We start from the raw sequence: 72,089 nt of genomic DNA, 5'->3' as shown, positions 1-72,089 counted from the left end.
TTTAGCTTTATTTTTTTATTCCAACAGCAAAACACTAGAATTTTCACTTAATCATTATATCATCTTAAACAATGCATATATTTATAAAGAAATAAAAAAAAAAATCATTTACAAGTAATATATCTATGGTTCAAAGAACAATTCTCACATATTCACAATCATATATACATATTTTATTAGAGTTCAAAATAGAAACAAAATGTCAAATTTAGGATTCGTTTGGGATAGCTTTCTTACTGCTTTTTAAAAAAGATTTTTAGTACAAAAAATTTTTAGTTCAATATATTTTTTTACTAAAAAGTTATTTTACAAAATAGTCCCAAAAGATAACCTTATTTTAAAGTAGGAACAGACTTTTCTAAGCTGGAAAAGTAGGAATTAACTTTTCTTAAAGTTGTAATGAAAGCTGAGCAAAGCTATTACAAAGTACTCTTTTTTCAACAACTGCTAAAAAATAGTTAGCTTAGTTAATAAAAAAATAAAAATTATTGCGATGTTTTAAAGTTTAGTATGTCACATGGTTGATTTTTTCAAAGAACATCACTGCCCACATAATTAGGATAGGCAATGTATTTTTCATTAAGGTAGAATTAATAGGCCAACTACTCCATTCAACCACAGCCTATAGCAAGAATTGCAATTTTTTTATTTTAAAATTTTCAAATTAAGGTAAAAAGAAAACCAAAAAATTCAATCCTTTCTTTATGCACGAGCTCTTCACATCGGTCATCATACATCCTCGAATAAAAGTTTTGTAATACTGTTGAGTATCATATATTAGAAGCACACTCAAGCTTCGTTTGGGACAATTTACTGATTTCTGAAACAGGTTTTTAGTATTAAAATTTTTTAAATTAGAAATTTTAATACGACAAAGTTGCTTTAGAAAGTAATAAAAAAACTATCCCAAATGAATCCTCAACCATTTGGATCCATTACAAGAATCACCATTTGCTTATGAACTTTGCTTAACCCTGGTTGAAGACGTCAAAGATTGATGAGAGACACAAATGGTATAAACTATTCAATTCAGCTGAACTATCGGCTCTCATATATTCAAACATTGTTCGAAATTTCATAGAACATTGCTCGAAACTTGACCAATCTTGCTAGAAGTTTTTGGACTAGTGTTTCAACATTGATCAAAACTTTTTCACATCATGATTGAACCATCTTTGAAACAAGATTGCAATTTTGATTTTGAAATATGAACAAACCTTGAATAATCTTTAAATAGGATTTGATCATGTGTCAAACATATTTTGATCAAGGTCAAAATAAGTTTTGAATAATATTTGAAACCAGTAATCTTATATTTTTTTTAACCGGTAATCTTATATCTAACATCTTTTTTAACATTAGGGTTTAGATTGTAAACGAATAACATCTCCGGAGACGACCACTTTGCCAAATGTTTAACATCAATAGGGTAATATCTACAACAACAATATTCTAAATGGATCTTGAATCTGATATGCTAAATCTATTGTGATTGCATTTTCGTATTTTCTATAACGTGAATGTATCTGTAGGTTTTTGAATGCATCAATTCTATCTTAGAGGGTGTTCGGAGGGTTAAATGTGTGAACATTAGCTAAACTTAGTTTTTCTCTTGGGAGTGCTGCGGCGTTATGTTTGGGAGCACTACAACGCTAATCTCTTTGTATTTTCTATTTTGAAAATACGAAAAATATATTTTAGGGAGCATTTTAACATTGTTAGAGGTGTTGCAATATCATGCTCTATGTATTTTTGAGAAATAAAAAAAAAATAAAACAAATTAAAAAAAATTATTTAAAAAAATTATTATGCAGAACACATAGTACGTAAATAAAAAATTAAAATATATATATATATATATATATATATATATATTTGATAGGTTTTTATGTTTGATGATTGGGCCTTAGAAACTCAAACAATTTGTCCCATTAATTATTTTTTTGGTCTCGTTAGTTGGTCAGCTTCGAGGACTTGTTTACGATTGCAATTCAATTACAACTATAATTAAATTTGGTCAAACAAATAATTAATGTGAAGAACACACTAATTACATTGTTAATTAATCATTAGACCATTAGCGAAGCTTAATAATATCTCCGACATTTGTAACCAAAAAAATTAATAGAACTCCTTTAATCATTCTCTTGATGACATATGCGTCTATTGTGGTACTTATTTATTAAGGAGTATGGCATCATTAAAATGATGATGGAATAAAAAAATTAGTAACATATTTAATCATAGAATTAAAAAAAAAATTATAAATCAAATTGAGATTTCGTTGGGACGGCTTTCTTTCTGCTTCTTACAGCAGCTTTTTAGTATAAAAATTAATTTTTTTTGTTCTAAAAAGATGTTGTAAGAAACAGAAAGAAAGCTGTCTCAAATAAAAATTGAATGGTAATCCAACGTATAAGAAGATGTCACGTACAATTTGTGATAAAACTTTTTAAAATATGCCCAAAAGTTTAATTCAGATCAAAATATCTTAGATATGAACTATGACATGTTTTTTAATATCATCGCCATCAAAATTGATTCGATAAAATTCAAGTAATATTAGAATAAAATTCGATCAAGATTGACGACATATGCAATGACGTTGTCTTGGACTTTTACTGTCTCTATTAGTCAATATTAAAAAATTTATATAACAATAAATATATTTTAGAGAGTTCAAAATGAATAGAAGTATATTAGTGCTTTTACTCTCTCTATTAGAAAAAATATTACGTGCAGACGTCAAATATGTTTGGACGCTAATCAAGAGTCATCAGGTCACTCAAATACGAGAAACTATTCTGTGCGGAGCCCCGACGAAGAATGCTACCCATAGACCAACAAGAATGCACGTCAACGATACTGAACCATGGCACCGAACGAAAAATAATATGACGGACGAATTCCGTTCAACATCTACACAAAATAATTAATCCTCAATTACATACTGCATTGAATGAACAACATAGGCATAAAAAAAAAAAAAAAAAAAACATAGGCATTATCCTAATTGATCTCCGGATTCATTCTCCTTGGCAGGAAAGAAGAATACAAGCCTTGTCCTTTTGTTAGTCAAAGTAGCCGTGGGCTCCATGTAGCCAACTCCAAAAGAGCGCCGGACACGCCGCCGGAGTCGCTTCTCGAGGAAAAATCGTAAAACTTATTCAACGGCGACCACCGCCACCTTCTTCAACACGTCAAACACGCGTCCTCCCACCAAATTCTAATTTCTTCTTCCCCTTTTAAGCCCTCAATTCCTACTTCCACGTTTTCTAGGGTTTCAATTCGCCAATCTCTCTGTCTCCTTTCTCCCATGGCCGCCTACTCATGTTTTACATGTCTCATCTTCTTCTTCGTGATTGCCGTTGTGTCACTGGAGGGGATTTATGCATCGCCGGCTTTTGGATTCGACATGCACCACCGATTCTCCGATCGGGTTCGACAGTGGGCGAAGTCGATGCCAAGAGACCTTCCGGGCGGCTGGCCGGAGAAGGGAACGGTGGACTACTACGCCGCCCTGGTAGGGCATGACCGCGGCCGTTCGCTTGGCGAGGAGGCTGCTAAGCTGGCCTTTTCAGATAGCAACGAGACCTTGAGGATCAATTCGCTCGGATTGTAAGATCTTGGAATCTTTATTTTGTGGGGTTTTTTTTTTTCTTGACTTGTTGAGTCATGCTTGTGGAATCGGATATTTTGCTGAAATTTTTTGGATTCTTTGGTGTAGCTTGCACTACGCTTTCGTTTCACTGGGGAGTCCAAATGTCACGTTTCTGGTTGCGTTGGATACGGGGAGCAATTTGTTTTGGGTGCCCTGTGATTGCATGAGTTGTGCGCCGACTACTTCTGATAGCAACGGTTTGGTATGCTTTGTTCGACTCTTTGGCTTTATTTTGTTCTTCTTCTTTTTTTTTTTTTTATGGTTGCTGCGGGCTTTGATATGGTAAAACGGAGAAGGGTAGTTGCAGGGGTGTTTTAACAAATTAAGGCTTTAAAGTGAAATATGCACAGTTTCATGTGGATGTGTTTTTGACCTGACACGATGATTGATTTTTTGATAATTTATTGTTCTCATGTTGAGATGAGGAAGCTCATCAGCTTTGTTGTTCTAGGGTTTTGCTTTCTTGAACTAAGACTTGGAAATTAGGCATGAAATGCGACAAGTCTGTGTTGCCATGCAAGAATTTAGCATTTTTATTGGTGATCCTAGGTGAGATCGATGAGGCGTTGACCAATCTTAGTGTTTTGAAGGGAGAGTTAAATCACAGATTTTGTGAGAATGATCCCATGGACAATCAAATCACAGATTTTGGGTGAGTGGAGAAGGTCAAACCTGGCAAATTGGAGACCTAGGCAGACCAAACGATTTAATATCTTATAGAGATACAAACAAAAAGGGAAATACAATGTTTAAGAATGATCTTGCACATTGTATTTGAAGATACGTGACATAAATTGAATCGCAAATCTAATTTTGTATCAACAACACCAAGTGGTCATGCCTTTCTTTTCTTCTTTAGAGCCAAAGATTTTGCAAGAGAAAATCAAGGGATTTCCTTTGAATTTGATAAATATGCAATCTAAAACCTTTGGAATGGGTGTAGTATATGTGGAGAGTCCATTAGTGCATTCTAGAAATGATTTGCAATAGCTAGGATAATCTTAATAAGGAAACCCAACGATTAGTTGAATATAGCCGTCAATTCATACAACTTAGTAGAGGTCTTACAGAGATTTAAAGGAGGTCCATAGAGGGTTTAGCAGAGGCCCGCTAACTAAAATCCTAGGCCAAGATCTATGTTCATTCATAGAGTAGAACGATGCTTTGTAGAGGCTCACTAAGCTAACAAATATCCATTAAGTATGATGGAGGCACATAAACCGGTAATAAAAAATTTTAATAATTTTTGAGTGATTTCTTTGAATTGTTTTTAGCAACATTTGAATCTAAGTAATTAAAAAAATTGTCTAGGCAAAATCAAAATATGTATAGAAAATTTAAAATAATATTACCATATATATATATATATATATAATTTTACCTTTAATATTATATAATGTAAAAATGATTTTACTTGATTAGATTATGAAGGCTTGCGAGCTTTGAAGTCATATCCAACATTTAGTATATATAAAGAAAATAAAATAAAATAAAATGTTATTATTTCTGTATCATGTCTTCATGTACACATCTTGTCCTTGTAGTTTTTCTAGTGTATTTACACAAAATCTCAAATAGTCATCAGAACATTGTTTAAAATTGGGCGTATGGATGTGCGCCTCAATGCTTTTTGGCAAAATTCACCATGAGGAATAGGCCTCATTAAGCCTGCCATGAGGCATACGCATGCTTCATCAAATGAAAACTCGAATTGCCCTTGCGCTTTTTTCTTATCATTTCCACAAATTTCAAAAGGTTGATCTTTTGTTACTCGTGGCACTAGTGGTAATTGTTTCAACTAGACTTGGCCCTATGATTTTTACTTTTATTTTTTTTAATGTAAAACATTTCATGGTATCTATTAGCTCCATTTTTCTCTACTGATTGTATGCGAGTCATTGTTTGAAGCCAAAGCTGATCGAGATCTCTATCTTTCTATACATATTAGATTTCTATAATGTAATTGGAGTTATGCCTACTTTCGATGAGAACCAAATATGACTGATGAAAGAAAAAAAAAAGAACAAAACCATAGGTTTAAAAAAAATTCATTACAGGCATAATAAAATATTAGGTCTTTAAAAAATAGGAAATAGGATGGATGAATAGTCTCATTCTTTTTTCATTTTTTTTAGAAAAGGCTTATGCGTGTGCTTTTTTAGACGTTGATATAATATGCCAAGTTCTTTGCAATTAAATAGAGACAATGCGATGTCATAAGTATTGTTGCTAAGCTAGTGGCAAGTATGGTGCTCTAGTTTTTTTCCTCTACTCATTAACTTGTCAAAATCACCTATACCACCTGGATTCAACAAGTCACTCTTCACTCCAAATAGTTTAAATCAAAACCTATATACAATGGATGAGCATGATTGAATCGTTAGGATGGGTTTTAGCTTATGGTTTTCCTTTGATTGTCAAAGACATTAAGTCTTCACTTGCATATCTAACTTCCTAATCCTTGAGAGGACCATCATAAACTGTGATAGATTTAAGATCGGTGTTCATAAGAGTGTCAAATTTTGTACATTTTACCCTTACTCATTGATTATTTGGTTGTTTTTGCTCTTTAGTGCTAGATGCTAGTGAACACGTGATCCATCTCTATGTCTCTCTATCTAGTTAGATATTTGTCTTCTCGTCCATCAAAGAATTTATGTACAGCCCCTTCTTTCTAAAGATAGCTAACAATATGCCTCTTTCTATCTCTTAAATACTTGTGTGCCCTGACTGATCTCAATCTCCTTTATTTCTCCACCTCCAACCCATCTTTTTTTGTAAGGCATGCTGTCATTTGTGCCTATGCATTCAGATGTATTTCTATCTTATTATATAAGGGATAGCCTAGGTTAGGTAACATGGATAGAAGTTATTCAAAGAGATTTATTTAGAACTAGTTTAACTAAATTGAATAGAAGCTATTCTAAGAGATTTATGTAGTCGAAGTTTAACATCCCATGCAACACTCAATAGGAAGGAAAATTGAAGATTCTTGTAGCTAGACTACAAATAGTTGGGATAAAGATGATGATGATTTTAAGGAAATGTTCAAGAGTTTGATGCTTTCACCTTCTTTGTACACATAGACATATAGGCCTGCTTGCGAGATATTTATGTAGAATATGTTTAATATCTAATGTGGCACTCAGTAGGAACAAATGATGAATTAAGATTTATGATATGGACCCAAAATGATGGATAAGTTGATGATGATTTCAAACAAATATTGAAGAGTTTGATGCTTTCACTTTTTTTTTTAAATTGATTAAAAGGCCCTTAAAATTATATTTTGGCCGTATGCTTTCACATCCTTGTATGTATAGACATGTCAGCATGTATCATGTATGCAAGAGATATTAACAAATTTGATTCTTCTGCCTCCGTATAACTTTTATGTACATAGAGAGACAAGCATAGAACAGAGATAAAAAAGTTTGATAGCTCCACCTTCTTGTATGTGCGCATAGACTTGCTAATGTAATATATCTTATAGTCTCGGATTTTTAATGTTAAATGCACATAAGAAGCAAAACCTATGCAGCAAATATTTTAAATTGAGAGGACATTAATTGTTAATCCAAAAAACTAATGGGTAAGTCATTAAAAACAAAATCATGACAATTAATTCAAATAAGAAGGTTAACTTCAATAATGAGAAGAAGTATTAAGAAAGCCATAAAAACCTCTAAAATTCACACACACTAACAAAACATATATTGTAGCATGACTAAACACAATCACTTTTAAATCAATGAAAAACATAGAAGAAGAAGGATGAGGAGAAGAAAAGGAAAGAAATTAGGAAAGAGCTCACAAGAAATGCAAAACACACTCATACAAGGATATAATCTCTCCGAAAATTCTTAAAGTCTCTCATTTGATAAATGAGCCCAATTTCAAAAGAAGAAGGAATTACACCTCTGAAGAAAATTTATTAACCACTCATACTATATTATGCAAATGCCCCATACCCTTATTTAAAATTATATAAAAAAAAAAATTCGTGTCCATGAACTTGTGACCATTGTTAGAATGCAAAATTCTCACCCTTGTTTCCTGCTACAACATTGCCAAAGCTAGAACCCGTAGCAACTGTCGAAAATAGATGAATTGAAAACATAAGAAGTACCACATCATAAACAAAGGACTAGCCTTGGGATGCAAACAAAGTAAGGGAAAATTGCAAAATACGGGGATCTCATAATCATAAACCTTTGATAATTCAATTAAAATAAAACCCGCTAGGATAGTCATCAATTGCCCTACTTGAAAAAATGTTGCAAACTGTTTTTTTGAAATTCTTCTGATAGATTTGACATCACTCTTAGATTTTTTTTTTTTTAACAAATATCCGTGAATCAACACTTATAGATCTATTTTCCCATTTTATGAGGTGTGTTTTGCTTCCACAATCAGTAGTGGACTTAATTTAATCATCAACAATAAAATAAGATTGTTCTAAATATTTAGGAGTTATGCAAATACTGTATTGTATGTGATACTCACTAGAAGAGTTGAAAAAGAGAAGAATTCATAGCATTGATTAATGTTTTATGATATGAATTTAGACCATATACATTAAAAATTAGATTAGCACTATAATTTTTTATAATTTTCAACTTATATGCATTCATCCCAATTTATTTATAACTTTATATGTTCATATTTTATAGCAGTTAATTTCTTAAATATTTTAAAAGAAACCTTCCAGTATTTTGACAGTCCATTGCCTTATTTACTTGCTTGAAGACTTCAAGTTTCTATTTTTCTCGGCAACAACTACATTAAATACATAATTGGAGTACTTAATAGGATGCTTCTAGCAAATAATTTTATGCAAATCATGTATATGACTTATAGATGATGTAATAAGATACAGGTATTGCAGGGTAGTAGCTATATACTTGTATGCATTCTAATGAATGCACTATAACTAATTTATATTTGTTAGGTTCATTAAAGTTTTATTTTCATAATTGAAGTCGCACGTGTGTATGATCTATATAAGGCCAGCTTATTATATTTATTAATAACTTCTATACAACAATATGAACCCCCTTTTTCCACTATGTGGGATTGGCAACATGGAGCCTTTTTCTCTATTGTATCATGTTAAGAGTCAAATTCTCATTCAAATTTAATAAATAAAAGTCATTTCTAATACTTTGTAAATAAGACTTCGTTTGAGACAACTTTCTTACTGCTTTCTAAAGCAATGTTTTTGTTTAATAAAATTTTGTACTAAAAAACTGTTTTAGAAAGAAGAAAGCAGCCCCAAATGAAGCCCAAGCCTTTTTAGGTCTACCTCTACTTTTCTTAACATAGTCAAAATATAATGCATCTACTCTCCAAATTGGGTCACCGCAAGGCCGACATTTATATGACAAAACCATTTAAGTCGACTCTCTCTAATTGTATTTGCCACTAGAGCTACTCCAACCTTATCACGTATATACTTATTTCACATTTTGTCTCTAAGTGTAAAGCCACTCATCCACCTGAGCATTCTCATCTCTACAACACTTAACTAAATTTTATGTTTCTCTTTTAATGACTAATATTCTACGCTAAAAGCATTGCAGGTCTCTCCACCATCTTATAGAATTTTCCCTTTAAGTTTGAGGGGTATGCATTCCTCCATGTCAACCATCCAACTTGAATTATACTAATAATATTCATATCTATTTCACCATCACTTTGAACAATAAATCAGAGATATCTAAAACATGTATTCTTTTTAATGACTTGATCACCCAACATTACAATCCCCCACCATATCTATTACTACTAAAATTACACTTCATTTATTCAGTTTTAGATCTACTCAAACGAAAACCTTTAGACTCTAAGGCTGACCTCCATAATTCAAGTTTTCCTTCAACTCATCTAGTCTTATCAATAAGAAGAATATCATTAGCAAAAAGCACACACCATGGTATATCCTTTTGCAAATATCTAGTAAGAACATCCATGACTAAAACAAAAAAGTTCTGGCTTAAAGGCAATTCTTGGTGTAATCCAACTGAAATAGAAAAATACATGATCAAATCATCTTATGTTTGAACACAAATGACAATACTTGCATACTTGAACTAAATCATTACTTCATGTATCTTTTTGTTTGGCTAACTTATATATATATATATATATATATATCTTTCATCCTCCTTAGCATCTAATTTATTATTTAAATCATTAAAAATTAAATTCTTAGCATCACAAATTGCTTTTTTAGACTCCTTACATGTCCATTTATATATTTCCTAATTTTTCAAGCTTTTACATCTAAACCAATTTTTATAAGAAAGATTCTTATATTTTATATTTTCTTGTACATTTTGATTCCATCACTAATTATTTTTAGTATTATGAATTTTTTTCTTTTAATACTTTAAGAAAATATTTTGCAACATTCTTAATATCACCAACTACTTTTTTCCTACATAATATTAGCTTCCTCATATATAGGCAGAATATTAATATCTTAAATCTTACTCTAAAAAATATTTTTGTTAGTATTTTTTTAAATGCCCCCATCTAATCTTAGGATAACATTTTATTTTATTTTTCATATTCTTTCTCTTCATCTACTATTCCCCATTTAGATTGCATAAATTACTAAGCGATACTAGATACATAAACTTTCACTCATAATAACTTTATTATTTTTGCAATCTAAACAATTAATTTTCTTATAAAAAAAATTAATCTGTGTTCTACTATATCTATTTTTTTTGTGTAACGAGATGCTCTCTTTTTTCTTAAATAAGATATTAGCAATTACAAAATCATAAGCTAGAATTATCATGGTCTTACTATCATGAATGATTTTAGAACTTTTTATTTCTCTTCCAACATGTCCATTTAAATTTTCTCCAATAATTTTTTTTTCAAAAGGTATAATTCATATTAATTCTTCTAAGTCATTTCAAAATTTTAATTTTGAACACATATCTAAACCTACTTGCGGAGCATAAACATTTATAATATTAATAATCTTAGTATAAATAACATTCTTTAACGCTATAATTATATCTCTCGTTCTATTATTTTTTACAATTTTTTTCTTAAAACTCTTATCTATAATCACATGTATATCATTTCTAATATGACTCCTACTTGAATATCATAGTTTAAATTCTAAACAATCAATCTCCTTAGCATTCTCTCCAACCTATTTAGTTGTATGAATGCATAAATATTTATCTTCCTATAAATCATAATATTTATTAATTTCATTAATTTTTTTGTATGAGAACATCTATTGCAAGTTATTATCCTAATTTCTTTTTTCACATTCGTCCATGATGTGGGAACCCTTGCTTATTTAACACTACACCCGGGCACAGTTCAATGACCCTTACACACTTCTCTTTGTATCCAGGCTATATAGTGCATCGCTTCGAGGGAACGCCCTAGCATTAACACAATGTATTAAAGAATTCATGTCATAATTATTCGACAAGTTTTACGCTGGTTGTCAACTACCTAACGCAAACCTCCACTTTTTTCATCAAGGGCTTCGGACTTGGCAACTACAATGTTTGATTAACAACTTCTATAAAGAAGATAAATCCAAATTATTTTAAGATTAATTATTATGAAAGGAATTTACGTGAATAAGTTTATGTATATGTTGACCCTGTTTGATTTCATCAATAAGACACTTTTTATGAATATACATGTCAAGAAATAAAGAAACACCATTAAAGTTGATATCAATTAAACCCAAATTTTTTATTTTAAAATTGAAATATTAATCTTAATTCAAATAACCCTTACTCCCAACCCAAAAAAACTGGTCTCTTTTAATAAACAGGGCCAAATCAACCAGGTAAGTTCGATTTGGTTTGGTTTTTAGATTTTAACCTACCCATGCACTTCTAATTTTAGGTTCAAATTGTTAAACAATACTATGTTGCATATTTTAATATGGATTTTAAAGCAAAATTATATATAAGATCACTCTGTAACTATTATTTTTTTTATTTTTATCCGATTCATGATAATTATGAACTATAATTTTTTCAAGTTAATCAAATTTAGTCATACATAACACTCATATTGGTGTGTGTGTTTTAGACCTAAGGTGAGGCACATAAGAATTTTCCTTAGAAGTGTTAAATTGAAGTACAATAATCCTAATAGGTGGATAATTGTAATTTCTTCGAACTCTAAAGTTTTGTGATATGTCTCATCTTTTATCATTGGAGATTGTAGATTAATTTATGCAGAATTTATTGTTAAGAATTTTATTAAATTAAATATTAATAATCTAATAATTTTTTAGGAAAATAAATATGGATACAAAAAATCTTACCTATAATTGGTATTCAAATACAGTTTACTACTTTATTTAAATTTCTTAAATTGGTCATGTGATTGGTCTCTATAATTGAAGTATGTCAAATATTATTCCTTAAATTTATGTTACACATATCAACTTATATAGGTTTTTCTTGCAACACTTCGCTAGAATTTTTGTACCAATCCTATTCATTTTGTTCAGGTAAATTCATATTTTTGGCGTCGGTATATTTTATGCCTTCTAAAGAATTTATGTAGAATGTTTACCCAATTCGAAAACATCAGTGGATCATGCCTCTAATTAAAACTAAGAATATAATTTCTATCTTTAGACCGATGTGCTGACATTATTTAGATTCATTTTCAATTTGATTTTATTTAAATTGCATTTTTTGTTGTGCTTTTAATTAATTATAATATTATACTATTTCTAAAAGACATTTTTATTCAACCTTAAGATTTCAGACCTAGTTAACCTATGAAATTTTATGCGCTAGCACTTCTAATGTAGATCAAATACGCGATACAGAAAATCATGCAACCAAAACTCAAAATTCATCAAGATACGAACTATCAATGTAAACATCTATAGTGTGATGGAAAATAATTCAAAATGAAAAGACTAACCTTCTATTTGAAATTAAAGATGAAAATGATATCAAGAAAGTAACAATTGAATTTCATGCACCTGACGCCAATTTAGGTTGTTGTAACTCTTACTAAACACAATTACTTCCAAACTACGATTGAAAATGCAGAAGAAGGAAGCGGAGAAGAAAAGAAGAAGGTAGGAAATAATTGACCAGAAGAACAAGCCTCATTTGTCCAAGGAGCTAAGCTCTTCAAGAATTATTTAAATCTCTTTTTTATCAAGGAACTAATTATTGAAAGTAAAGAGAATTGCACCAAAACTAGAAATCTTAATCAAACACTAATAATTTGTTATATATACATGCTTCAGGCCTTATTTAAAAATTGAAGTTACAAAAAACAAACTAAAAACCCCCTTGAGACTGCAACTGGATCAGAATATTCTCACACCCGTCCCCGGCTACATTGCCTCCAAAGTTGGAACCTGTAGCAATCGCAGGAAGTAAAGGAATTGCAAAAGTCAGAAGTCCCACAGTAGAGTAGGCGTAAGATGATGAGGTAACTGGGGAAGGCTACAAAAAAGAGCGGACCTTCATTAACTCAACAACAGTAAAAGCCACAACTCACAAGGATCTGCATGGACTTGGATGCACTTGCAAACAGGGGTGAATATGTTTAATACTACTCGAAATAATACATAATTGCAAATTAGAAGGGTTAGCATGTTAAGCATATTTCTCTGTGATGCTTGTTTGTTTAGTGTCTATATAGGAAATGAGAAGATGAAGATCACCAAGCTATTGCACGACTATTTGTAAGATTTTTGTCCATGACCAGAATATGCACGGATATAACATTCTTTTTCAATTTCTTTTTTGATACGTACACTAAGCTTGGCTTGTCTTTTTTATATTTTATTAAATGAAACAGATTTCTTCTCCTTTTGTTGTTTTAGCTTTAAGGAAGGTACATCCTAAGCCTTGTATAAAAGCTTCTTTTATCATGCAGAAATTGGATCAGTAAAATACTGGAGTTAGTTTTCTTTTTTACAGTTTTCATAAAGTATTACAGATAAAAACTTCATTGCTGTATTTTCCAGCTATCCAAAATCAAGCAGATCATTTAAATTATTTGATTCTTTGATGCTTCGATCATGCTTAGTCAATTCTTATTGTCATGCTTAAGCTGGTCTTCTGATTCTAAATTGCAACAGGGTATGGACTTGAATATTTACAGTCCCAGTCTGTCTAATACGAGCCAAAATATTTCTTGCAACAGCTCTTTATGTGCTTATCGAAGCCATAATGAATGCCCTGGAGGGGGGGACATTTGTCCTTACATGGTTGAATATGTTTCTGCTCAGACATCTTCTTCTGGGTTTTTAGTGAATGATATCTTATACCTAACCACTGAAGATAGCAAGCCTGAGATTGTCAAGGCACCTATAGTGTTTGGGTATGATGCTTTATTGTTTCTCGAGACTTTTTTCTTATGCTGGAAAACATATTTTTGGACTTTCTTGTTTGCTTATACTATCATTAGGCGAATACATAATTCAATCTACAAATTCATTGTGCAGGTGTGGACAGATTCAGACTGGTTCATTTTTGGGCGCTGCTGCTCCAAATGGTCTTTTTGGGCTTGGTATGGACAATTTATCAGTTCCCAGCGTTTTATCAAGTAGGGGCCTCATATCAAATTCCTTTTCAATGTGCTTTGGACTTGATGGTGTTGGGAGGATTAATTTTGGAGATCAAGGAAGCTCAGATCAGCAGGAAACCCCATTCAATGTCAATCAGAAAAAGTAAGTTATTTCTTATGTTTATGCCTTTTGTGCTTCATTTCCATGGTTTTTTCTGCTGATTTTGACATGATCTATCTCTGCATATTTTAAAAATTGTGTTTACATTTCAAAATGTGGCTCTACAGCTCCATATATAATATTAGCATAACTGGAATTGAGGTTGGTAGTAGCTCCAGTGATGTAAGCTTTAGTGCTCTGGTTGATTCGGGAACCTCATTCACAACTTTGGCAGATCCTGCTTACACAAAGCTCTCTGAGAATGTAAGTTTTTCCAATTAAGTAATTTAAGTATCTCTATCTCAAATTTCTCTTTCTAATTCCATTGATTTTTATTTTTCAGTTTAATACGGAGCTTAAAAAAAAAAGAGCAAATGTTGACTCTAGCATCCCTTTTGAGTACTGTTATTACATAAGGTTGTGATTTTGATATGTTTATGTGAAATATATGCTTGCAAAAAGCCTTGTTTCTTTTGTTCTTGCAGTATTTGATTCAGTTCTTGATTCTTGCAGTTCTAATGAATCTGTGACTCATTTACCGGTTATTAATTTCAACACTCGAGGTGGAAGCAAATTTCCTGTTAATTACCCTGTAATTTTCATATCCAATCAAGTAAGCTTGAACTTCGTCTCATGGAAGGCTCTTAATCATTAGATCTTATCGTTACACCTGTATTAACATTTGTTGCTATTTTTGCAGCAGGAGCGTGACTTTATGTATTGCTTGGCTCTTGTCAAGAGTAGCAAACTGAATATCATTGGCCGTAAGTTTTTTTTTTTTTTTTAATCTTTAATCTGATGCCACGTTACCAAAGTAGACTCAGATTTTTCGCATTCTTCTACTTGTCTTATTGAAACTCTGGTGCCAAAATATACTCTAGCCTTTATTACCATTAAAGAACTAAGTTAAATTTCTGAAGTTCGCAGTATATGCACTAAATATATTTAAATAGGTTTTGTTTATTACTTTTTATAATTTGAATAAGATTTATTTTTCAGTTAATGATATTTTAATTTATCTATTTTATTTTTTTTATTTATTTAATTTTACACTATAAAAAAATAAATTTTTATTTATTAATTAATTATAAATGATATAACTTGAATGATGTATAGATTTATAATTATAATGTGAATTTAGTATGTGGATCTATAAGTGTAAATTTATATTTAATCATATAATATAAAAAATAATGATTCATATTAAATTTATAAGAAACCCAAAACTAAATTTATATTAAATATAAACTAAATTCAAAGATTGAAATTGTTTTAATATTTAATTATTAAATATATTATTTTTGTAGGAGTTATGTTCAGTTTTAATCATATATTTGTATTATTGTATAATTATTTTGTCATTTAGATCATATTTAAATAATTTTAATATTTATTACGTCATTCGGTGCAACTCTGATCAAACTGTTGAACATTGTTACTTTTTTATGATTTTATGCCCGATCTGAATCTCACAACCTTGATGAGTGGTCATTATTTATTTGATTCTTTTACTTGGACAAACAAATAATGTTTCCACATGTCTTCTCATTCAATGCAGAGAATTTCCTAACTGGTCTTCGTATTGTGTTTGATCGTGAGAGAATGATACTGGGTTGGAAGAAATTTAACTGTAAGTCTGTTACCAGCTTTCAAAAACCCTAAATATGAATGTCCTATTTAACTGAATGGTGTGGGACTAATTTCTATTCAGGTTACAATAATGAGGATTCCAATCCCCTGCCAGTGAAGCCAAAAAATTCTCCAGCTGTTCCTCCGGCATCTAATTTGGGACCAAATGGTTACAATCCGGAAGCCACAAAGCAGGTTGGAAATGGTTCTCAGGTGACAGTATTGTCACCTTCTGACAGCCATTCTTCAAGCTTTAATCGCTTTGCAAGCATTGGGCTTTCATTATTTCTGCTTCCTCTGGCTATTCTTTGATCATTCTTTTTCCAGGCCCTTTACACAGGTTAGCTTTTGTGTCTGATTTTGCCCACCTTTCAAATCATACACAGGTTAGTGAGATAGAGAGGCTTACACCTTGTTGGTGTTCTTGTAATCTTGTCTCTTTTTTGTTAACTCACTCATTTCCAAGTTATTTCAGACTGGCTGTAGATATATATGCTTTGTAATATATTCTTTATAGGTTTTGTATTTCGATTTGATATTTCAATAATATTTTTTGGGGGGTTTGTTTCTGTATGTTGATAATACTTTATTTTCACTTTCCTGTTTTTGGCTAGCAATTCAAACACTTGAAATCTTTTTACTGCAAGTACTGGTCAGGACCACTTCTCCTCCCTTTTTTGCTCCATTTTCTTAGAGCTCTATGTATTGGAGTGGGGAATTTTAACCTATTTTAGTGCTAAGTGCTAACATTGATTCAGTTGGATTATTGTCTTGTCATTTTAGTGTTTAACTTGGATTTTGCAGTATGATTTCTTACTAGACATTTGCAAGAGGATGTACATTGGCTGATGATATTCTTCTTGTTGATATGACTAGAGAGGGATTGATAAAAATTTTGAATTATGAAGGTCAACCTTGATGTTTAAAAGTTTTTTATTTGAGTATATTTAAAATTGAATATACGAAGATTAATTTTAATAGTAACAGATCTACTAGTGGGATTGTGATCTTCAGTGATCACTTCATTAAAAGAGTGTGCATTGTAGATTTCTCACGCCTATTGTTTATAGTGATGGTGAAGTAGATGGGGATATTACTAGTAGAATTCAAGTTGAATGGCTGAGGTGGAGGAATGCATTGAGTCTTTGTGTGATAGAAAAATATCCCTCAAACGGAAGAGAAAATTTTATAAGATGTTGATGAGACCTATAATGTTTTGGCGTATATGCCTGAAAAAGTTGGTGTAGCTGTAGTTGCAAATAAGATTGTAGAGAGTCATCTTAGATGGTTTGGTTACGTAAAATGTCGGCCTTATAAATGACCTTGTTAGAATAGTAGATGTATTAGAACTAGTCTATATTAAGAAAGATAAAGATAGACTTAAAATGATTTGATTATGAAATGTTAAAAATTAACTTTTCTTATAAGAATTTGACTCTTAATGTTGCTAACTACATAGTAGGATAAAGCATTCTTGTTTTTGTATCTATGATACCTAAATTTTAATATTTATTTATATCTCAACCTTTTCTGCAATATTTAATAAAATAAACATAATATTTATGTAGAACATTACCTATATATTTTATTTTAAGTTGAAATATAAATAAAATGAAAATAAAAAAATAAAACAGAAAGTGATCCAAACCTCTTTAGACTTTTCTTTATAGATCCATTAATTATAGCATGTGATTTTTGTTCATGATTGCCAAGATTAATGCCGTGGGCCCAATCGCAAATGATAGAGTAATCTCGTGCTTCGGTCAAGTCATGTGCTTATGTATCATTAGCCTTGCTTCTCTTCATCGCCATTATTTGGGAAGTACCGCATGTTGTGATTATGGGTGCCAATGGTTGGCACATCCTAAAATTTCGGGTTCAGGTTAACCCGTTTGAAAAATGAGTCGGATTTGGATTTCAAATTTGGGTTGGATTCGAGACAAACAAAAAAACTCAAAATAAACCTGGAACTGATTAGTTAGTTGCACTTGCGGTCATCCACAATTCGCTAGTCCGTCATCACACTCCTATGTCTTGCACATCCTCAGGCTTGCCCGGATGTCCTCCTCTCCCTCACGCACCCGCTCATAGTTTTGCACTTGCTCGTCTAGCCATGCTCAACCAGGTCAACAAGTTAGGTCATGTCAACCCCGGTTAGGGGTGGGGTGGGTTCGGGTCTAGATTTCTAACTTGTTGTTCTAATCAGGTAGGGTTTGGGTCAGATCAGTTGAAGGCGGATCAGTTTCATATTGGACTCAAATCCAACCCAAAAATTCATTTTGACATCCCTAGTTATGACCATTAGAGATAAATAAATAATAAATAAGTTATTTTTTAATTAAAAAATTCAACAAAATACAATTTTAAGTCAAAAAGTTTATAAAATAAGTTTTATCATTTTGCACTCTCTCAAATGACAGTATTCAATTCTGATGTATTGATATTTTATAATGATGAAGTATGTCAAATTGAATAATTTGTATGATGCACCCCTAAATATTTATCAGACATACCATCAATGTATTCAATTAAGAGAAAAAAAAAAATTTACAGAAATGAGAGTCCAGCATATATGTCCTTAATATAAATTTTTAATTATAAAAGTATATTATGTGCATAATTTAAGCTAAGCCATCTCTTTCTTATATTAAAAGATCTTACTTAAATAAAATAATAGTTACTTAATACTAATTTATTTTTTATTTTTTTATTATATTTTACTATGATTTTTTTATATAATTTTTTTAACTTCAAGCTAACAATTTATAATATCATATGATAATTTATTCTTCTATTGAGTTTAAAATCTTTAATAAGTTTACATCTATTTCTAATTTGCATGTTATTAAAATGATTTTTCATTATATTAATTTATTTCATATTATATATATATATATATATATATATACTATATGTCCAATATATATTCATGTTCTTTGACCTAATGATCTTAGTAAAGCTCAAAATTATTATGGAACACTTAGATTTTATGATATCCATAAAATATTCCCATGACATTTAAAAAAAATTAAAACTAAAAATGTAGCCTTATAAGGCCCACTTTCGCTAACTCAATCCAAGAGGATAAACATAAAACCATCAAGCGCATCAAATAAACAGCATAAAACTAACAAAACTATCAAATTAATCAAGTGGGAAAACAGCAAGCTTATTAAAATAATTGAAATAAGCTAGTGTTGACCCACTAGGATAGGGGTGTCAATATTGGACACGACTCAAAAATTTGACTCGAAACCGATACGAAAATGTCGGGTTTGGGTCCTGATTTTCTACCTGTTTGGAATTCCGAGTCGGGTTCAGGTTGACCCGGAAACCCGAGAATGACCCAATTTTGACCTGAAATACTGTAGCTCGGCATATTTACGGGATTTGGCCAAAGAAGTGCACGAAAGGGAGAGAGACGAAAGTTACCTTCACAGCGAGCGAACTCCCGTTGTTGCTTCCAATCAAAATGTTGTAACTTCCAATCCGATTGGAAGGGAATGTTGTCCAAGGAGCAAAGTCAAACAACAACGAAGGAGTCGGCCAAGAGATACGAAAGAAAGAAAGTTTCCTTCACAGCGAGCGAACTCCCGACATTGCTTCCAATTAAAATGTTGTAACTTCTTATCCAATCGCAAGGGAATGTCGTCTAAGGAGCGAAGTTGAACAACAACGAAGGAGTCAGCCAAGTGACACAAAAGGGAGAAAGTTACCTTTCACACCGAGTGAACTCCTGTCGTTGCTTCCAATCAAAATGTTGTAAGGAACGAAGTCGAACAGCAACGAAGGAGCCTGGAGCAGTGGAGCTGGCAACTCCTTCACAGTGAGTGAACTCTCGTATTCTTGTCGTTGCTTCCGATCCGATCGAAAGGAGCGAAGTCGAATAGCAACGAAGGAGCGAAGTCGAACATCGACGAAGGCGGGTCGGGTTCGGGTCAACCCGAACCCGAAGCAGGTTGGGTTCGGATCCAAGAAACTGACCCGTTTGCAAAAACAGGTTGGGTTTGGGTCCGGTCGAACAGTGTTGGGTCAGTTTCGAGTTCGACCCGAACCCGACCTGTGACCCGAAATTGACACCCCTTGACTAGGACATGAATTAATTTGCTTGGTTAAGGTCAAAAGAGTTATTTACCATGTGGTTTAATCACCACTAAAATAAGGTATCCACCCTCGAGGACGATCAACTAAGTCGATTGTTTGATATGACAGATAACTCCACACTGGAAAATGGCCTAAGCACAAACACACCTCGATATGCATAAGAATATATAGGGGTGTCAAAACGGGTCAATAAGTTGAGTATTGATTTGACTCGAATCTGATCAACCAGAATATGATCCATTTCGTAAACGGATAAAAAATCGAACATGAACCCGACTCTCTAGCAACTTAAACGGGACCCAATAACCCATTTTTTATATTTAAAAAAATTTATAACTTTTAAACAATAGATTTTTAATTAATAAATAAAAAATAATCATACCAACAACAACATCAAGCCTTTAACCCACTACGTGGGGGTCGGCTACATGAATCAGTTTTCTCCATTATGTCATGCTAAGAGTCAAATTCTCATTTAAATCTAATAAAGAAAGGTCATTTCTAATATTTTCGAACCAAGTCCTTTTAGGTATACATCTACTTTTCTTAACATAGGCAAAATCTAATACATCTACTCTCCTAATATGATCATTGGAAGCCCAACGTTTTACATGACCAAACCATCTAAGGCGGCTCTCTGTAATCTTATGTGTCACCAAAACTACTCCAACTTTTTCACGTATATGCTTGTTTCGTTTCATATCTCTAAGAGTAAATCATTCATCCACTTGAGCATCATTATCTCAGCAACACCAAACTTAATATTATGCTTCTCTTTTAATGGCCAAAATTCTGTGGCATAAAGCATTGCATGTCTCACTACCATCTTATAAAAATTGCCCTTAAGTTTGAATGGTACCTTTCTATCACAAAACGAACCCAAAGCATTCCTCGATTTCAATCATCCAACTTGAATTCTACTAATAATATCCCCATTTATTTCACCACCACTCTGAACAACATATCTAATATATCTAAAATGAGTTCACTTATTAATGACTTGATCGCTCAAAGTCATAACCCCCCCCATTATATCTATTACTACTAAAATTACTCTCAATGTATTCGGTTTTAGATCTACTCAAACGAAAACCTTTAGACTCTAAGGTTGATCTCCATGATTCGAGTTTACATTCAACTCCCTCTCTAGTCTTATCAACAAGAAGAATATCATCAGCAAGAAGCATACACCAACATACATCATCTTGCAAATGTCTAGTGAGAACATCCATGACTAAAGTAGAAAGATAAGAGCTTAAGATTGATCATTGATGTAATCCAACTGAAATAGGAAAATGCTTCGTCAAGCCACCTTGAGTTTGAATACAAGTAAAAACTCCTGGATACATATCCCTAATGACTTGAATATAATCATTATTAACATCTTTCTTTTCTAGAATTCTCCATAGCTTGAAACTTTATCACATGCTTTCTCTAAATCAATAAATATCATATGTAGATCCTCCTTAGTATCTCTAAACTTCTCCATCAACCCTCTCAATAAATGAATAACTTCCATAGTAGACTACCTGACATGAATCCAAATTGATTTTGAAAAACATTAGTATCACATCATAACATATGCTCCATATCCAAACCTCTATTAGAATATCATCAAATCCATTGATTTTTCCACCCTTTATTTTTTTGTTAAAACTTCACTAACTTCAATTTTACTAACACGCCAATAAAAATAAAAATATTTATTTTCATTTACAGTGCTAAGTTCACTAAAGACAACCATACCAACAAATAAAAAAAAAATTAAATAGATCAAAGTTTTATTGGCATGTCAACCTGAACCCAACCTATTAATTAAACAGGTCAAATCAAAACCGAATTTTCAAGTCGGATCATTTTTTTACACCCTTAACAATATGGAAGAAATTATAGATCATAGTCGCTAATTAGGCTCCCAAAAATTCAATTTAATCCTTTAATATTTGGCAAATTAGATTCAAAAGTGCATAAAATTCAACAAAATTCATAAGAGCATAACATCCTCATACACATACTATAACAATACTACAAAATATTTCCCTACCAAAAGCAAATATACACCCCAAACCCTAAGTTTTCATATCTCCCCACAATCAAACTCGGCTTTCTTAAAAAGCGCCCTTGCCAAAATCCCAGACAAGCACTTATCTCTTAAAAAGCTAATAACTGCTCCATCATTCTGCAGTACATAGCCAACAAGATAAGAAGAAGCAACGAGGTCAAAGCTCCTCCATCTCCTCTCCTTCGCATACTTCTCCAAGCTCTTCTTAATGATCTCATACTCTTCTTCCTCAGTCTTACAAAGCCTTGCTTCAAGAAGAGCACCGCCTAAGCTTCGAGCAAGAACAATGGCGTCTTCAAGTGCAGAGCATCCTCCTTGGCCAAGATCAGGGGTCATGGGGTGAAAAGCATCTCCAGCTACAGAAACATTGCCTTTGCTGATATTTCCAGTGAGTAAATCAGAAGGCCATCTGTATCTCAGTGGAGAGCAGACAAGTCCGCTCATTTCAGTCTTCTCTACGACTTCAATGATTTTCACAGGTAAATTTGATTTGTGCATTTTGCTCAAAATCAACTGCTTCATCTTGCTTGCATTGTCTTCAGCATCTCTGTCTGTGGAATGGAGAAGAAAGAAGGCTTTTTTCAATCAATGAATGGAATTAGTTAATTGCCTTAAAACAAGAGAAAATATGAATTTGTTGATGCTGGCATGCAGGGGCGGATCCAGCTTCTATTTTTAAGATGGACAAAATTTTAATTAATTAGATATCAACAATAATAATAACAAAAATAAAATAATAAGAAGATAATAACATCAAATAGTAATAAAAATAAATAAATTTTTTTAAAAAATTTAACCAACATAATACTATCAAATTTATAAGAGGCAATTTTTATCATTCATCTTCCAATTACATGTTGGAAATGTCGAATGCGATTGGGAAGAAGACTGTTGCGAGACGGCTGCAAGGCGGCGACGTCTTGAATGTTGAATGCACGAATTGAGAAAGCGGCTGCGAAGTACGAACTTGCGGGATGGCCAACGACACTTATGATGATAATATAAGGGCAAAAATGTTCTTTTGAGGGGAGGGATAAATATCAAAAATGCCCACCCCTGACATCAATGGGGATCCGCCCATGTTGGCATGTTGAATTCACTTGATCACGCAAGCAAACAATTTTGATATGCCACCATCGACAAAATAATATGCCATTAAAATTAATAAAAGATGCCCCTAAAGTCCCCATCTTACAAATTAACCCTCAAAGTTACATGAAATTTGTGGCCTATATAGATTAGAAGCAATGGCAAGACTAAGGTATTAAATGGAAAAAATTGTCTCAAATGTATTAACCTCATGTTATTGTCATAAAACAAATGATGTTGGCTCCCTGTACATCGCACTCTTATATGAGATGGGTATTGAGGTGAAGAAAGGCACACCTAAGAGAAAAGTGGGGAAAGTGTAGGGTGGTTACACCTATGGCATAAGTTTTTCGGTCATCTTAAGGTCATAACTTCTATATTCCAAGGGCCAAATTTTCGAACTAAGCATAATTAACAATTTAACTATAAGATTAAACATGACGCAGAAAGAATTTAAAAATAAGCAAAGTCGCTCGTTTGAAAGGCGACTTAGGGCTAATCCAGAGAACGACGTGGCAATTAAAGGATTTAAGGTTTAACAGGCGAAAGTCGCCCGTTTGCCCGTTAAACGGGCGACTTAGACTTAAATAAATTATCTACTTTCCTTTCCCGATCAGTTCTTCTCCCTCTTTGTCATTTTTTCGTTGCTCGCTCGCTGCTGCGTGTGTTTGTCGCCGGTTAAGCAAAGGTATGGCTTTTTTTATGCATTTTATGTTAAGTTCAATGTATGTTGATTATTGTGTATTTTACTTAGATAAGTAAAGATTTATGCTTTACAAATTGTTTCTCTAGTTTTTTTTTTTTTGTAAATCTCTTTGATGTGGAATATATTTGAAAATTTGTTTGCGTTAAGTAAGATTTCTGCATTTAGGCTGTGAATGTTTTAAATATTTTATAAATCTATGATTTAGGGTTAAAATATATATATATCTGTGATTTAGTGGCAATTTGTGCGGTAAATATATCCAAGATTTGACTTTTAATGATGTAGAAATTACCAGTAAAAGCCTTAATACTTGTAAAATAGGTTACTCACTTAACTTTCTTGTTTTAATTTCTGACGTCAAAGGAATATTCACATGAAATTTTTAACTCTTTTATATAACTATTGCATTTGCAAAAAAAAAGCCTCCATTCGATAATAGACTTAAAAATTTTGACGAAAAAAATCAACTGTCGAAATCTCAATTTTGTTTAGTCAAAATTTTCATAAGAAGGAACACAATAACGTACTAAAAATCACATGACTAAAATTTTGTAAAATTTGATAAAAATATATATTGAGAAGGAACACAAGTCACGATACAGCTACCTCATTTCAAACACTTTCTCCTTGGTTCCTTGATTGTTTTACTTTAAAAGTCAAATTATATTCATGTTCTTTCCTATACTAACTATCCTCTACCTTAAGTTGGTTTTGTAAAAATATTAAAATTTATTATTAAAATTTTGAAATTAAATTTCATGAATATTATATTTATTTTTTATGTTTTAGCATTCAAGAGATTTTGAAGTTTATTAATCTAATTAGTATTCTAATTGATAACTTATAAAATGTTTATTTATGTAAATGCTAAAATTTAAAAATATTTAATTGTGATTAAAGAATCATTACTATAAAATTATTTTTAATGCTAAGTTCTGTAGCAATAATTAATAGCATAGTTATATAATAATAAATTTTTCTCAATTTTTTTTAATATTTGATTTTGATATTGTGCTTGCTCTTATAACTATTGTCTACTTAATTAGAAGTAGCAACTTAGCATTTTCTAAATTTAAACGTATATTAAGAATATTTTATTTGTTCATATTTTTTAGTGGTACATACGAGTTGAATAATGAGTGGACGTGATGCAACCTTCATGCTCCTGTATGGAGGCGAGTTACAAGTTGATGATAAATTTGCACCAAGCTATTCTGGGGGGATGAATCGTCCCTTACATGTGCCAAGAAATATAAACTTAGAGCAGCTTAAGTTAAGGATACTTAGAGCACTTAAGTATAATCCTACAAAGTTTTCTGTGAACTTAGTCTGTCGAGTGCCTGTGGGAAATGAGTTTGTCGCTTCACATGTTGAAGATGACGATGTTTGTGAAGTTTTATTATGTCAGGCTGAAACAGAATTTCTCATCATATATGTTGATGTCGAAGAAAAAAATATGAGTGAAGATAACATTTAGCCTTCAAATTCACAAAGATATGCAACTTCAACCCAAGTGTCAGGGGAGGACATTTGGACTGCACGAGTGCCTCTGATCAGTTGGAAGAGGGTTGAGTGACACTTGCTAGATAGTTTACTACGACAATTTGGATTATGCCCAACTACTAACATCCAACCAATGGATCTAAGCTTCAAAAGGGTAGATGGTCGTGGGAAATTAGACATGGACTGAATGTTGTACCACAAAGCACACATTGTCATATGGGAGAGTAGGCGTGGATACATAGTTATAGGAGACCTCCTTAACCAGCATAATAACTACTCGATTCATCACTACATACAGTGGTACAAGTCATGGGCAACACTATACATGTTGAATGCACCTGTTGAGCCTCCCACAACGGCATATCCTAGAGCTCCCTCTGAGCGCCTTCTGGTAGATTTAAATTGAATATGCTATAAATTTAAGGGCCCTCTGCGGACCTCTTCAGTAATCAGGTGCCAGCGAATTTGGATGCATACCTCACCTCAGATTTTGTACCGAGCTCCCTTCTTAGAGATGACATAGCTGAGGAAGAAGTTGCTAAGGAGGAACATCACATGCTACGTCAAAGGCCACGGTAACCTCCACAACATTACACTTCAGGCGCTGATGCATTGCCACAGAGGCCACGTAGGCGACGCTAGTTCATCATTTTATGTATTTCAGTATGCTTATAATATGAATTATTTAATTTCAGTATGCTTATGTTATGGATTATTTAAATTATTATCATTTTATTTAAAAGTCTTTTTAAGCTGGCTAGTAATTTGCACCTAAGCCAATTTATAAATTTTTCTTATATTTATAATGAAACACCCATCAAATCTAATCATATCAACACTAATTAATATTTATATTTTTTTAAGTATATATAACTAATATATACATTTGTCGTGCCAACCTTTTTATTACAAAATCTAATTTAAAAAAAATTAAGAATTATTAAATGAGTGTTAAATCTAATATATTTAAATTCTTCAATCTAATATCAAATCTTATAGTCCAAAAAAATTCTATTACATATTATTCTTTAACAGTTCTCCAAACTTGTAGAATTTTTTTTAATTTAATTTTTTTTTAATTATAGACTAAGTCGACCGTTTAACGGGCGACTTATAAGTCGTTTGTTATCTTGGGGACTTATTAATAGAAACATTTCTTTGTCAACTCGGCATAACGGCTACAATCCTAGTCAGCATAAGTCACCGTTTAAATAAGTGATTTTGCCTATATTTAATTTTTTTTTAAACATGCTTAAATTGTTAATAAAATTTTTAATAATGCTTAAAATATCCTTGATCTTGAATATACAACTACCTACGCAAACCACGACAAAGCTCTGCCACTGTGTTTATGTCCCTCTGTTGTTGTTTATCATTTGTACTATTGAAGTGTTGTTGCAAAGCATGTTCAATATCAAGGAAAAAATCTCTCTGAATTAACAAAAGAAATTTGTTATTATTTAAAAAAAAAAGAAATTATTTAATAAATTTATAGCATATTCAATTTAAACCTACCAGAAGGCGCTCAGAGGGAGCTCTAGGATATGCCGTTGTGGGAGGCTCAACAGGTGCATTCAACATGTATAGTGTTGCCCATGACTTGTACCACTGTATGTAGTGATGAATCTAGTAGTTATTATGCTGGTCAAGGAGGTCCCCTGTAACTATGCATCCACGCCTACTCTCCCATATGGCAATGTATGCTTGGTGGTACAACATCCAGTCCATGTCTGATTTCCCACGACCATCTACCCTTTTGAAGCTTAGATCTATTGGTTGGATGTTAGTAGTTGGGCATAATCCAAACTGTCGTAGTACTCTATCTAGCAAGTGCCACTCAACCCTCTTCCAACTGATCAGAGGCACTCGTGCAGTCCAAATGTCCTCCCCTAGCACTTGGGTTGAAGTTGCATATCTTTGTGAATTTGGAGGCTCAATGTTATCTTCACTCACATTTTTTTCTTCGACATCAACATACATGATGAGAAATTCTGTTTCAGCCTGACATAATAAAACTTCACAAACATCGTCATCTTCAACATGTGAAGCAACAAACTCATTTCCCACAGGCACTCGACAGACTAAGTTCACAGAAAACTTTGTAGGATCATACTTAAGTGCTCTAAGTATTCTTAACTTAAGCTGCTCTAAGTTTAAATTTCTTGGCACATGTAAGGGACGATTTCTCCCCCCAGAATAACTTGGTGCAATTTTATCATCAACTTGTTACTCGCCTCCATACAGGAGCATGAAGGTTGCACCACGTCCACTCATTATTCAACTCGTACGTACCACTAAAAAAGATGAACAAATAAAATATTCTTAATATACGTTTAAATTTATAAAATGTTAAGTTGCTACTTCTAATTAAGTAGACAATAGTTATTAGAGCAAGCACAATATCAAAATCAAATATTAAAAAAAAATTAGAAAAAAATTATTATTACATAACTATGCTATTAATTATTGCTACAGAACTTAGCATCAAAAATAATTTTATAGTAATGATTCTTTAATCACAATTAATTATTTTTAAATTTTAGCATTTACATATATAAATATTTTATAAGTTATCAATTAGAATACTAATTATATTAATAAACTTCAAAATTTCTTGAATGCTAAAACATAAAAAATAAATATAATATTCATGAAATTTATTTCAAAATTTTAATAATAAATTTTAAATTTTTTACAAAACCAAGTTAAGGTAGAGGATAGTTAGTACAGGAAAGAACCTGAATGTAATTTGACTTTTAAAGTAAAGCAGTCAAGAAACCAAGGAGAAAGTGTTTGAAATGAAATAACTGTATCGTGACTTGTGTTCCTTCTCAATATATATTTTTATCAAATTTTACAAAATTTTCATCATGTGATTTTTAGTACGTTATTGTGTTTCTTCTTATGAAAATTTTGACTAAACAAAATTGAGTTTTCGACAGTTGATTTTTTTCGTCAAAATTTTTAAGTATATTATCGAATGGAGGCTTTTATTTGCAAATGCAATAGTTATATAAAAGAGTTAAAAATTTCATGTGAATATTCCTTTGACGTTAAAAATTAAAACAAGAAAGTTAAGTGAGTAACCTAATTTACAAGTATTGAGGCTTTTACTGGTAATTTCTATATCATTAAAAGTCAAATCTTGGATATATTTACTGCACAAATTGCCACTAAATCACAGATCTATATATATTTTAACTCTAAATCACAGATCTATAAAATATTTAAAACATTCACAGCCTAAATGCAGAAATCTTTACTTATCGCAAACAAATCTTCAAATATATTCCACAAACAAAGATATTTACAAAAAAAACTAGAGAAACAGTTTGTAAAGCATAAATCTTTACTTCTCTAAGCAAAATACACAATAATCAACATACATTGAACTTACTTAACATAAAATGCATAAAAAAAAGCCATACCTTTGCTTAACCGGCGACGAACACACGCAGCAGCGAGCGAGCAGGGAAAAAATGGCGAAGAGGGAGAGGAACGGATCGGGAAAGGAAAGTAGATCATTTATTTAAGTCTAAGTCGCCCGATTAACGGGCGACTTATAAACGGGCGACTTACCTTAAATCCTTTAATTGCCACGTCGTGCTCTGGATTAGCCCTAAGTGGCCTTTCAAACGAGCGACTTTGCCTATTTTTAAATTCTTTCTGCGCCATGCTTAATCTTATAGTTAAATTGTTAATTATGCTTAGTTCGAAAGTTTGGCCTAATTATGCTTAGTTCGAAAATTTGGCCTAATTATGCTTAGTTCGAAAATTTGGCCAAAATATAATTACATTACTACACTTAATGTTTACATCCTGATTAAAGTCCAACGTCTAAAATAATATATACAATAGCCACAACAGATTACAAAAAATATATATAAAGCTAAAGAACTGAAAATTAAAAAAAAAATTATTGTTATTGCCTAGCCTCACTCTTCAGGCTTCTTACATTTACCTGAAATCATTAAAAGTCACATAATGAGCACATAGCCCAACAAGTTAATGCAAGACAAAATAATCAATGTGTCTATTCCAATTCAGTCAATATCAATCAATAAGCTATCAATATGAACAATAAAAAATATATAAAATCAATATTAAACAACAGCAAAACAAATATGATCAATGAAACCAAATTATTCAATAATCCAACAATCTATAAGAAAATTGATAAGAATACTATCAATCAATTGCAGGTGTTGTATGGTTAAACAAATCTAAATTGTCTATCAGTTATGTTTATGCTGATGGTTCTAACACATGCTTCTATCAAACATTATGCCATGCATAATTATCTATTAATATGGTATATCGAGATGTTGTATCAGCATTTCTATCAATATTTTGAAGAGGAAACGGAGGAGGAGATGGATGAGAAGCTACACTTGGATCTGGCTAAGGTTTTCCTGAACTTAGTGGTAGGATTCACTACGAATCATATTATGAAGGTGAAGGGGGAGATAGAGGGCAGGGAGGTGGTGGTGCTAATTGATAGTTGCGCTACCCACAATTTCATTTCCACTTAGGTCATCAACTAATTAGGAGTGAAATTGGTGGACACTGGTTGTTATAGAGAGATGATGGGTACAGTGAAGGTGGAGAAATGTCGGGGGATCTTTAGAGGAGTGATGTTGACCATCCAAGGGATTCAAGTAAGGGAGGACTTTCTTTCACTAAAATTAGGAAGTACTGATGTCATCCTAGGAATGAAGTGATTGCAAACCTTAGGGGAAATCAAAGATAATTGGGGAGCACTCACAATGAAATTAATGATGGATGGGAGAAAAGTGGTTATAAGGGGAGATGCAGGGCTATCCAAAGCCATGGTATCACTTAAGACCATGGTAGGTAGGGGAAGATTTTCTAGTGTGACTACACAAGCTGGATGTGATCAGGAAAGAGGAGGCAGGGGAAATTGCTCTTTCAGGTCAATCTCTAATTCAACAAATTGGTAAGAATTTTCAACCACCTCAAGAATGGCCACCTCCATCGGAACACGAGCATATCTCCACCTTGAGGACAAGGTGGATCTTCGGGAGGGGAGTATTGTTAGACAGATCCAATGGATCAGTCCAGCCGGTCCATGCGGGACCGGCCCAAGCACAACGAGGCGGAAGCCTCCGCCTCCCGTTTCAGCCACACGCCCTGCCTGGTTCAAACAGAGCCATTTAGGAAGGATTTTGGAGGGATTTGGAAGGAAAAATTGAATGTAGGGATTGTTTAGGGATTTCCTTTTGATTTGTATGCATTAAATACTTTGTTTTCCTAGGATTAGGGCATCTTGAATTTGGCTGAAATTTGAGATCTCTTAGATTTAGGTTTTCTTTGGGCTCTAGCGGCGTCTAGAGATTTGGGAGAGATCGATCCTCCTCTCGAATAGAGGATCAAGTGTATCTTGCTATTTTCCGTTTTGCTTTCATCAAGTAATACAAATTATCTGCTGTTTTTTTAGCGATTTTGTGCGGATTTTTGTGAAGATTCTCGCTGTTTTAGAAGATTGATAGGAAATACTTGTGATCTACAAGTGTTTCCTATCACCCCACCAGCATATTGAGCCTAGAGAAGCCTCATCTAAAAGGGACCAACAAGGGTCCTAAATAGTGATCAGAATTATCTATAAGGAACCTGAGATCAAGAGACCTCATAAGATCACAAGAGTGGTCAACAGAAACAATCTCATAACTCCATTCTAATAACAACTTCTTTGAAGTAATTTTTTTATAAATTAGCACAAGCTTTTTTATCAGACTATGATTAACCTATTCGGAGCATTTTAATGCTGCTGCAAACCAAGCATAAAGTCCAGCCAAATAAGCATTATGTTATGAAGTCGACCACAACAAATTTAGATATAACTACTAATGATGATAATTGAATGATAAATGTCTTGCTACTAATATCTGGAGTAAAATACGTTTTATTACTCTAGCTTACCTTGATCAGTGGGAGTCCAAGTGAAGAACCAATAAATGGACTTTTCATCAGAGGTCAAAAACCCTAACCGATAGCCTTCTCCAGAGTACTGCAAGAACTCATGCTTGAAGCCATGCCCTTGAGGAAACTCAGTGAAACCTCTAATGGCTGAGCGCCCAGAGAAGGAAGGCTTGCTGAGCCCTAGCCATTTCGAGACCACTGAGTTCACTCCATCACACCCTAACAAGACCTGCATGAAATATTACAGTTGGTAACTTAAGGCCCTAACAAAATCAACTGTAATCTAGCTCCGGTTGAATTGCTGTAATTTCAAGCCATCTTGAATTTGAATCAAGACGGCTTGGAATGAGCCATTTTTTACTTTTTGCATATGTTATATTTAACTTATGCCCAACTAGAAGATCAAAGTAAGCCAAACTTTGGATGGTTCAACTCATTCGGTTTCACTCAAGCCAAAAATCAATCTGATATTTTGTGAGCCCCATCTTCGAAAGCAGCACGAATGCTTATATATCTTTGTTAGGAGAAGCTATGACGTGCGGAGTCCAGACGCGGAGTTATGTCCGGACTCCAATAAAAATGTGACATGGTGTGTATATTATGTATAAAATTTTGTATACATTATGTACATAATTTTTGTAATTTGTATATAGCGTGTACAGTTGTACACCCTATGTACAAGAACATATGTCATGTTTTTATTGGAGTCCGAACATAACCGGTCTCCGCACCTAATAATTTCTCCTTTTTTAGACTAGCCTGCCTCGATCCTCTCCAAAATGTCCTAAGCTATGCAAGTCATCAATATCCAAGCTTTGTATTTTCTCATCATCTAATTCCTTATTAGCCTTCACTATTTTTATTCATGTGACACCTTATAGCATTGAAAAGCCATTTGACGTGAGATTAATCCTAATACTCTCAGCATATCACATTTCTAAATCGCATAATCAAAATCAAACAATTTATCATTTTTTTTCTTACATACAAGTGCACAGAGACAGTCACCTTAGTCTTGAGGATCGACCCATCAGCTAAGTGCAGAAGCTTCAGATAGCCATCCTCCTCTATTCCAACCACTTTAGAAGAGTACCTTATAGTGCCCGGAGGCAGTTCCTTTGCCAAAGCCTCAAGAAGCAACTTTCTCCTCAAGCAACGCCCTTCAAACTCTCCCCTGCAACAAAGCAAAACCTCGATCATCGTCTCTATGATCTACTTCTCGTCAAATATACTTATCAGATGCTATTTGGTTCATTACCGTTTCTCCTGAGCTGAGAAGGAGATCTGAGCAGTTATGCCTCCAGAAGCGGGAGATTTTGCAACGATTCTGCATAAGAATTGAAAGATTATATCTGAAATAGATGATAAAGAGATCAGTGTGATGAGAAGGTTACCGTTGGAGGCGGAGATGGGCACGGCGCAGGGAGTCGGCAATGCCTAGGGCATCGAGGGCTTTCCAGGCGTTGGTCCATAAGGTGATAGCGAAGCCGGAAGCTCTCAGCGACTCGGATGATTCCAGGATGACACTTCGTATCCCCTTCCTGGGATCAGATAAGGAATCACAAATAATTTAAAATTTTACCGTTATTTCTTATTATAATTACGGAGAAGATTTTTTTTTTTTTTTGAAGAATATTTGCAAAAAACTTAACTTCATAAATTTCAACATATTTTATATTAGGGAAATTTACATACATATCACTTTATTTTATACTATTTACATATCTAACACCTAAAACTTGGTATAACTTTTTGACTTTTCGGACAGCAATCATAATTTCGTTTGGCTACTGCTTTCTTATTACATTTCAAAAAAAAAAAATTGTTGTGAAAAGATGTTTCTTTTTTTCCATTGAAATTTTACTAATAACTTTTTAAAATGTTGTAGGTATTATAAATATATCCTAAGTAATTTTTTCTCACACCAACTTCATAACTAATTTTAGAAAATGTTGCAACCGTCCTAAACATGGACTAGCTTTTTAATTATTTGATGATAAGAAAAATAATATGTATTTCAAATACAACTTTTTCAGAATTATGTTAAATTTTTCACTTTTAAATTCTTTTTAAAAGTATTTTTTAAGCTGTGGTTGTGACATGAACTTTGAAAACAAAAATAGAAAAACTTAGGATCTATTTAAGATGGCTATAAATTTTTATAAAATCTATTGTAAAAGTATTGTGAGAAAAATAATTTAAATACTCTATTTAAAAAAAATTAATTTTCTATCATCGAAATAAAAAAATAACAAAAATAATAATAGCCAAACTAAATTATTACTACTTTATTAGTATCTAAAAACAAAAGCAACAAAAAAAAAATCTCAAACAGACCTTTAAAGCGACCCAAATAAAATCTAAATCACACATAAAACTTGATAAACTCACCGGTGGAGGCCGAGGGCCGTAGCGAGCCCTGAGATTCCTGCTCCGATAATCACCACTTCTTCCTCCATGGCTTCCATTGATGAGCAGAGAGAGTCTACAGAGAGGACCATTGACTATAAATAGAAATATGGATTACAGTGAGGAAGATGACGCCATTGCTTATGCTAAGTAAGGCTGCTTCAGCAACTTGCAGCCACAGAAGTTGCTGAAGCGCACGTGCGTTTTTTTTTTTTTTAATGGCTAGAAAAGTTCAAGGGGTGGTTGATTGATGATCAATTATCATATCATTTTATTCAGTATGTCAGTTTAATCAATTTGTTGATTTACCTATCCAATTTATATAATGAAGGTGAAGTTTTTAAAATGATGCAGCTTATTTTTGTCTATTTGTTGAGAGCTTAGGCCGTTAATTAAGTGATTTTGAGTTTGAGATTTATATATAAGTTGTGAGTGAGTTTATATTTTGATGTATATTATCGTAGTCTGTTAGCTTAAAACATTTGAGATTAGATGATTGCATCATAGAACAGTCCTACATATAAGTGATTGAATCATAAATCTATCATTTGAACTTGATTTTTGACTAATTTAAAGTTGAAGCAAATCTTTCGATGAGACTACTCCTACAACATAAAAAGTGTCTTGATATGAGTCCAGATAGATCTAAATCAAGAAATAGAAGAAATAGTTAGAAACTTTATGGCATCGTTTTAGGAATTAGATGATATTCGAATATTGCATGTTTATAATCAAAAGGAGCATCTTGATGAGAGGAATTCAACGAGCCAAAATCAATCAAATACAATATTATTAAGATATTGAGATGGAGATTAACATGGATTGTTCGATGGAGTATTTTCATTTCTGTTTGACATGATCAAAATGTCTCCCTCCATAAAATTTATAGATGGACTCAGGTTCTACATATTTGGCAGAGGCTGAGATGATGTCATAAAAAGGGTTATAGGAGAGAATCCAAAGCTCTACTTGCAAGCACTTAATGTCTATCATTGCTACCAATGTGGATGCCCAATGTCAACCACAAAGGTAATTTCGTTCATTGACATAAATGCTGACATCCGCCAATGCTAATTAGGTTATCACCCGCAATCATTAATAGCGTAGATGCCAGCCAATTCAAATAATGTCATCATACACCATCTCGAATAATATTGATTCCCATTAATACTAACAAGATTGTTGCCAACCTTTAACATCAATATTGATACCCACCAATACTGATATGATTGTTGTCCACCTTTGACACCAATATCATCACTCATAGATGCTAATAAGGTCATTGTTTACCATCATCAATAGTCAATGGTCACCAATGCAAACAAAGTTTGTGCTTGTTGTCAACACCAATCAATGCTTGCTTACGCCAACAAGATCATCACTTGCCGTTAATAATTACATTGATGTCTACCACTGTCAATCAGGTCGTTGCCCATCATCATTAATAATATTGATAATTGTCATCAATAATAAAGTTGTCACACACAATTACATACATAACACATAAAACTATTGAAAATACATATTTAATACCTAAACTTTTATATTTACTAATATACCACTTAAAACCCTTCTTTTAATTAATTCTAACATTCCGTTTAAACCTTCCGTCAAAAATCACTATCAACGACTCTCTTCCCCATCAACAGCAACCTTTTATAGTGAATACAAATATCTCATTGCTTCAATGGAGCTGTAGAATAGAAGGAAAAAGAAATTTTAGGTGATATATTAATAAATATAGAAGTTTAGGTGTTAAGTATATATTTCAGTAATTTTAGATGTTATGTATGTAAAAATCTCAAAAATTAAACTACAACTATATTCTAAGATATAGCAAAATATTTCCCCAATGAAATCAAGCACTCACCGTTTACCCTGAGCAGAGAAGGGGATCTGAGCAGCCATGGCTCCAGAATCGGCAGAGTTTACAACGATTATATGCAAAAAAAAAATTAGATTAGATTTGAAGTAATTATTAGAGCTTGGAATTAGAAGGTTACCGTTGGAGGCAGAGGTGGCTTTGGCGCAGGTAGTCGGCGACGCCTACTACGTCGAGGGCTTTCCCGGCGTTGGCCCGTATGGTGAGAGCGAAGCCTAATGTTCTCAGTGTCACAACCCAACCCGACCGGAACGAATCCCTTCGCGTCAGACCGCGACAAATATTAAAAATCCAGGATCTAGTTCTGGAATTTTCTTTCGGACTTTCTTCCAATAATCAAACATACAGAAAACACAAATCTACTATAAACATCCAAATATACAGAAAAGTTCATCCATGATTTCTTCTTTATTTCCTCAAAATAATCATGTACAATACAGTGCATGGCTATAGACAGAAAGAACATAACAGAAAAACAATGACTGTACAAAAATTAAAAGTACAAAATACATAATTACAGATCAGACACTAGACGGCTAGTCCAAGACTTCCTTCCTTTCTCAGAACCTAAAAACCACATAGATAACAAGGACGAGTTAACAGCTCAGCAAGACCACACTAGACAATCAAAATATTCAGAAATTCACATCAGCAAATATATCAAAAGAGTAGTCGTACAGAATTCAGATAATCGTACAGAAAATCAAACCACTAAAACAAAATAATTGAATTCATTCATATAGCAGACTATTCAAATTAGAATTAACTTTAAATCACAGAACAGACAGAATAGTACAAATCCTTACAAATCATAAGCACATTGTCGAATCGGATAAAATCATATAATACAGATCTCACAAATCAGAGTTCACATATCAGATTTCACATATGAGATCCCAGGACCCTGACAAAATCTCTACAGATTCTGGCCCCTTATGCCTCCCTTCCCTAACACATACAGAATCTCAACAGATTCTGGCCCCTTATGTCTCCCTTGTGCTTACAGCACCAAAATTTGTCAGATATTACAGAATTTCAGATCAAATCAGACTTTTCAGATTTCCCTGACACATATAGAATCTCGAAGGATTCTGGCCCCTTATAACTCTCTTCTGATAGCATATAACACATCAATTCATTCAATTCTGGAAAATCAAATTACGTCAGAAAAATCGTCAGCGGCATAACGGCAGTATACGGAATTTCCACATAATTCACAAATTCAGAAATTTATCAAATTACCACAGATAGTACAAAACATCAATATAAGACTTTCATTGTACTGAAGCAACATATTTCAACATCCAGATACTTCGTTATTCGATTAAAATACTGCATAATTCAAAATACCCGGTAAAAATCTTCCATAAAATACTCAAAACGTGCAAAAACATCATCTCAGAAACATACCAAAAGTTACGCGGTAAAAAGTTTATCAATGCGAAATGAAACCAATTATTCGCTAACGGAAATAGATTGCGGAATAGAAAAATTATCAAAATCCACATTTCTGAAAATTGAGAAAGGCGGAATGTGCCTTACCTCGAGTCGATCAACTTTCTCAACTACGGCGATGGACGAAAATGGATTGAAGTGGCCCAAAACGCGGATTTTTTATCCCTTCATTTTTCTCTCTCCTCAGCTTTCTCTCTCTTAAAAAATGACACTATTCAGATATTTATCAAACAGGATCGTCCAGGACGATGTCCTGATCGTCCTGTGACAATCTCCTCTGGACTGCCATCGTGTAGACGAAAATTAATTCCAATTTGTTTCGTCCCTAGACGATGCTCTCTGTTCAGTTCGTCCCGATGAACCCAGGTTCGTCCAAACGAACCATACAGATTTTAAACATTTTCTTCAGTTCGTACTGACGGTTAATCCGTACTAATAGCACAAGAGTTTTTTTTTTTCAAACATAAATTGAAAATTTAAGGGTTTCACAATCTATCCATCTTAAGAAAAATGTCGTCCTCGACATTCCCAAAGCAAACTGAGTCAGAACAAACTTGGATACAACTGTCTCATGTCCGATTCCTTCTCCCACGTGACCTCTCTTGCCATTCTGAACTTCCACTGAATCTTAACCATAGGAATATGTTTACCTCTTAGTTTTCGCACATCATAAGCCAAAATCTTTTCAGGCTCTTCTTTATGCTGCAGATTTGCCTGACCTTCAACATCATTATCAGAAAGTTTCTTTCCGGAATCAGATATCCACTTTCTCAAAGAGGATACGTAAAACACGTTATGTATATCAGACATCTGATCAGGCAATAACAACCTGTAAGCAGAATTACCAACCCTTTCAATGATCTCAAAAGGTCTGACATACCTTGGACTGAGCTTGCTCACTCTTCCAAATCTGCTAACACCTTTCATCGGACTAACTTTGACATACACAAAGTCACCAATCTGAAATTCAACCATTCTTTGTTTCTGATTGTAATATTTCTGTTGTCTATCTTGTGTAGATTTCAACCTTTCTTTAATCAAATTGATCTTCATCACAGTTTCATCCACAAAAGTTGAACCCATCACTTGTCTATCTTCCTTTTCAATCAACGTTAAAGTAGTTCTACACTTTCTGCCATACAGAGTTTCATAAGGTGTCATACCAATACTTGACTGATAACTGTTATTATATGCAAATTCTATCAGTGGGATATGATCTTCCCAACTGCCTCTAAAATCCAAAACACATAATCTCAGAAGATCTTCCAGTACCTGAATAGTCCTCTCAGACTGTCCATCAGTCTGCGGATGAAAAGCCGTACTGAAATGCAATTTCGTGCCCAAGCCTTGTTGAATTCCTCTCCAAAGTCTAGAGGTAAACCGTCCATCCCGATCAGATACAATCACTTTTGGCACACCATGTAATCTGACAATTTCTTTAACATAAATCTGAGCTAACTTATCTACCGGATTCGTCTGCCTAATCGGAAGAAAATGTGCAGATTTTGTCAATCGATCAACAATCACCCAAATAGCATCATGCCCTTGCCTCGATTTGGGAAAACCCATAGCAAAATCCATCGTCACCTCCTCCCACTTCCACTCAGAGATATGTAACGACTGCAAAAGACATCCTGGTCACTGATGCTCTGCCTTCACTAACTAACAGACTTCGTATTTCGAAACAAATTCAGCTGTATCCTTTTTCGTTTCAGGCCACCAAAATAAGATTTTCATATCTCCGTACATCTTACCACTTCATAGATGAATAGTATAGCCTAAATAATGAGATTCATGCAGAATCTCTTTCCCCAGATCTTCAAACATATGAATCCACAGTCTATTCTTACAGAAAATAATACCAGAATCAGAAATTTATAGTTCAAGTTTCTTACCATATTTGATCTGATCCATCAACTTCAAATAGTCAGCATTTGACTTCTGAGCTTCATGAATCCTCTCTTCCAAAGAAGACTGAATGTTCATCTGAGTCAACATATCTGAATCTGAACCAGTAGAGGAAATCACCTCCAGTTGTAATCTTTTCATGTCTCGTATCAAATACTTATCAGAAGTGAGCTGAACACATGATAGTACAAAGGATTTCCTGCTCAGTGTCTGCTACCATATTAGCCTTATCAGGCTGATACTGAATCGTCAGATCATAATCCTTGATCAACTCAAGCCATCTTCTTTGCCTCAAATTCAGATCCTTTTGAGTAAATATGTACTTCAAACTCTTATGATATGTGAATACCTCACACTTGACGCCATACAAGTAGTGACGCCAAATCTTCAAAGCAAATACAACAGCGGCCAATTCTAAATCATGCATCAGGTAATTCTTTTCATGTGATTTCAATTATCTTGAAGCATAAGCTATTACCCGATCATGTTGCATCAGAACACAACCCAAACCTTTAAGTGAAGCATCACTGAATACCTGAAATCCTTCCGTACCAGATGGAAGTGCTAACACTGGAGCAGATGTCAAACAATCCTTCAACTTCTGAAAACTAGCTTCACACTTTGGTGTCCAAATAAAAGCTACTGACTTCCGAGTCAGCCTCGTCAAAGGTGCAAAAATCTGGGAAAATTCCTTCACAAACTTTCTATAATATTCGGCCATACCCAAGAAACTACGTATCTCAAACACCGTAGTAGGCCTCAACCAATTAGCAACTGCCTGAAATTTCTGGGGATCAACAGAAATACCTTCACCGCTCATCACATGACCCAGAAAAGAAATGCTCTTCAGCCAGAATTCACACTTGGAGAATTTAGCATACAACTGATGTTGCCTTAAAGTCTCCAACACACTCCTCAAATGTCTGGCATGATCTCCTCAGAAGCAGAATATACCAGAATATCATCTATAAAGACTAACACAAACTGATCCAGGTAATCCTTAAACACTCTATTCATCATATCCATAAAAATAGCCGATGCGTTGGTTACCTCAAATGGCATAACAAAAAACTCGTAGTGCCCGTACCGAGTACTAAAAGCTGTCTTCATCACATCATCTTCCTTCACCTTCACTTGATAATATCCAGATCTCAAATCAATCTTTGAGAATACAGAAGATCCAGCAAGTTGATCAAACAAATCGTCAATCCGTGGCAACGGATACTTATTCTTGATTGTAACTTTATTCAAATCCATGTAATCAACACACATACTCATTATCCCATCCTTCTTCTTTACAAACAGAACAGGTGCTCCACACGGAGAAACACTAGGATGAACAAATCCTCTATCCACCAACTCTTGGAGTTGAGCTTTCAACTCCGAAAGTTCCTTCGGTGTCATCCTGTACGGAGCCTTGGATATCGGAGCGGTACCCAAAATACATTGATACATAACTCAACATATCTATCTGGAGGTAAACCAACCAACTCCTCAAGAAATACATATGAAAAATCTCGTACAACCTGGATATCAGAAATAGACTCACATCTATATTCATATCCCGTATTGATGCCAAAAATACTGTACATCCATTCTTCCACATTCTCCTGACTTAAAACACAGAAATCAAACAAGATAAAACTCCTCTTAACCCTTGAAATACACATCTTTCACCATCCATAAGTAAGCTCGCTTATTTCTTCAAATAGCCAATTTGAGCCTCATACAGACTCAGCTAATCCATACCCAAAATCACGTCATACGAAGAAATCAGCAACAAGATCAAACATGATTTCCACTTCTTGCCAGAAATTTTAATCTCATAGAAACAAAACTTCTGAACAATCAAATTATTCCCAATCGGTAAAAGAACAGAAAGAGAAACCGGTAGCATAACAAAATCCAAATGCAAAGCATCAAAACAGCGCTCGGAAATAAATGAGTGACTCGCTCCAGAATCAAACAAAACACGACAAGGATATTCAGAAATGTAAACCATACCTGTCACCACATCCGGAGCATCTCGAGCCTCTTGCTGATTCAAACTATATACACGTGACTGAACTGGAGCTGGAGCTACGGAACTACCAGACTCCCTCTGATCACTACTAGGTGGTCTCCTAGCTATAGAACCCGAACCACCAGCTCTACCAGATGAACCTTCAAAAATAGTGCGTGGAGGAACTATCCTCAGTCTTCCTGCTGATCTAGCAAAACTCTCAGATCTAGACTCATGTCGTCTATCAAATCCAGCTTGTGGACACTCTGCAATCTGATGTCCTGGCTGACCACATCTAAAACATTGACCAGTTACCCTGTAACGCTGGCCAAAATGTCTTCGTCCACAAGTTTGGTACACAGGTGTCCCACTGACTGACCCAGAACTGGTCACACTGCCACTACCAGAAATTGTAGTGGATCCTGACTATCCACTCCTCTTGGAGTCTCCAGAAACAAATCTTTTCTTTCCAGAGATACCATTGCCATAAACATCACCACTAAACCTCTTCCTACTAGCAGTCCACCACTATTGAGTCGCCATCAGATCGTTCTCTATCAGACGAGCTCTCTCCACAAGCTCAGAGAAATCAGAAATATGAAACGGTACCAGGGGTTGCCTCAAACTATCTCGTAGTCCCCTCATAAATCTATAGCACTTCTCAGCAGAAGCACTCACCAACTACGGAGCATATCTGGCCAAAGTAGTAAACTCTGCCTCGTACTGCATAACTGTTCTGCTCCCCTGAACCAACCTCAGAAAAGTCTCCTGCATTTCCTGTCTTGTAGAAGGGGTACAAACCATGATCGAAATACTTCAGAAAATTCTTCCCAAGTAATCAGAGAGTTTAGTTTACCTTGAAATTTCTCCTCCTGTTGGCCCATCCATCAGCATTCTGCCTCACCATCTAATAGAAAAACTGCTAACGGTACCTTTCTGTCCGGATGACATTGCATGCTGTCAAATATCTTTTCCAATCTCCTCAACCAATCCTCAACTACTCTGGGCTCAACAGCGCCCTCAAACCTCGGAGGCTTCAATCTCAGAAACATTTGTACATGTCTATCTACATCTTCAGATCTAACAGCAGAAATTCTATTCTATGTCTCGCTCATCATCTGAGCAACCAACGTAGCAAACTGCGAAACTGTATCAGAACCAACCACATGGGCAGTACTGTTCACAGGAGCTACCTGACTAGCACTCTTCCCATCAGTCATATCTGGGTCTGGCAGATCCATAATCACACATAATGCAACTATGCACACAAAACAACATAATAAAAATCTAGACAAACCAGAACTACCCCGACAGACTTACAGATCAATTCATATAGCTTTGTCTTACAATCCATATTCCAAAATCATGCTCTAATACCACTAAAGATTTGTCACGACCCAACCCGACCGGAACGAATCCCTTTGCGTCGGGCTGCGACAAATATTAAAAATCCAGGATCTAGTTCTGGAATTTGCTTTCGGACTTTCTTCCAATAATCAAACATACAGAAAACACAGAGCTACTATAAACATCCAAATATACAAAAAAGTTCATCCATGATTTTCTTCTTTCTTTCCTCAAAATAATTATGTACAATACAGTGCATGACTACAGACAGAAAGAACAGAACATAAAAGCCATGACTGTACAAAAATCAAAAGTACAAAATACCTAATTACAGATCAGACACTGAACGGCTAGTCTAATACTTCATTCCCTTTCCCAGAACCTGAAATCTATGCAGATAACAAGGATGAGCTAACAGCTCAGCAAGACTACACTAGCCAATCAAAATATTCAGAAATTCACATCAGCAAATACACAAGAAGAGTAGTCGTACAGAATTCATATAATCGTATAGAAAATCAAACCACTGAAACAGAAGAACTGAATTCATTCATATAGCAGAATATTCAAATTAGAATTATCTTTAAATCACAGAACAGACAGAATAGTACAAATCCGTACAAAATCATAAGCACATTGTCAAATCGGATAAAATCATATAATACAGATCTCACAAATCAGAGTTCACATATCAGATCCCGGGACCCTGACAGAATCTCTACGGATTTTGGCCCCTTATGCCTCCCTTCCCTGACACAGACAGAATCTCAACGGATTCTGGCCCCTTATGTCTCCCTTGTGCTTACAGCACCAGAACTTGTCAGATATACAGAATTTCAGATCAAATCAGACTTTTCAGATTTTCCTGACAAAGACAGAATCTCGAAGGATTCTGGCCCATTATAACTCCCTTCTGATAGCATATAAACACATCATTTCATTCAATTCAGGAAAATCAGATTACGTCAAAAAAATCGTCAGCTGCATAACGGTAGTATACGGAATTTCCACAGAATTCACAAAGTAAAAAATTTATCAAATTACTACAGATAGTACAAAACATCAATATAAGACTTTCATTGTACTGAAACAACATATTTCAACATCCAGATACTTCGTTATTCGATTAAAACACCGCAGAATTCAAAATACCCTATAAAAATCTTCCATAAAATACTCAAAACGTGCAAAAACATCATCTCAGAAACATACCAAAAGTTACACGGTAAAAAGTTTATCAGTGCGAAATGAAACCAATTATTTGCTAACAGAAATAGATTGCAGAAAGAAAAATCGTCAAAATCCACATTTCTGAAAAATTAGAAATGCGGAAGGCACCTTATCTCGAGTCGATCAACTTTCTCAACTACGGCGACGGACGAAAATGGACTGAAGTCGCCCAAAATGCGGATTTTCTTCTTCTCCCTTCATTTTTCTCTCTCCTCAGCTTTCTCTCTTTTCAAAAATGACACTATTCAGATATTTATCAAATAGGATTGTCTAGTATGATGTCCCGTTCGTCCCGGGACGATCTCCTCTGGACTGCCATCATGCAGACGAAAATTAATTCCAATTTATTTCGTCCCTGGACGATGCTCTCTGTTCAGTTCGTCCCGACGGTTCGTCCCGATGAACCCATGTTCGTCCAGACGAACCATACAGATGTTCAACATTTTCTTTAGTTCGTACTGACGGTTCGTCCGTACTAACAGCACAAAAAAAAAATTCAAACATAAATTGAAAATTTAAGGGTTTCACACTCAGCGGCTCAGATGATTCCAGGATCACAATTCTTATCCCCTTTCTGGGCAGGTCAATGACAAAGTTCGGACAAGAAATCAAAGTTGCATAATTTGTATATACAAACAAAAAAGCAAAACATGATAAAAAACATTATAAATTTTAGCACTAATTTAGATTATAATTCAGAAGATAACAATTTACAGAAACCAACTCAGCGGTGGTATGAATTATTCGGATGTCGAATGCTGTCCAGAGCCCAATGAAAATGCGTCACATCGTCCCTACTCGGTATCGAAGCTCGGCAATGCTCGGTACTAAATGACGTGACTGTACCTGATTCGCCTCTGGACGGTAAGTTGTGTCTGTTACAACTCGGGCTTCCGAGTTTATGATTTTGATGATAACAAATAATATTTATTAATCTCTTATTTCTCCTAGTATTTGCAGTGCATATGTCTTTCTATGTTGACTAATATTTCAGGTACATCATGCACCGTTCTTTGAAGATTCAAGGCTCAAGATTGCATAGAATTGGTCGTATTAAATGAGTCTGTAATTTTCATTTATTGAGTCAAGTCTTGTAATGATGTATGTTAGTTTGTTGATCATGCACACAAATAGAGGGAGCAAAAAATGATTATAAATATTTTAACTTTTCTGTTCATCGTACTGTACGAATTTATTTCGTACTGTACGATCTGGTGTAACAGAAATAAATTAAAATATTTTATTTTTCCTGGAAAAATTATTTTTGAATATAACTAATCGTACTGTACGATCACCACATCGTACTGTACGATCTGTTATAATTAGAAAGCCCGCCGTCCATTAAATTAGGCAAAAAATTGAATTTGAAAGGTTGTATAATCGTACTGTACGATCATAATCGTACTGTACGATGTTTAAAATATTGCCTAAGTTAATCCTGAGATTATTCAATCAAAACGGCTGAAATTTGTCATTTGGATCGTACTGTACGAACAGTAACGGCTAATTTTGAATTCAGAGGTTTTTGGAGCCTTTTTTAATATGCCAATCAAGTTCTTTTTGGAAGAGGTTGTTAGAGAGGGTGAACGTGATTAGAGAGGGATTCCAAGGGAGAAAACTCAAGAGAAATTCTTGAGGGTTGAGAGGAAGGAGGAGGTGAGCATTGTGAGGGAGAAGAGGTGTGAGGGAGATCACACGGTTGCTCCAAGCTCGCTGCATCTTGCTCCTCCTGTGGCCCGAGAAGGATTTGAGGGAGGATCTCCAAGGGAAAGGCTCGTCTGCATCCGTTACCTCGAGGTTCTCTGCCTTCTCCAGGAGGGAGAAAAACGAGAAGGTTCTCTGCCGTCGCCAGGAGGGCGAAAACAGAGTTTGGTCTTCCGCCACGCCGGGTTGGTGAAAGGGAGGTTTGTACAGGCTTCTCCGCCTTGCCAAGGGGGGCAAAAGGAGAACTATTTTTATAGTGAAAATCCCGGAGTGGAGGACTCCGGGGAGTGGACGTAGGTCATATTTTGACCGAACCACTATAAAAATCTTGGTGTGTTCGTTCTTTATCATTGTTTACTTTTTGCTTGCACTTTAATTTTTCATATCTATTGCACGTGGTTTTTTTTGATAAAGCAAAATTGCATTGATCTTTATTTTAATATTTCAAAAAACAACAAAAATTAGAACTCTTGTTTAGGGTTAATTTTTTATTAAGAGAAAACTTTTTACAATTCACCCCCCCTCTTGTCGTTTAGTAATTTCAGTGTCCGGTGTCCGCACAGAATAACCTCTCCAGCGGTGGAGACCAAGTGGCATGAGAAATTATTTTGTGTGACACTGAACGGTCTATAGATCAATCAGAACGTGTCACATTATTTAGTACTAAGCATTATCGAGCACTGATACCAAACAAAAAATTGTTTTTAAATGGAAATACTATGGAGTATAGAAAAGTCCAAGATTAATAAAATGATTTAATTTTTAAAAATATAATTGAAATATATCTTCAACAAAAAATTTGTTTAGATTGTCTTTTTTATCATAATGTTAATTTTGTATTTCTTTTTTTTTTAAATAAATTTTATCATTATATGAATTATGTATTTCATATTCATTTAATTTATGTAATTATTATATCCTTCTGAGGTATTGGGGTTGGATATTATTAGGTTGGTTGATTTGCCTTTAAATTGTTATCAATTTATTAAAGTAGCTATTGACTAGCTTTCAAAGTCGTTCATTGAAATATAAAATAATAAGGTGTCACAACAAACTGATATGTGGATTTACTAATAATCTATTAATTTATTTAATAAAATAAAAAAATCAAAATAAAAAACATAAATATTTACACGTATAAAAAGCATTTCCCCTGGCTATTTGCCCCTGGAATATAAATTGATAAATATTATCAACTAATTTTATGCCGATCAAAGAATCTGCTTATCTTTGTACTTTTGAAAGTTGGGTCATTATATGAAGTAATGCAACATGACACATCAAATCTGTAGACAACGTTGTGAGTAAAATGTTAAAGCACATGTTTGGCGATTACTGCCTTGAACAAAGCTGTTCCAGCTCAATTAGAAAAGTGATCAGTTGTTGCTAAGATAAAACGACACCCAATTTACAATAGTGGATCAATTGGGTCAATTATATTCATGCCTCAATACTTAAAGGGTCAAGATACAATTGCAGAGTTCAACAAATTTGGCAGTTGATGCAACGTATTATGATAAACTTGATATTTGTAACACATTTTAGCATGCTCAATACAATCTTTCGTGAATTATTATTGGCTATTAACGGTAAAAGATTGACTTCCTAACTTATTAGTCATAGAATTGGAACCCAAAATCCTTGGGGAGCTCCTTGGGGAGCCATACAGAGCTAACAAGCTAAAATCTTTAGTCCAAATCTAATAGGATTGGCAATAGCCAATTAGTACAAATAAGATTGACTTCCTTTCTAGAACTCCTTAAGAATTTGAGTTATTTTTTAAATCATTCATGTAATAATTTTTAGGGTTAGTCAAGTTGCCCATTTTATATATTAATACAAGTGATAGAAACTTTGTTGGCTAAAGTTTCTTTAGAGAATATTATAGATGATTTTAGAAGAAAATTTTGGAAAAATAAAATAAAACTTCCATAGCATTTGAGCCTCTTATTTACAAAAGTATATTAAATGAATCTTATCTCATTTGTTATATAGAAATACACGACATTATGACATATGGCTAAATGTTCCTAAGTTAAAGATATAAGCCTACTCTACACATCCTAGTTGATGCAAATTTATGTTACATTGCCTTCGAATTATCAACAAATACACTTAAATAATATTTTATTTTAATATTAGATGATTAACCACATATACATATAAAGAGAGATTGTGAAACCTCTAAAGTTAAAAAAAAAAAAAAAAAAAAAAAAAAAAAAAAAAAAAAAAAAAAAAACTAAACTCTTAAGCATTAATGAGCCTTTTGGTGTGATGATCAAAATTTTATTAAGAAACTTAACAGTGGAAAATTTTTGGGAAAGGTGGCCTCATGAGAAGTTGCACCAACATGACAAAATCATGAGGCCCTTAGGTCAAATCGGATAATATCTCAATAGTTAAGAGTTTGAGCTATTATAATTGGTATCAGAACGATTATTGAAAGAATTGAAATATAACAAGAGCTCTAGGAATTGATTGTGAGTCGGATAGTGTGAAATAAATGAAAGTTAAACTCTTAAACCTTGAGGCATCTTTTGGTGTAATGATTAGAATTTTCGTAAGAAACTTTGCAGTTAATCGTGCTCATCTAGGAAGAATTTAGGATGGGTGACCTATTGGGAAGTTATACATAAATGACAAAATCGTGAGGGTAATCCATTGAAATTCCTGCATTCATGTATCTTGTATGTGTCTATGAGTATTTTGTATGAACTTAAGTGTTTGAATTTGCTCTGAAATGGACCCTACAGGGTATGTATGCATGATTTGAAAATCTAGAATTTTTTCCTCAGAGGCGCCACGATACTGAGATAGGCAACATTGTGTCATTCAACTCTACATCTTCTTGCCAAAATAAATCTAAGCTACGATACTCAAGGTGATGTTGTGGCCCTGCGCTCGCTAGTGGAGAGATTTGCGACGCTATATGGTAGAGCGATACGACCTGAATTTTATAAAAATATTAAAATCCACCCAAATGATTTTTATCAAATCCATTTTCTTTTGCTTAGTGTAGTTGATTATATAAAAGCATTCTAGAGAAAGAAAACTAGATTTGGGCGCAACTTCAAATTTTTTTATGCTATGAACCTAGTTCTAAAAGTTATTCAGATATCGATAGATTATATTTTGTCTATCTCAGTTTTAAAAAATATGAAATTTTTGGCATATTTAAGATTAGATTCATAAATTTTTAGTATAAAATAACTCTACATAACTCTACACTAGTAAACTTTTATGGTGTAATTTTTTGTATATTATAGAGACAATAGTTCTAAATATTTAAATTTATGCTAGGTAGTTTGAAAAGTGCTCTATTTTATTAAAGTTGGAAACTAATTCTAACTCCAGAAAATAGTGATGTAGTGTTATGAAAGCTTGAAAATAGTATTTTGAGCCGTCTCTAATAATCTAGTGAAATTTTAAAATTGTGAAATTATACTCATTAGTTAAATTTGTTGGCTATAAAATATTATGTGAATTTCTAAATCTTATTCATTTATATTTATTTTAGTGCAGTGAAATGATACATGCACTTATTTGCTTGAAATATATGATTATGTGAAGTTTTGATATTAGAGGAAGTTCTGGTGTGAAATACAGAGTAAGTCATAAAGAGCATTGAATTTCTAAATATCTGATACATGCTAAGCGGTGAGTTTCATAAAGACTTATTTTCTAATATGCAAGTAAAAGAGAGATATAAGGGCCTGACTTTTGAGATCTCTTTCTAATAGGAAGTATAAGGGCATGAGAAAAATATATAATTTTTTGTTATGATATATGAAGTACTTGTTTATTTATTTTTATTTATTTTCAATGAATAGTCTTCCTTATTTCAATTATCTGTAATTAATATTATGTTCAATATGACGAATTTATTATGAATTGCCTTTAAATTTAGTTAAATGCATAATAAGTGAATTATTAAAAATTTAGGTTGAAGGGTGTGACCGACTGAGCTACATTAGCTCACACATATTATGCACCCTATTTCAGAGTCTTTCCCGGAGCTGATTGAGTAGCTAATGATTCAAGGTATGAGATGTCTAAGTCTATAGATGTATTTTTTTGAGTTCTAGTACACTCACGACTAATTATTTATTTATTTTATTTTTAACTATAGTCATGCACTACATTGTATAATTTATTGTATATACCCTCTAATGATAAATGGAAATAATAAAAATTTGTTGATGAGTATTTTCTTCAATTCACTTGAAGTTAATTAAAAGCTTTGTGGTAAGGTTTAATTCAAAGAAGTCTAAAGAAGTCCCCAAAACTTTGATCTTAAGCTCGATCTATAACAAGTCAACACAATATGACCTATATATTATATATGCCAGTTGTATTGGGTTGATTTGTGACACAAGGTAAGGTGAGTTCAGGGTCTCATGAATAGGCGATTTTCTATAGTTGAGCTTGATAAACATGTGTGAGAAGGATCACTATTGACCTCTTTTTTCACTCGAATGCCGTCGAGCATGTGCGATTGATTCGATTGAGCCTCGTCGAGCTAATTTGATACAAGGTGATGTCAATTCGGATCCAATTTCTTAAAATTAACATAGTCAAGCCACATTGAGCCCAATTGACTCAATTTGAGTCAAATTAAGTTCTATTTGAGCTCAAATGTGACCCAAACCAGCCCAATTAGTGTGATAATGATTTCAATTTACTTTCCAACGAATTTGAATCCAATTTCAAATCAAATAAATGATCCAATGGCCCCAATCGCTTGGCAGATTATTAGGTTCGGTCACCGGACATAGAGATACGTCTGGACACCAATAAAATATTGACATGTGAAATGTACACGTGTTCGGGGAATTTTAGGTTAAGAGCGTCAAAAGCGCAGGTAAAGCGCAGGTAAAGCTCATGTAAAGTGCATGTAAGCGCAGTCAAAGCGCACATAAACTGAGGTCAAAGCAAAGTTAAAGCGCAGTCAAAAAGCATAGTTAAAGCGCAGTCTACGTGGCAAGTTTTCATTGGATGTCCGAACCTATTTTTAGGTTTGGTGACCAGACCTATTTTTAGGTTTGGTGACCGGACCTAATAATTTGCCCAACCGCTTATACTCTGCGTCGCTTGCTAAATCCTGAGATTCGAGTGATTTTTTTTTTGTCTTGAATAGCCATTGGGCAGAGCACGACTCGTGGATATGGCATAGCTCTTCGTCTTTTACAGGTCAAGACTCACGCAAGGGGCAAGGGTCAGAGCTATCTCTCTCTTGATATCCTCATCACGTCGAGAAAGAGCAAGAGAAATTGGTTCTCTCCCAGACTTCGGCCTCCCTTCCATGGCAAATTATTATGTCCGGTCATCGAAACTATTTCTAGATCCGGACATCCACTAAAAATTTGTCACGTGGAATGCACATGTGTCGCAGAAATTTAAGTCAAGCGCAGTCAAAGCATAGTCAAAAGCGTACCTAAAGCGCAGTAGAAAAGTACAGTCAAAGTACAGTCCATGTGGTAAGTTTTCATTGGATGTTTGGACCTATTTTTAGGTCCGGTGATCGGGCCTAATAATTTGCCCCCTTCCATTCGCATGACTCCACAAGAGCAAGAGCACGAAGCCCCTCTCGTTCCTTTCTCTCGCGCGACCAGCAAGTCCAAAGCCCCACCGCTTGCCGTCGGGTTCGTTCGCCCCTGCCCTTGCCAACTCCAGCTTCACCCCTTTACTACAGGTAAACTTCCATCTCCCTCACCTTCCTTTTCTTCTCTATCTTCATCTTCTTTTTTTTTTTTATCTTCTTTCTCCCTCCCCTTCTTCTTCTTCTCTTCTTTTTCTGACCTTCTTTCTCCGTCACTTTCTTCTTCATGATGTTTCATAACTTCATGTTTCTCTCATCTTGAGTTTTGTTTATTTTGATGTGAACTTGAGAAGAGCAAAATAAGTATCTCAAGTAGAGGTGAATATGCATGCTAATCTACAAGCCATGTTTAGCAATTTATGTTTCATCCCTTAAGTTAGTAATTTGCTTAAGTGACTAAGTTATGAAATTAAACAAGCTTCCTTATCAAGCGCACTTGTAAAGGCATGCTTTTATTCTGATGTAGTGGCACAATTAGTAGAAAGTTTCATTTCTTTTTCTATATGGCATTTTGTTGCTCCAAGCTTTCATCTCAAGTTTTCTTTGATTGCGTTCATTTAACCATGAAAATTTTGTTAATATACGATGAGTATTATTTTAGTGTTAAATGTATTGATATTGTTGGAATCTTGATGATATTTTGACCATGATCTACATCATACAGTTCGAAATCTCATGTGTAGATTATGAAATGTTATAAAGAATTGTCATTCTTTATAAAAAAAATGCATGCAGCAACGTGTTCATGTTAATGCTTATTAAGAAATAATACAAATTTAGAGCAAGTAATTGTCTCTTAGCAAGCCATATTTACATGACGAGCTTGAGTCTTACTTTATCGTTTGGTTGTATATTGTTTTAAAACAAAAAGTTTGGAAAAATCCCAATAAAAAAAATCTTTGATTTGGGATTTGTTGGAACTCTTTTCAAACTTGGTATCTACCGCCTAACTTTGCTATACACACTTGGTTATTAGATGATAAGTTACTTTGGAGAGATAGTTGTTGAGAAAGTTTGGCTATGTTTGATTATTGCTTTACTCTAGCAATGAGATAGTAGTTGTGTTATGATGCTCTTCTAGTAGCCACTTATGGTGCTATTAAATATTCTTAAAGTGCCACATCTTGTATCAATGTCGCTGCCATTGCAACAGCCTACTTCTATTTAATTGTCCACCTACATGTTTTAACTTTATTAGACACCTTATGGTGATAAGAATTAGAGGCATTTATTTGAAGCATGTTTTTAATCTCATTATTGTTGTTTTCATTATAGATGCTTTGATGATTTACCTTATTTATACACATCATACCTAATGTAATCTAAAATATCGACCACTTGTTTAGAACATGTTTGATCTTCAAAGTCTATAGGGGTTAAAACATTGTGTCATGTTCAGAAATTTCAAGATGATATGCTCATTGATTTTTGCGAATACAATCACCATGTGTTTGCTTTTTTTTTTAATATGGAAAGTTGTATTTTCTTTCACATGTCTTGCTTAAATTATTTTTTTTAATGATGAACTTGCTCTTCATGCATGTTTTGATATCTTGCCTACCAACCACAAGTTAACTTTCTTTCTACACCCATGTAGTGGTACATCATGTAATAATGAAATTTATATGGAACAAGGCAATTATTATACTTGTATAATTATTGGAAGTATTGAAGTAGATCCTTATGAATTATTTTGAGTGTGCATAGAACACATCATTCATCATTACTGGCATATATGAAGTTTGTCTCACTACCTAATAGAAAATAGCTTGGATTGTGACTACGTTGGAGTGTCCTTATGTATGTGGCTTGCATGAGCCTTTCTTTTGTTCCATAAGTTAAGTTGCGGTTACGAGTTAAGGTTGGTATGAAGTATGCAATAGGAGTAAAATGTTATCATGTGAATCTGCGTTCACTTCTTTTGGGAAGCGACATCTCCCTAAACAAGTTTCTCCATGGTAAATTATTCTATGGGTTTCTTTCTTGAAGCATGAAAATGAATTGGGCTTGTCATTACACTCCACTTTCTAGAGAAGATTAAAGTTGTGACATGTTTGAATAAATCGTGATTTGAAGAAGATCATCTATGTTGAAATTTACTTGTTTGCATCGCATTATTGTCATTTGAAAAGTGTCTAGAAGTATGTTTGATATCACACAACAACTATGCTAGATAATCTTGCTTGTCTTATACTTTAATCATGAATGAGGATTGTTGAGTGCAAATTTAAAATTCATCAAATCATAGTTGCGTTGGATAAGTTATGTGTATGCTTGAGTTCCGAAATTATTTTCGCATTTGACATTGATAGATTGTGAATTTATTGAGAAAATCATATACATGTTAAAGTGGTAAAAGATATACATTTGATATGAGGATTCATAATTTTGTTGAAATATACATGTGCATGTTTTATTTTTCAATGTCATTTCTATACACTTGATGGAAAATTTGGTAACCATGTGAGATAACTTCATCTATTTCATGCTTCAACTTCAAGCATGTATATGATCAACACATAAAATATTTTGCATATGCTGGGAAGTTTTCATATGCCTTATGTATGATTTTCTCATATATTTTGTAATAGTGAATTCCTATGTTTGATTCCATTAGATTGTCATGTGGTTCATTTATAACCTCCCTTTATAGTCTATGTTGGAAAACTCTCATATTGCATTTTGTTCCAATGATACATGCATATGCTTAATAAATACAAGTATTGAATTATTTATTAGCTATATCTTTATCTACTTATTTTTTCTTTGAACAATGCCTACTCTCACTCTATGTCAGTTGTCTTTCTATTTCTTGTGAGGTACATTGAAGCTATTTGGACAACATATTAGGAAGCAATCAATCGCCTCCATTTCTTTTAAATGGATGTTCTACGACCGATTGCACTGTTGACTAGCTCCGATGAGGTAAATCCTAAAACTTAGAGCCTCCTTGGTCATCTGAACCTTGCATATGACTAGGATTCTCTCAAAAACTTTAGTTTCTTATGGAAACCTTTTATTTAATTTTTTTCAACCCCACTTTCCTGCTAGCAAGTAAAATTTTATTCATTATTGACAAATCTAGATTTGTGTAGCATTGATTTATTTTTCTATATTTATATTTTTTTCCTTTGATTTTCATAAATCATAATGTACATAATAAACAATATTAATAAAGATAAAAAGATAATTAAACATAAATGATATCAATTTATCGCACTCTAATAAATGAAACTTATTAACGGATTTAAATCAAATAAATTAATGATATATTTTAAATAAATTAAAATTAAATAGGCAAAATAAAAGGTTAATGAAATTCTAAAATAAAATTAAACCATTAAAACTAAATTATTAAATAATATTAATTAAATTCAATTTTAATCATTTCAAATAAAATAAAACTTCATAATTAACATAATTAATCTTGATTTAATTAAATGAATTCATAATTTAATATTAAACAAATAATTAAAGGGCTTTCATGCTTTATGCTTGACTCTTTTGAGGGCATATTAACGTTAGATCTAAAAGGTCCTTAATAAATTTTAAATAATAAAAGATCCTTAAGCATTATATTCAACTCTTGTTAGAAAATACATATATGCATTGGATTGGAGGGTCTCTAAATAATTAATTGGGCTTTTATGTCCTATGTGTGCCTCCATCTTGGAAGACATAAGTGCATTGGATTCTTAAGTCATTTAATAAATAATTAATTCAATATATTTATCAAACAATAAAACATAATTAGCCAATGTGATTGTTGGGTAACCCGGCTTATGAGGCTATTAGCTTAGCTCTAATGAGGGTGAAATAAATTTTACAACCCTGGTTTAACAAATGCAATCACTATTCAACCTTAATAATCACTAATAAATCATTAATAAAACTCTTAGAAATTAAAGCTTTGTACCTTTGTGCTCTACTCTTTTTAGGAAGGCAAATGTGTCGTATTAGATTGAGAGCTCTTAAGGATTTAAATACTTAATTAAAATGTAAGGATTCTATGCAACCAATTCTATCATATATGGTGGAATGGTAGCATTACAATTATGAGCCTTAGGACTTGGGTTAGTGACTTTTGCATTTTGAAGTCACTAATTAACATGATTCTTTAAAATCTAAAATAAAATAACTCAAATAAATAAAACCTATTAAAATTTAGTTAATAAAATTCTAAAACATTAAAACTTAAAGTTAAATTAAAATCTTCATTGATTTATAACCAACAAACAACTTCAAACTCAAATAACTTGAACATAAAATCCCTTATGGCATATCAAAGACATGCGGCATTTTACACACACTAGAATTTGTTTGCTATGATCACCAACTCTAGTCTTAGGCTAGGTCGTTAGTGTGTTTTGGTGTGATGCGGTTACCTTTGCCTAGAGGGTATTCTTGGTGTTTTTGTTTATTTTCTGCACTCCTAATGTTATATATGCATTTTATACACATTACTTTACAGTGCACTTTATCTATATACATGCATCATATCATTACTGCTCAAATAAAAATATCAAAGTGCAATGTATCTAAGATGCTAGTAAAATAAAGTGAATTAAAATATATTTAGGTGCAAATGTATGTGTAAGAGTCAAATGTAAATATAAAGTATCTAGATTGTGTATATAGATTGAGTTGTAAAGCGTCATTGAGTTGTAAATGTTTGAAAATATTTGCTTATACACATACACATAGGGCTCCAAAAGATAATCTCATCTCTTGGGGGCGTTCTTTTTTTAGAATCCTATAGAAGACCCATAGTCGAAAAATAATAAGCAAATACATTCAAATTTGCATTTCATAGGTGTAAAATTTGTTGTGGTGAAGCCTGACCACCTTACTTTCTTGCAGACCCTAGGTTATACTTATTTATAAGTAAATAAATAAAATATCTTGTTTTATGCATTCATTTCATGCATCATACATGGCGCTACATAGATTCATTTGCATATTTTATGTATTTCTAATTTAACTCTTTGAGTTAAATATCCTTGACTTCTTAGGATTAGAGCCCTCCCATCTTGCATACATAGGATGATTGATTGTATTTAGGATATTAGTTGATAGCTCATTCTAAGCAAGAATAAGCTCATATTGTACACCCATTAGTGTGTCTTCCTTAAATCTCAAATAAATTCTAGTTTTATAGTTCTTTCTTAAATATTAAACCAATCTTTGTTCTTTTAAACTCAATTTCTTAATCACATCTTTATGCATTTAAAATGGTCTAATCATCACTAAAGAAAAAGAGAAGAGTATATCCTATTCGGAATAGAACCTAGGAATATCCTCTGTACACTAAATCAAGAAGAGAATAATATATCGTCCTTAATCGAGAGTTTTCCTAAGTTGAGGCCTAGGATGTAATTAGCCATGGGGGCCCCGTGGAAAATCGATACCCACATTAAATAAACTCCGTTCGAGCTGATGTATTGGATGAGAGAAATCTCTTGTTATTGGATCATTTATATTATTATCCATCAAAGTATGTAGGTGAAAGTCACTATCCTCCATGGTTAATTATATGAATGATCCATCTACTCACCAATTGGCCTGCTTGCATAGAGTGTGAAGGCCTACAACCATTTTGTCCTACGGGACAGTGTGATTGTACCCTTTACATTCTAGCTCCCGCTTGCAACATCCTTTCGGAGATCACACACTCCAAGAGAGAGTGAGTGGTTGATATGGTGGTTTAGGCATGCAGCGAGTGTCAAGCTAGCTTGATGAGGAATCCTTCATACACATCGTGCCAAAAAGGTTGAGGTCCTTATAAGGCCTAGTCGAGTAGCATTTGTTGATCACAGTGGGTAAGTTCTAGACATTTAGTGCCTCTTTGATCCTTAGGCAAGTTCCACAGTAAGTCCCCTTTGATGTATGAGTTCCTCTGTGATGACCTATGAACTACTTGTTAAATACCTGTAAAACAATGCGAATAGACATTCAACATATATAATTTAAATATTTTTATGAATACTATTAAAAATATAATTGATTCTACATTTCAAAATTGCATATTTCTTTTAAATATGAATATACTAATAAAAAAGTAACTAGAAAATAAATTGTAAATCAACATAGTTAAAAAGTTAAACTAATTAAAATCATTAAAAATAAAAGTAAAGAATCCTTTAACTTCTAATCGCACTTAATAATTGTTAGGTGCTAGAAGATTTGAGTATGTATTTTATATCCAAACATTGTCAAAAATTTCACCACGCACAGATAAAAATAGTAAGATGAAAAAATTATTACGTGAAGAACTCGAAAAGGGAAAAACCACGAGGGCTGACTCAGTTGTAAAGTACACTATGTAATAAGTCATATAAGAATTTTCCTTTCTCTATTGTTAAAGAAGAGGGAGAACACCAAATATTTAATTTTCTTTAAGGGATATTACAACAATCAAATATCCATAAAGGGTAGTTTACACACAACGATAGGGCTTGATTTCTCCAATAGAGTTTATAGAAATTAGACATCCACAGGCAAATAAATATACCCAAGAATAGGGTTAAATTTTGTCAAATGTCAATATTATTAAGAAGATGATGATTTATGATACTAATCATCGACGTCGATAGTGGTTATCGGCGACAATAGGTGTTGGTGGTCTTTTGCGGTGATGGCTAGAAAATGTAAAAGAGATCTCTTTGGTTCTCTCCTCTCCCCCTCTTATGTGAAGAGTGAAGCTATCTTTATAGGTTTTTTGGGATGTACATTTGTTAATTTGCATTACAATCCAAAGCACTCCATCATATGACCTATATTGATTCATTTGATTCTGAAATACATATTCAATATTTATGTCCCTTAATGATGTCATAATTGAGTGATCTTAGGTTTGTTGGATTTGTTTTGTTGAGCCGCTTGATTCAACAATAAGCATGTCGAATTTGGAGATCATTTGGTCATCTAATTAATATTTGAAGTTTTCCATCATACTTTTAAGTGTTTGAATTGAGCTTAGATTTGACCACCTTTGATATTATTATGTTCATCTCGTTGAGATGTTCTATTCAACTATAAACTTGCTGAAATTGGAGTTCATGTGATTTTGATAAAGTTTCAATTCTAATTTTGCCTTGAGATTCATACAAATCATGTAGAATTTTCGTAGATATATCAATAATCATCCTTGATATCTAAAATTTGAAAAATAATATGCTCGTGTTTTAACAAAGGGTAAACAAAGTAGCAATAGGCTACAACAACAAATGCGAGCATAACTTAGTTGTGAGTCAATTCATTTAATAAATATTAATATAAAATACATTAAAATATATTAAAATTAAAAAAATATAAAAAATTAAATATTTTTAAGTAATAAAAGTTTTCATATATCAATTTTTTTCATTTATTATTTATTAATTAATTTTTTTATAATAAATATTTTAATCTAAAATATTATTATTTATTCCATAATAAATGAGTCAAAAATCGATTAATTAATCGAGCATAGATAGGAAGGCTGCGACTGGAGACTAAACATGGTGCCCTTAGGTATTATTGTCAAACCCGAGTCGCCGCGGCTATCGCCAGAGAGACGGAGATCGGGAGAGGAGGGGGGCACGGGGCGGTCTGCTCGCCGTCGAGGCCGCCACCAGTCATTTCGCTGTGCTCGCCCGTGCCCAATGTGTGTATATTTTCCCGTTTCGTTTTGTCTCATCTAATCCTTCATTTTTCCACCTTGTTCCTTTTCATTCACTCAAATTGCTCTCAAGTTGTGCTGTTCATGTCATTTTTCAAACTTTTCTGTGGGAGAATTTTTCTTATATGATTTAGTGTTTTCATGGTCGTGTTATACACCATTTTCTTAAGAAACCTAAGTATAAATAATCGCTAGATATTGAAGTTTGAGAAATATATAAATATATATAACTACACTTAAACTGGACTTAAGTTACTGCTACAAGATTGATATTTTAATGTTTGCGGTTCCTAATTTCTAATGGAAATAAAAGATAATTATAACCCAAAGTAAATTATTTTTTATTTGTATAATTGAGGAAAATAATGATGTAGCAAATAATAAGATAACTCATAAATACCCATGTTGTTTAATTTATGATTTATAATTTATTTAATTGATTACTTAGTCTATAATTTAATACGTCTTGTTTATAACTTGATTAATTAATGAATTTATTTATTTAATTTTTTAAACCATTAGAAAACAATAGAGTACACAGAATCCAAATAAATTCATGTTGAAATTCATGTAGAAATTAACCTTAGATGATATCCTATTAGATCTTAGATTAAGAAAAGGATTTCAGAGTATCATTCAAATGCTTGAGATAGATCGAAGTGCTATTTGCAAAAAAAGCCATGCTAACATTGTGATCATGAATTCCTTTGAATACAAATTGAGTATGCTGAATCTATAATAATTTAATGAATATAAAAAGTTGTTGGAATATAACTACAAAATATGCAGTCTATTGCCTATTTTGTTATCTTTATAGGGATAACATGAAAAAACAAGTGTTGATTATTTTAACACCATCGAATTTAAAAATCGGAAGAAGGATTGGTTTCAAGTTTATATTGGTCACATTTCTAGTGCTCACAAAATTGATTGAAGAAAATGTGAATATTTAATGATTTAAGAGCTACTAATTAGATTTGTTTATGCATTCCTATCAAGTTAGAAGGGATTCAAGCACAATAATTGCCATTATTAATTGTGTTAGATTGCTTTTACACCAAGGCTCAGCTTTTCAAGGGGCCATTATGAATTTGAAAATTCTAAAAACCAAGCAAAATTTGGCGCTTCCTTGCATATCACAATAAAAACATAGAAAATTTTATTTTGGAAAATGCTTAGGAAATAATATAATTATTGCTCTTGGCATTCAAATAGATATTGCATTGTATTATGTACTTGTTGTTGAGATTTGAATGTCATCATTAATGATTTAGGTAATCATTTGTTTATAATTTTGTTGGATTAGTTTCAATATTTATTAGTTAAAGAATAAATGACTATTGAACTCTATTATATTGATGAAAGAACCTGTATTATTGAGCACTTTCTTGACATTACACATATTAATGAGACATCTATTTCAACTGTTAAAAGAGCAGTTGAAACAAATTTTCTAAAAGTATATGTTGAGCATAACACGACTATTTGTTCAAGGTTATGATGGGGCAAATAACATTCCTGGTTAGTTTAATGAGCTATAAACTTTGATTATGAAAGTGAGTGCTTAACATATCATATTTATTATTTTTCTCAACTACCATTAACATTAGTTATTGTGGCTGAAAATCATATATGAAATTTCTTTGATTTTCAATGCTTTCTCTAATTTGATAAATTTTGTTGGGAGTTCATGTAAAAGAAAATATATTCTACAGGAGATAAAGTTGTTGAAACAACTATGGAATGGAGAAATATTAAGTCATATATGGTTGAATTGAAAATTTTGATAGGTAATCACTTGATGGTGAGTTCAATGTGGTAAAAATGGTGAAGATTTATTGATTTAGGATTGGAAATATGGCGCTGAGTGGTTGAACTTGTGAGGCTGGTGATCAATGTAAGAAAGGAGTTGATTTTATGGGGTGACCAAAAGGGGGGGGCTTGCATGGAAATTATTTTGTTGGTTTGGGATAGTGGTAAGGCTCGACCAATGATTATGTGAAATGGGGTTGAGGGGAAGGAAGGTAATGGAGAGGTTGGGGAAGGTTGGAGTGAGGCATGGAGGGATGTGGAGGAGAAGATATCTTTAGGGTTCAAAACCTGAGAACTCCCAAAGGGAATCCTTTGGCTCGCAAAATGGCTTTAATGCCGTGGGGATGAGATTAGGGTTAGGAGAGAATGTGGTAAGAGCTAATATTGTGGTATTGAGATTGAATGGTAGAGAATGGGCCCAAGCCAAGAGCCTTTTATGGATTAGGGTTTGCTGGTGATGATAAAAATCGAGAGCACCCAGTCTTTACTTTAGTAGAGGGATTGCAATGGAAGGTTTGGGGGATATAAGGAAAGAGGAAATATGTTAAGAGTAACATAAAAACAAACAAAGCTTGCATCTCACCTAAGGAGCAAGCCGGTTGCAGGCCACCAAGCTTCCATTCTTAGCTCAGGTCCGAGGTTTATCAACCTCTTTCAATGGCTGGTTACTTTCCTCGTTATTTCTTGAGATAAGTTCCGCTTTTCAGCCTTCCTTCTCAAGCATTCATGATGATTTAAACAAAACTTTGATAAGTTAATAACCGATGACATCTTAAATGATAAAATTAAGAGTAAATTGAGGTGATTGGAAATAAATAAGGTATTGTGAGGAAATAAATAAGGTATAGTGCAAGTCCTGGTTATATGAGGTAATAATCCTAGTCCTTAACAAAGACAGATTTTAAAACTTATCTCATGAATCTTGGGTTGGTGATATTTTGTGCCATTATTTATTGTAAACCTACTTTTTATAGTATCTTATAATGTGAATGGATAAAAGAATAATACTTTTAATTATAGAATCGACGGGAAGTTTTATAGTTGTATTATGTTCAATCAATAGTCCATATAAGAGTTATTTTGAGTAAATAAGAATAGATTTTACTAATACGATGCTATCAAGAATATTGAATTGATCTTGTACGGGTTTGTGTGCATCTTGCATTCAACCTTCTTCGACGTCAGCCCGAGGATCGATCACTCCGTGGAAGATTACATCGAGCTCATCCTGGATACTTTGGTGGAAGCCATGGAAGACCAATTAGAGATCGTTGAGTGGAGGATTGCCGCCGATCCTTGACGAAGGTTCTCTACTCCTCCTACTCTAGTATTTCTTTAGCCTAACTTTTCTTGTGAATTGGTTGCAGTCACGATGGACGCCTCTATCTGCTTCTGCTAAGCTTAATAAACGTAGGGATTTGAGTGTACTTCTTTGCTTACTAATTCTCATTGTTATACTAGAGATTTTTATTGAAACTACTACTCTGACTTACGATGTTTGGTTGTGATGATATGTTAGATGTAATGTGGTCTTTGCATCATTCATGATTGATTTTGTCCCCAATTTGATTTACTTCAAACAAAATTAATCTTTGATTTTATTCTTCTGAGGTTTATATTAAATTGTGATACGTGTTTGATCAAATTCAGATTTTAACAATTCTTATGGTTATTGACATGGAGCAAAAAAAAAAAAAAAAACCCTAGTAAAATGTTTGTGATATTGACCCATCCTTGAGTTTCTTGTATTTTATGAAGATTACTATTAAAGGGCCTAGTTGCCTGTGAATCCGTGGTTTATTGGTAGCCCTAAAAGGAAAGTAGTAACATCATGTAGGCGTCCTATGTCTGTAACCTAATTTCTTTCCTCAGGACTTTCTTGTTTCAGTGACTATTGAAAAGTGAGAAGTGATTCATTGGTTTTGTTGGGTGAAAAAAGCTTGGCTTGTTATTGATGGCGGATAAACCCAGTCGGGCATTGGTGATATATGGTGATGGCCTTGCTTCGTTGGTCTTACCATCACATAATAACCTCCATTCTTTTGCTTCTTGGGCTGCTTGTGGCTTTCTATCACTAAGAGCTTCACCTCCTTCAGGTATGCTTTCTTTGATTTATTTAATTTTTATTGCTCTTTTTTTTCATGATGAAATATTTTTTTTGGAGGAAATAATAAATTTTATACTTTGCTACTAGAAAAACAAATAAGCTATTAACACTTGGTAAGGAGTGAATACTATTGATTAGGACTCATTTTTTGCACTTCTGTTGGTTGATGCATGCAATTGTTTTAAATAGGCAAGATAGAAGGAGAATGAGTGGATTATGGATATTTTTGAAAGTTGACAATGTGAAATTTTATCTAATTTTTTGCGGTACAATTAATATAGAAAAATGTGATATTATTGGCTTTTAATTTGCTCACTTGATAGGATAACATTATATCGTCATATGTTCCCACAATGAAATTGAAAATAATTGGTACGGTCAATTCATCTTGATCTAGAATATTAAGGTATAGTCAATATATAGTTTTCTCAATGAATCACATGAGATGGTCTTGGACTAATATGGTGAACACAGGCAAGATTGAATTGTAATCAACTTTTCAAAGGCAATGGTGTTACTCATTAATGAGATTATTATGTGTTCTTTTCATTGAAAAAAAATTATTGCCACATGAAATGAGTATAATATCAAATAATTACAAATAATTGTCCAAGGAGCAAGAAATCAAATTACAATATGAAAGACAACTTGATAGTAAATTAGAAAAGTTTATTTGATGGAAAGAGAACCCCAGTAGTCCTCATTTCAGGCATCTTATTTGATGCTTGGCGAACCTAGGAGAATAATAATATATTTTTTTATTGATTTTGGCCATCCTGACAAACAAGATTTGAAATCTACTATCTACTTGAGCTTCTACACTAAGAGTACTAATGTCAGAGTCATATGACTATGAATCAAGATGACCTTCCTCTTTAGTAACAGGGTGATTATGAGTAGGCAATACATTAGATGGATTTCGATTGATGGCCTTGCATAAGGAGTACCAACCATCTCCTTTTGGCTAAGTAGAGTTAGAGAAGATTCAATTTCCTACTTAATATAAAAAATTGATGTTAAGTTTTATGCACAATCTATATTATAAGTAGTAGGAACTGCAAAACACGATGTTTGACTATAGATTTTGCTAATGCTCCCCTAAAACTTGATTGCTAAGATCAATTATAGTTGATTTTCTTAATTCGGTGTTAGCCTTAAATCATCCTTTGTAGTTGTGTCCAAACTTTTTTTCAAAAGAATTATAGGAGGTATTCTTTTAAATTCTACTTTATGTGAATATCCAAAAAGTTGGAACCAACCAAAATCAAATCCTCCACAACATCTATTTTAACTACGACCCTAGCCACAAATACTTTAGACATCCTAAAAGTTGCTAGTCTCACTTGTAATAGTTTCTTTGAAATAGATTCAAGATAATACAAAGTGGATTGGTTGAAGTAAAATGAATTTAAAGCTTAGGAAAGGCAAACCAAATTGGAGTAACAGATGGTTCCTCGACACAATCAAAATGAGGAGACCACTTAAGTGTTAAAATCACAACCATCCCTTGACCCTTGATCCTACGGCCAGCATGGGGATTCATAGGAGGCTCACCTGGATCACGCTGCTAAATCTCAATCATCCCTTGGTCCTGATCCCACGATCAACATGGGTATTTATGGGAGGCTTACCTGGATCACGTCGATCTTCTTCTATATTTGGGTGGCTGATTTAAGAAGGATTATATTAAGTCAATTATGCATGATTCTGTATTTTATTGTTTCTTTATTAAGATATCTTGTATAGATCTATAAATATTGATAGTTTTATATAGTAAAATTAAGCTTTTTTCCCTCTCAAGTTCTCTAAATTTAACATGGTTTCAGGCAAGACATTTGGTTCTTCTTCAAAAACAAGAGCATGAGAAAGGGAGATCTGGTTCTTGCGTTCTAATTCTGCTCGCGTGTGTCTAGGGTAGCCGAGAAAGTGAGAGGGCTTTCCCTTTATGGTCTTCTCTGCGCGGCTCTCGTGCGTGCCTACCTGGAGGTCGAACTGAGTGAAGAAGAGGATCAAGAGAGGAAGCAAGCCGGAACTACGTGCGTGTGTGCTTGCGCGGGGACGACCAACCCTTGTGCATGTGCTTGAGCTGAGCCGAGCAAGGAACGAGCGATTGAAGAGCTACTGTACATGCCATTAAATCCTCCACTCGAAGAGCCCCTCCTTTGCCCAAATATCAACCGCTTCTGCATATTCCTGATCCGCTACCCTCAGATCTGGGAGATGTACAAGAAGGCAGAAGCATTCTTCTGGACAATAGAAGAAGTTGACCTCTCCCAAGATCTCCTCCACTGGGATCAATTCCTCAAATTAGAAGAACACCACTTTGTAAACCTTGTTCTCGCTTTCTGCACTGTAATTGATGAAATCGTCATTGAGAACCTTGCCAATCAGATTTGGACTGAAGTCTGTTTGCTGGATTTGAAGCTTGCCAATAGAATGGTCTTGATATGTGGAGTTGCCCAGATGATTGGGGTGTCAAAATTTGATCCAACTTGAAATCTGACCTGGACCCGACTCGTAAAATTGTAGGATCGGGTCAAACCATTTGTCATATGGGTACGTGTTCGGGTTCGAGATTTTGATCCATTTTTATGATCCGATTGAGTTTGGGTTGACCCAGAAACTTGAGGATGACCCAAAATCCAAAAATGTGCCGCCCTCATGACTTTTCGCAGCAAACCCGTACTCGAGATCGCTCGCAAAGCTCTAGGGCTCGCGCCCTCTACCAGAGCCAAACTGGCGCTTGCACCGCGACTGCACCCTCCCACGCTCGCGACTCACGTGTTGGACTAAGTCTCGTGCTTGTTCCCGCGAATCCAACCTAGTCCGCTCCTGTGCCAACACCGCACCGGGACCCACTTGTTGTTGCGCTTGCACCGCCCCCTTCTAGCTCACACTCGTGTCTTTGTGGACCGCACCCAATCTTGTTATGGTATTTCAGGTTAGCAGGTTTGGTCCATGTTGGAATTCCTGACCCGTTTGCAAAATTGGGTCGAGTTAGGGTCAACCTGTTTGGACCTGAGTTAATTCGGGTTAGACCCGAACCCGACTCGTTGACCCGTTTTGACACCCCTGCCATACGATGCGCGGGGTGTTGAAGAAGATGGCTTTCTTGGTGGTAAGGTAGTTCACTGCTATGGTCTAGTGCGTGCTTATGGCGACCGAAGAGTTGATGAGCACACAGATGGTGAAGTATGCTACTTTCCTAAGTAGGAAGTCGATCATAAAGATCGAGGATGACGCTACAGAGAGATTAGAAGCACTTTATCTTATCCTAAAGGAGCTAACGCTTGCTGGTTCTCGAAGTTCCCACCACCAGCCTTCATTGGTGAAATTATGAGGAATACAAGTTCTCATCACCAGCCTTCTTTGCCAAAATTCTGAGGAATATAGGTTCTCACCACTAGCATTCATTGCTAGAATTATGAGGAATACATGTTCCTACCCCTGGCTTTTATTGCAGGAATTCTAAGGAATACTAGTCCTTCCACCGACCTTTATTGTCGGAATTCTAAGGAATATTTGTCCTTCTGCTTCCTTCGTGCATCCAAGATCAAGGAGAGATCGAGCGAGAGGGTTCCTTTCGCTTTAATGTCCAGAGTCGACCCAGCATAAGCGAGAGAAGTTGAGCACATGACCTCTTGCATGTGTATGGAAAGAGCTGAGAGTTCCCTCTCATGAGGGTTTAGGGCCGGGACAAGCAAGAGTGCAAGACCTGCACTCCTTCTTGCGATTAGGTTAGAGGGATCAGAGGCCTTGCGTGCTTCTGTACGGGGTCGATTGAACATGAGTGTTTAGGTGGAGTCAGACGACTGATTTGCATTTGGGCTGAAGGCTGGCTCGATGGGATGGGAGGAGATTTGTATGCCAAGTGTGAGCCACTTGAAAGTGTTTTTCTACCGTTGTCCTTGAAGCTTGCCGCAAACCTAAAAATATAATTTTTTCCAACTACCGTGCCTTTATTGCCGACCTTTAATTGTGGTTTCTATCAAATCTATAACCAATGCAGCCTTCATGACTGCCCTGCTTAATGTAGTCTTCATTGCAATTTTTTTCCACTGCAATGTCTGAAGCTAATTTCTCTTAAAGTTTTGACCAAATGAAGGACTCTATAGTGCACCAAAGGACTTGTTAACTCTACTTTTCTGGAACTAATTAGTAAGATGGTAATAACAATTTGTATTTCCCAGCTTCAGGGGGAGTGTTAAAATCACAACCGTACCTTGAAAGGAGAGAGAGGTGATTGTGTGCTTAGAACCTCGCAGAAGCAAGGATTATATACTAAATGGTGAGAGATTTATAGAGTATTATTCTATTTAACCTCGAAGGTCTCTCCTTGCAGTCTTCTTTTTGGTTTTACAAGCTTGTAGGGTTATCTCGTTCCTTGATTCTCCTCCAATCTCTTTTGATTCTCTCTTGCTTCCCTCTTTTAAACTGGTTTTGAGATGGGTGTAGTAGAGGGTGAGAGAGCCATCTTGTTATTTATAGAAAGCGGAGAGAAGATTGGTGGCCAACTAGAGAGAGAGGATGACTACCTGGTGAGAAGTGAATTTCTCATTAATTTTGTGCATGAAAAATATTACAATCAGAATGCACAAAACCCTATTTGTAAATAACAAAGTCCGAGTACAGTAAAAAAAAAAAAACACAACTTTAATCCTAAATTCAAAATCCAACTAACCTCGAATTATGGGAAAATATATAGAAACTAGGAATCAAGATCCTATCTAAAATCTAGAATTTGCCTTAAGTACTGGCTAAGGATGAAAAGATGATAGAAGGGAAATCATGAGTAACGCCTAGAATGGGATAATGCTGTTTTGATATAGTTTTTCAATAAATTAGAAAATTTATTTTCTTTTGCAGTAAAGTTAATCCATATTTGCATATGCAATTGTTAAAATATGGGAGACAATGAACTAATGAAGTGATGCTAAAAACGTTATCCTTTTATTTTAACTACCATAAATGCTGTATACAAATAGGATTAACTCTCCCATATGGTTTCAGTTTGGTCATTAGAGAAGCTGTTCACCCATAATGATTACTTTGTACGTCAGAGAAGCAATATTTCTAGTCTAGAAAAAGAAGAAAAAATTGTCTGTAGTCTTGGAATGAGATGCTGTCCTGATTTTCCATTGGCAGCTGGCATGGTGGCGTTGGCTGATACAAAATTACCAATTTGATACAAAATGAAGCACAGATGCTGTCTTTAGTTCATTCATTATCCTTGATTAAGTAAAAATTAGGCACAAAATAGGTTGGTTTTGTTTGGTTTTTTCTTAAACCAACATCACATTAGTGGGTTCTAAAAATTTCTTAAATAAATTTAACCGATTTGGTTTGAACCAATAAAGAGTGGGCTAAGAGGAGTGATTACATTGCCTCTAGTGGAAACTGGAGGTTTTAGGTTCGATCTACAGATATAGATGCTTTTATTTTTTTGATGCAAAACCAATGCAAGGCTAAACCATAAATTGTAGTTCAGAGCACTTAGTTTTTGGCGCTGATTGATCAGGTAAAACTAATTTATGTTTCTTCAGTTTGATATATTTTGAACTAGTTATGCGTATTGTTTTATAATTTTTGCATAGAGCATATCAATTAATTATTGGATAGTGATTATCTTATATATATAAATATTATTTTTCTTTGTATGAATAGAAGGGTGTATCCAATACCATTACATTGTGTGGGTTAGTTGGATTAACTACGCTCTTGAGCTAAAAATCCAATCTAAAGAATTACTCCATAAAAGCTTGCAGTTGAATAGGTTGTAATGTGCAAACATATGCAAACCCAATTAGTGGGTTTGATTTGGGTTTGCTGGTTTCTTGTTTACAAGTTATGAAAATTCCTTGGGTGGGCTATGTTTGCCATAAGCTAAGATGCTTTCTATGTGTAATTGATGTAGAACGGAATACGCTTTGCTATGGATGATGGACAAACTCCCAATGTCTCACAAAATCTGAAAATTTTCTTCAGGTTTTTATTCAAAACCTGAGAAAAATTCTCAGATTCCAGTAGATAAGGGTCTAGAGAAGATTGAAGGAGAAGCCTAGCCTTAATGGAGAAGAGAAAGGATGAGAAGAAAATCCACTCCACGGGTTCTTGCCTAGGGACGTTACCTGGAGCAATTTGGAGAGGAAGGGAACGGCAGGATGACAGGGATTTGATGGATTTCAATTCCCAAAATCAGTGAACTGATTTGAACAATAAAATAGGATGTAAAACTGAGTAAATACCAAGCAACACAATTAAGGAGGAGGCGGCTGATTGTGGCCAGATGTTGGAATTAATTCCAATTCAGGAGGCTGAAAATACGTGGACAGAATTTGACGTTATCTCTTGGAGAATTGACTCAGAGAAAAGTTTGGATTGTTGCCAAGAAAAAGGAGGTAGCATTAGGAAAAAAAATTGGGAAGTATTTCCTCATTCCACTTCTCAGTTTTGGAAATAATTGAAGGATTGAACTTTGGAATTTTACTGAGCCGAAATTAAGGAGGTGGGCTTGGGATTTTCGGTCAAACATATTCTCAGATTTGGAAATATTAATTGCAAATTGATTGGGCTATTGAAGAGGGCTGGCGGTTTTCAAAGCCAGGGAAGGGGATGTAATGAGGTGATTTAATGCTCTTAGATTTGAATTTAAAATTCAATTGAATTTACATTAAGAAGGAATTCATGGCATTTAATTCCTAATGCAAATTTGAATTTTGAATTTGAAATTCAAATAGCATGCAATAAATTAGGAAAGAAATTTGAATTTCAAATTTCAAACAACTTGAATTTCAAATTAATTCCTAATATCATGCACTCCTAATTAGGAAAACTAAGGAGAGAGGGGAAAGGATGAGGCCGGCGGCTAGGGAGCCATGGCCGGCGGTTTGGAGGATTTTCTGGGGAGATGTGGCCGGCGGCTTATGGTGGAAAAAGGAGACGACGATGGTGAACGTGGGTGGAATATGACGACGACGGCTAGGAACAATAAGAAGGAACAAAACCAAACAAAGAAGAGATAAAAACGAAAGAGAGAAAATAAAAACAGCGAGCCTTTGGACTCTCCCGAAGACTGACGGATGATTCTTTGCCCTTCTCCAAGGGACTTCAAATCACGAGCCCGGACCCATCCTGCGGCTGGTGAAACTTCGATTCCTTCCCATAGGAATCTCACTCTCGTCCTCTCTCAAAAGAACACAAGTGTGGAACACCAATTTTTAATATCAAATCTTCATCCCCATTACAATAGCTTAAGGCCCTATATATATGCCACAACATGAGAAAAATAAAAATTACAAAATTGCCCCTTGGGCCATAACACTCACATAAACTATCCTAGGGGTAAAACAAGAAATACATCAAATAAGAATTAAAATGCAGAAAATAACTCATAATTGAAAATTTAAATAATGGTCGTCGATTTACGATGCCGCCTGTGATAGATGCGCCAAATCTTCGTACCGATGTCCGCATCAGTAATACTCACCATGTATTGAGTGTGCAGGCCCAATAGGTCCCAATGCACGCATCCAATACACACAATGCACATCGTAGTGTTGGAGGTGAGCCCAGATCAAAAGTAAATTTTGGTTTATTCTTTTGAATGAGTGAAGTAATTCTTTTGATAGTTTTATTTCTTCCTTGATTCTTTTTAATAAAGGTGAAATTCTGCATAAAAGAATTGCTAGATAAAACTGATTAGTCCTTATTTTGTTTTTTCATACCATTGATTTGAATTCCAGAAACTGAAGATGAAACTATTTGTAGAGATTTGGCTCAATTGTTGGATGCTTATGACTTTTACTTGTCAGAGGTATACTTTTTTTCTCAAGTATCTTTGTCTACAAAATTATGGCCTGGCATACTAGCATGGTAGCTTATTAGAATCTCCAATTGTACAGAAACGTGGTGAAGCTAAAGAAGCAGTTTTCAAAACAGTATCGGAGAGGTTGAAGAAGGATTATCTTTTGTTTTACTCCATTGATTCTAAATTACATTGAAGATCTATTACAGTATCACTTCATTGACTGTTTGTATAACCATTTGAATGTAATTATCGAATTTCAGGTTCATGGGATTAAGAGCTGCTATGATCACTTCTTGTCCAAGTGTCCAATCCTTGGGTAGAAAACTGGGATTTCATGTACTGCATGATGATGAGCTTGTTATTGAAGATGATTTAAACACTAAAACGCTTGAAGAAGTTCCTGAAAGATTAGATATTGCTTCAAAATTACTTCATCTTTTAGGATTTTCAAGAAATGATGTTCTAGAAAACTATGATTTTGATCTAGTTTTTTTGCACATTAAAACATTTGAGAAGTCTGGAGAGAAAAAGGAAACAGTAGCGTCTAACGTGGATGTCAATGGGCTTAACAACTTGGTTGGTAAAATTCTGGAGAAATCTCATCCTGGCTCTACTATTGGTTCTCGTCTGCACTTCTCTATAGTTTTGAGCTATGGATATGTTTCTGAGGATGATCAGTTTTGTTCTTTAGTTTCAAGCTCCTTAACAGAAACTAATTCTGATTTATCTTTACTTTGTCCATGCCAAAGTTACACTATGAAAGGAGGGCATAAACTGGACGACATAAGGTTAAAATTGTTTATCATCTCAGTGTTTTAATTTTCTTAAACTCAACTACAGATGCACATTAATTTGCATTCCACAGGCATCACCATCCAATGCTAATTGGTCAGTGGCAAGAGGGGTTAACCCGTAGAGATACAGCAAAAACATTTTTCTTTGAAGACTTTAAGAAGGTATTTACAAATTTGCATTTCTATCAAGTTTAAGTTATTGGAGTTTTATTAAATAATTAATTTGCTACTTTTATGTGATTACTTTTTTTGGAGTTTTGATGGAGGTTTTATAATTTTCCAGTAATTCTTGAAATTTTACATGCCTTTTCTTGCCAAAAAAATATTCTGAATGATTTCCACAAATATACTTTGTTCCGGAGACCTTCCATTTTTATAAAGTGAAGTAAAATATGGAAGTACTTAGATTTCGAGAAAATTTTTGCTGGTTGTAATCAGAGGCTCTTTTGGTTGGTTATAGAAAGAAATCACTTTTAGAGAAAATGAGCCCAGCGAATAACGCCGGCTTAAGTAACTTACAAAATAATAATATTTAAGCGTTTTCCTTTTAAGGTATTTTTGTAATTAAGTTTAGTCCATTCCAGTCACCGCATTGTTTTGGACAATTTTCAGATGTAGTAGCAGATTTCATTACAAAATTAGGATTTTGTTTTCATTGATTTTGGATGAAAATGAAATCGTCATGGTTGAGAAATTTTGAAGGCGTCTGCAGAGTTTAGTATTAATTGTGCTTCTAATTGCATCGAACTGGATGATGGATTTGAGAAAATTGCAAATTTTCAGAACGTATTTTCTAACTTAAAGCATCCGAATGGCCCAAAAGTGGCATGTTTGTATTCATGTACTCTGTAGTTTTTTATTTTCGTAATCCTGCATTCTTAATGAGATGATAGCACTTTTATGAACAAAGATAATAATGCGTACGTGCCTTATCATATTTAAGTTCACTCGGTTTTGATATAACAACATGAAATTTATGT

At 33.9% G+C, this 72,089-nt stretch overlaps 4 protein-coding genes across 8 annotated transcripts in view; 2 read left to right on the top strand and 2 right to left on the bottom strand.

The window, feature by feature from the left end:
- The first annotated feature begins 3,006 nt into the window (after positions 1-3,006).
- LOC110098864 (aspartyl protease family protein 1) lies at positions 3,007-16,562 on the top strand. 2 transcript variants are annotated; one of them, XM_020825806.2, is made up of 10 exons: positions 3,007-3,618; positions 3,728-3,863; positions 13,773-14,014; positions 14,139-14,363; positions 14,489-14,624; positions 14,704-14,777; positions 14,874-14,973; positions 15,064-15,124; positions 15,919-15,990; positions 16,072-16,562. In XM_020825806.2, the coding sequence occupies exons 1-10, from the start codon at positions 3,317-3,319 to the stop codon at positions 16,299-16,301; spliced, it is 1,578 nt and encodes a 525-aa protein (XP_020681465.1). In that variant the 5' UTR covers positions 3,007-3,316; the 3' UTR covers positions 16,302-16,562. The 2 variants fall into 2 exon arrangements, with proteins under 2 accessions (XP_020681465.1, XP_020681464.1); XM_020825805.2 differs by having other exon boundaries at positions 3,008-3,618; positions 15,061-15,124.
- Positions 16,563-22,006: 5,444 nt separating this feature from the next.
- LOC110098854 (monooxygenase 2) lies at positions 22,007-33,932 on the bottom strand. Its single transcript, XM_020825794.2, has 6 exons — positions 33,785-33,932; positions 32,788-32,934; positions 32,652-32,720; positions 32,402-32,567; positions 31,394-31,622; positions 22,007-22,706 (listed from the first exon to the last, which is right to left on the bottom strand). The coding sequence occupies exons 1-6, from the start codon at positions 33,892-33,894 to the stop codon at positions 22,171-22,173; spliced, it is 1,257 nt and encodes a 418-aa protein (XP_020681453.2). The 5' UTR covers positions 33,895-33,932; the 3' UTR covers positions 22,007-22,170.
- Positions 33,933-40,785: 6,853 nt separating this feature from the next.
- LOC110098862 lies at positions 40,786-41,956 on the bottom strand. The gene is made up of 3 exons (XM_020825804.1): positions 41,906-41,956; positions 41,728-41,863; positions 40,786-41,423 (listed from the first exon to the last, which is right to left on the bottom strand). Exons 1-3 carry the CDS (start codon positions 41,954-41,956, stop codon positions 40,786-40,788), a joined length of 825 nt encoding a protein of 274 aa, XP_020681463.1.
- Positions 41,957-58,403: 16,447 nt separating this feature from the next.
- Positions 58,404-72,089, top strand: part of LOC110098868 — a 23,398-nt gene continuing 9,712 nt past the window's right edge. The window contains exons 1-7 of one of the 4 annotated variants that reach the window (XM_020825813.2): positions 58,404-58,574; positions 61,587-61,706; positions 62,290-62,497; positions 70,251-70,321; positions 70,410-70,456; positions 70,576-71,103; positions 71,181-71,271. In XM_020825813.2, the coding sequence (XP_020681472.1) occupies positions 62,356-62,497; positions 70,251-70,321; positions 70,410-70,456; positions 70,576-71,103; positions 71,181-71,271 (879 nt within the window). In that variant the 5' untranslated portion in view covers positions 58,404-58,574; positions 61,587-61,706; positions 62,290-62,355. Of the gene's footprint in view, positions 58,575-61,586; positions 61,707-62,273; positions 62,498-70,250; positions 70,322-70,409; positions 70,457-70,575; positions 71,104-71,180; positions 71,272-72,089 lie in introns of all 4 variants that reach the window. The other 3 variants (XM_028700469.1, XM_020825812.2, XM_020825811.2) reach the window with 3 other exon arrangements.

The sequence above is a fragment of the Dendrobium catenatum genome, unplaced genomic scaffold (genome assembly GCF_001605985.2).
Source record: "Dendrobium catenatum unplaced genomic scaffold, ASM160598v2 fragScaff_scaffold_1523, whole genome shotgun sequence".
In the NCBI taxonomy this organism is placed as follows: domain Eukaryota; kingdom Viridiplantae; phylum Streptophyta; class Magnoliopsida; order Asparagales; family Orchidaceae; genus Dendrobium; species Dendrobium catenatum.
This window is presented reverse-complemented; position numbering and strand designations above follow the sequence as displayed.

What these genes read in the sequence shown, in the direction of transcription:
- LOC110098862 (XM_020825804.1), bottom strand. Translation starts at nt 41,956, where the DNA reads ATGGTGAGGCAGAATGCTGATGGATGGGCCAACAGGAGGAGAAATTTC. An exon ending in ACAGGAGGAGAAATTTCAAG is followed by an intron (nt 41,864 to 41,905) that starts GTAAACTAAACT and finishes AATTTTCTGAAG; the next exon opens with TATTTCGATCATGGTTTGTA. An exon ending in CCAGATATGCTCCGTAGTTG is followed by an intron (nt 41,424 to 41,727) that starts GTGAGTGCTTCT and finishes GTTCTGGGTCAG; the next exon opens with TCAGTGGGACACCTGTGTAC.
- LOC110098864 (XM_020825805.2), top strand. Translation starts at nt 3,317, where the DNA reads ATGGCCGCCTACTCATGTTTTACATGTCTCATCTTCTTCTTCGTGATT. An exon ending in CTTCTGATAGCAACGGTTTG is followed by an intron (nt 3,864 to 13,772) that starts GTATGCTTTGTT and finishes AAATTGCAACAG; the next exon opens with GGTATGGACTTGAATATTTA. An exon ending in ACACAAAGCTCTCTGAGAAT is followed by an intron (nt 14,625 to 14,703) that starts GTAAGTTTTTCC and finishes TTTATTTTTCAG; the next exon opens with TTTAATACGGAGCTTAAAAA.
- LOC110098854 (XM_020825794.2), bottom strand. Translation starts at nt 33,894, where the DNA reads ATGGTCCTCTCTGTAGACTCTCTCTGCTCATCAATGGAAGCCATGGAG. An exon ending in GCCCATCTCCGCCTCCAACG is followed by an intron (nt 32,721 to 32,787) that starts GTAACCTTCTCA and finishes ATTCTTATGCAG; the next exon opens with AATCGTTGCAAAATCTCCCG. An exon ending in GGTCGATCCTCAAGACTAAG is followed by an intron (nt 31,623 to 32,401) that starts GTGACTGTCTCT and finishes TATTTCATGCAG; the next exon opens with GTCTTGTTAGGGTGTGATGG.